Here is a 72,089-nt window from a genome sequence, read left to right on the forward strand (position 1 = left end):
TTATATTTTGACGATTTTGCAATCTCAAAGATTTCATCGCTTATGTTGCAATGTTATATAAACGGCATGTTTACCAACATGACGAAGATTAATGATATAAGTTTTTACTGCTTCATGTCATTATGTGCTATAACGTATAGATATTTTTTTCAATGCTATCAGTGCATTATGATAATATAATTTATGCAAAATAATGACCATATGCTCATTAGAAGAATTAAAGACTGTGATATATTATGTTTACACAATATTACTGCTTTCTGAGTTTTTTTTTCAATATTCATGGGCGTCACCAGGGGGGGTGCGTTGGGTGCGAACGCACCCCCCTTCAGATCCTTAAAAAAAAAAAAAAAAAAAAAAAAAAAAAAATCAGTCTGCGAGCGACCACAACGGCGGACGCTAAATAATTACTCTTTTCTAATTTTGTTTATATTTTGCACCAGGGACACACACACACACACACACACACACACAAAATCAATTCGCACCCCTGTTTCTGGCAGCACTGATTTTGTACATATCTATAAGTATTCTACAGTGTTTACTATTTATCGACCGTACTGTAAATCCGTACGATACGGAGCACTTATACACGTTTGCCCCATCCCACATAATCATAATATCCGCGATGAAAAGATTTTCTTGCTTTTTTTAAGAATTCAAGAAATCTATCCAATTATTTCACCCAAAAGCAGTGGCGTAACTACGGAGCGGGGGGGGGGGGGGGGGAGGAGGGGGGTGCGCCCCCCTCCCAATCCGCTGGTAAAAAAAAAAAAAGACTTACCGAAATAGTATTCCTCAAGTGTTAGTAAACTGCTTTTGAATGAAAGGGTGATCAAGAAATAAGATATTTTTCTATGATTTCTTTTAACCATAATTAGATAGGTATATAGTGTGAAACATTGTTCAAAAAGCCCGGACCCGATAAAAGATTGTGATTCAGCGTGATTCCTGGTTGGCATTCTGCATATAAGCAGGATGTGCGCAGTGTACTCAGTATACATCCGAACGAAGAGTCGCTACAATGTTGCGCAATGTGATGTAGAATGTACACCTTTGTACCTTACGCTTCGTTATATCAAAGCTAGATCATTGATTTTGCAGTGTTGCTTTACATACTAGTCTATGTAAAAATGTCTTACATTGCCAATAAAAAGACTTGACCTGGGTAATTCCTAACTTTTCCATGTACATATAAGACACACACACAAACAAACACGCACAATTAGTTTAGGGGATGCTCTAAAGTGCAGATTTTGGACATCCTTTCCCCGCTTGGTCACTTCGACGCCACCTCGCTGGTCATACCTCCCCCAGTCATGGACATAAACCCACACCCTTGACTACCAGTGGCGGATCCAGGGAGATGGGCGCACCGGGCGTCCCCCCCCCCCCCTCCCCCTTTAATTTCCAAAGCGAAAAAAAAAAATAAAATAGCTTCAAACGGCAGTTTTTGGACAGTAAAAATGTCAAAATTTTCAAGCTCGCTCGCTCCTCTCGCTCGCATTTAGTCGTAATGCCATTCTCCTGAAGTTGCTGCCAGTAATTGCCGGCAGTTGCGCCTGGTGCGCCCCCCCCCCTTAATTTCCAAAGCAAAAAAAAAAAAAAAAAAATAGCTACAAACGGCAATTTGAGGACTGTAAAATGTCAAAAATTTTCAAGCTCGCTCGCTCCGTTCGCTCGCATTTAATCTTTATGCCATTCTTCTCATGTTCCTGCCAGTAATTGCCTGCAGTTGCGCCCGGTGCGCCCCCCTTAATTTCCAAAGCGAAAAAATATGGCTAAGAACGGCAGTTTTTGGACTGTAAAATGTAAAATTTTCAAGCTCGCTCTCTTCGCTCGCTCGCATTTAATTGTTATGCAATTCACCTGATGTTGCTGCCAGTAATTGCCAGCAGTTCCGCCCGGTGCCCCTCCCCCCCCCGTAATTTCCAAAGCGAAAAACATATATGGCTAAGAAAAGAACGGCAGTTTTTGGATTGTAGAATGTGATATTTTCAAGTTCGCTCGTTCCGCTCGCTCGAATGTAATCATTATGCTCTCCTGATATTGCTGCCAGTATTTGCCAGCAGTTGCGCCCGATGCGCCCCCTTAAATTCTAAAGCGAAGAAATATAGTTACAAACGGCAGTTTGTTTGTTTTTTACTGTATAAAATGTCAAAATTTTCAAGCTCGCTCTCTCGCTCGCTCGCATTTAATTGTTATACGCAATTCTCCTGATGTTGCTGCCAGTAATTGCCGGCAGTTGCGCCCAGTGAGCCCCCCCCCCCCCACCTCCTTTATTTCCAAAGCGAAAAAAATATGGCTCCAAATTGCAGTTTTGGGACTGTAAAATGTCTAAATTTTCAAGCTCGCTCTCTTCGCTCGCTCGCATTTAATTGTTATGCCATTCACCTGATGTTGCTGCCAGTAATTGCCAGCAGTAAGATGCGCCCGGTGCGCCCCCCCCCTTAATTTCCAAAGCAAAAAAATACGGCTACAAAAGGCAGTTTTGGGACTGTAAAAATGTCAAAATTTTCTCGCTCGCTCGCTCGCTCGCTCGCTCGCATTTAATTGTTATGCAATTCTCCTGATGTTGCTGCCAGTAATTACCGGCAGTTGCGCCCGTTGCGCCCCACCCCTCCTTTATTTCCAAAGCGAAAAAATATGGCTACAAACGGCAGTTTTTGGACTGTAAAATGTCAAAATTTCCAAGCTCGCTCTCTTTGCTCGCTCTCATTTGATTATTATGCCATTCACCTGATGTTGCTGCCAGTAATTGCCAGCAGTTGCGCCCGATGCGCCCCCTTAATTTACAAAGCAAAAAAATATGGCTACAAACGGCAGTTTTTGGACTGTAAAATGTCAAAATTTTCAAGCTCGCTCGCTCCGCTCGCTCGCATGTAGTCGTGATGCCATTCCCCTGATATCGCTGCGAGTAATTTGTCGTTTCACACCGTCATTCCATAATCCATTTATAAGGGGTACAACCCTCTCCGGCACTTCCACACCGTCCCCCCCCCCCCCCCCACCCTTGCTCGCTCCCTCGCATACTACCCCTCCCCAAGATGAAATCCTAGCTACCGGCGCGCCGGTGCCCTTTCCCCGCTTAGTTTCCCTCAAAAAACAGTAAAAGTCTAGGGATTGAGAGCTTCCTATATTCCAAATGTCTGTCCAAAAAATCTCGTAAACATTTAGTGTCAAAACGCACCCCCCTTGAAAAAAAGCTGGTGACGCCACTGATATTTCATTATACAATCAATCAGTAAATACTGATCTCGTATAAGTTCCTTATTATACTCATCAGAGTCATTTGGAAATCCATCATCTGAGTCTTGAGAAAAAAAAAAGATTTAAAAACCCTTCATCGCATCGCATCATACGAAACGGCCATGATGGAGTTTGGGGTCATATAGGTCCCTACACTGGTTCGCTCTCAAACTACCTCTCTCAACTTGTTGTCAACCGCTTACTAGGAGTCAAGATTTTCAGCTATATAAAACTCAGAGAAAGTGTGTCACTATTGTATTATTTTCACATTTGAAACACGTACAATTTTGAAATCTCAAAAAAGGTAACACCTCTTCTGTGCATTTGGAGACTTGGGAAAGAGTTTTCACGTATACATTATGTATGTATGTATGTATGTATATATATATATATATATATATATATATATATATATATATATATATAATTATATATATATATATATATATGTATATACATATATATATAATCTTTATATATATTTTTTTTTTTCAAGCAGACCCTGCTTAAGGAGGGGGGGGGGGGGGAGAGTTGTGGTGGGTGGGTTACGTCTGATAAATCACAAATCTTTTCTATCGATGCAGTATTTCAAATCCTTGACTTGGGATAATTGAAATCAAATATCCCAGCATCATTAATACAGGGGCGACTCTGGTAATTTTGTAAGGGGGAGGGGCAGAAAACAGTTTATATTTCTAGTGTAACTTCCCGGTTTAATCAGCTGTAAGAAAAAGGAAAGGCTGAAGCAATTCTTAATCAAGCAATCGGCTGACAAGGGAGCTGTCCTTCCCGCGGGAGATTTTTTTTTTCTGTTTTTATACGTATAATTGGTCATCGTGGGATTTCATGCATACTTATATTTTTTTTTCTTCAGACAAAAGTACGAGGTGCATGGTCCCCTTCATTTTTTCATTTTCAATTTCTTTTATTTGAAAAAAAAAATCAAGAAAACGAGATTAAAGGGGTGCACTTCCCGCTGGATCCGCCACTGATAAATATAACTAACTGAACAGTTGAAGTGAGGCATTTGATCGAGCGCTATCACAAGACTACACGAATCCATAATCGTCATTAGAAAGGCTGGGGATCATTTTGATTTTTTTTTTTTGAGGTGGGGGGGGGGGGGAGGGAGGCTGCCACTTAAACAGTCAACACCTAAAGACGTGTGCAGATCGGACCATGACATACTACACAAAATGAAAATGGCTCTTTCTTATGACAAATAATATGATAAGGAAAATAAAATTTTACATTGTGTAAATTAGGAAACTCCCCTGAAATGAATTATAATGAGGAAAAAGGAAAATATGCAATAATCATATACATTATCAGAAGAAGTGAACGACCTAAGGATATATGAAAGGTAGGATCGATACTCCAATGTCTGCCCATACCGTCAAAACTTGACGGACCAGATAAGAGAGAGAGAGAGAGAGAGAGAGAGACTGGAGAGGGAGGGGGAGGGAGAGAGGGGGAGAGAGAGAGAAGAAAAAAAATGGGCGCCTTATCCCACGCCTACAATGAGCAAATTTTCATAGTTAAGCCTACATACTTTAGCTCGAACTTTGAGGGACAAGTAAAATTTGGAAAATAAAGGGCATTTACTTCTTCAAGTATATTTTATCCTTTGGTAGAAATGATGTTTCTGTATGACTGATGATGAGGTCCTTAATCCATCTGAAAGCCTTTAGGCCCCTATGCATCCTAAAAAGAAGAAAATGATAGGAATCAGGCGGCATTCACTCAATATTTAACGCTCACGTGAAACGCTGTTACATTATATATACTCGTGACGATCCAGCGGTTTTGTTTCCTGAAATACCCGCCCCCTGGGTTCTATTGCGTAGTTATACGCCTTTTTACGTGTAAAATCGAGAGAGTGTTCCCCAAAGAAATTTTTATCAAAGAGATTACTTTTATAGAAATCTCTTTGGATTTTACTCTTTGGTGTTCACTTCTTAGTCTGGTTTTCCAGACCCTTTGCCATCTGACCATCGCATCCACCCCATCCAGCCACAGAACTCGACAATTTTTTAGTTCTGTGCATCCAGCAGCTGATACAGCTGAAAGTTGAAAGTTGAAAGTTTATTTTACTCTAGAAAGAACCCATACTCTGGGTTTCGGAGTCCAATGTAAAAACATGAATCACATTATTAATTCAATAATGCAGAATTGCAAATATAGCTTTAAAAAGGGTACAAAACAACTATCACAAAGTAAATAAGAATGAAATACGATTGATGAAAAGAAAAATGTATATAGAAATATACAATATTTACACGATATATGGTGAAAGAAAGAGAGAGAGAGAAGAGAAATGGAGGTGAAGAGAGAAGAAAGAGAAGGACACAAAACTGGTGACAAAATGCTTATACAAAATAAACAATAAAAGTGACATATAGTTCAGAAAAAGATTTAAAAAAAAAGAAACAGAAAAAACAAACAAACGCAAAGACATACCGAAATATATTCATACGATGAGTGAACAAAGAATAAAGGAAATATACGATGGAGACGAGAACGAGAAGAAGAAAAATGCAGGGGAGAGTGAGAAGACAAATAAGTTGTAAATTAATTGTAAAGAATGCACAGCCTGTAAAAAGGCTTTATTACGTAGTATCTACGAAAAGGACGAAAAATATACTAGTAATCTAATCATGTGTCATTATATTAACTACAAAACTTGGTTAAATTGGAAAGGACTGTCCTCTTTTGACAGTTGAATAATTGATCCATCTTCATAGTATTTGGGTATTTCCATAAAATATTTTTTAAGTATTTCTTTCGGTGTTCACTATAAAAAGAGGCTGCACCAAAGAGGTTCTATATCTCTTTGGGCTGCACTGAAAAAGGTAGTGAAATTCATCACCAATTTCATCTTCATTGCAATGGGTACAAAATCTTTCGTTTCTAAGAATTTGATTATAATTGTCTTCCAGAAACAATTGGCAATTTGTGATTAGCACAACGGAATTTGCATAAAATTTTTGCTGTACTTGTTTTGTCGTAAGTAGGAGTAGATGGTCAGGAAGCCAGACGACGCACGCATCTAGCGTACTGTAAAACATGATATATTCGCGGCATGATTTTTTTCGCGAATTGCAGCCGACGGCCTTTTTTGCGGCATGAAATTTTCGCGAACTGCCACTGGCATAGTGTAGACAAGAACTTTCGCGTGCATTTTAATTTCGCGATTCTCAGCGCTCGCGAAATTCGCGAAATTAAAATGCACGCGAAAATTCCTCGTTTTTTTAATTTACACCGTATTCTAAGCGTGACACATTTTTTATTCTACTAACGTCTATGTATTGATCTGTTCAAACTTCATACTCAGCTCCGTTCTCCTCCTTTGATCGACTGACTAGGAATCCCTTCCCACTTGACCTTCACTTCAGCCACCATACACGTTCAGAGACAAAACAAGTAAGGTAAATTTTGGGCTCAAGGCTTATTTGAGGGGGAAAGTATTCCAGCAACGAGCACAGATCTAGACTAGGCTAGGATTGGATGCGCTTCAGTCGATAGTCCCGAGTATTAGGTATTATGTAAGTGTAGTTTGCTAACTGAACGGCGTGTTAATAATTTGGCTGAATCTTTTGGGCCTATTTCACGATTTTGCCAATCTTTTGGCAATTAGGTAGTTGCACTCGTAGAAACAATGGATGATCACATAGTTTCCGCATGTAGTCTAAATTTACATGGTAATGATGTGAACTGAACATTGAGGTTAACCACGGACTACGGTAAAACAGTAAACATGATATAATTATAAATTTAAATGACTTACGGTACCAATACGTAAAACTAAAGTGCAATGGTAACATACCACAGAAAATTAAACACTAACAGTAACGTTACGGTTAGGCCTAGATCTAAATTATTTCAAATTTGATATAAAATTTTAGTTTGGTCACACACACTACACAGCTCAGCCCTCAGCATGGATTGAATCGTCAGTAATAATATAATGGGATCACTTGGGATGAGTGTAATATTAAAACTTTTGGCTGAAGTGATACTGTGAAACTCCAGAGAACAGAAACTTATGTTTGCTGTATATATAGGTCATTAACGGTTTAATAGTGTATTTTAGTATTTGAAAGTTAAATTAAAGTAAACAATAACTGCAACTGCTTAAATTTTTGTTTTGAAGAAAGTCACCATTCCAATATTCACTAGTAACTTGATACCATTTCACAAAGCTTTTGTTTTGTTTTGTTTTTCCCAGGGCAGGAATTATGACTGATATCAAAGTCAAAGACATCTAGGGCTGACAGGGGGATGTAAATAGCTGCTGAGCTGAGTGTGAAAGGAAAACCTTCAAAGCAATCATGTCAGAGGATACCAATGACGCCAAAGAACGTGACAGAGAGCAAGCAGTATTGGAGGATGGGGACAATGAATTGTCTGAATCATCGGATACCAGTGCCTGGGACAGTGACCCTTTGACCCCACGAACGAGACGACAGTATCATCCAACCAGAGGAGCCCAAGGTGACTTGAATGGGGGCAGAAGCAGCAATGGAAGAGGGAGTATGTCACCCGCTACTGTTGAAGGGGATATTGATGAAGACAGGATGGAAGAAGAGGAGGAGGAGGATGGGGAGGATGACCTCCTGGAAGATGATGAAGTGGGGTTAATTTCGAGGGATGGTAGTGGTACCAATGACGAGGTAGACATCGTGAATGGCGAGGGTCACCATGCAGGAGATCTCACAAATGTACAGAATATTGCATCAGTAGGTCCCCAAACCGTGAATGGTGTTGGACATACACTGAGTTTGGAACATGGAACAGGAGGAGGAGGAGGAGGGGAAGATGGAGAAAGAGAACACCAAACAGAAGAGGAGGATATTGAAGAGATAGATGCTACCAGAGATTCATTCCAAAACAAGTATCTTCATATGAGTGATGGAGACAGGTAACTACACATACATTTCCATGTTCAGTACAGAAAAGAATTAGCAAGAAATTACAGTTCTGTATTGTTATGTATTGTGAATCTTCTCAATCAGTAGGCTGCTTGGCTCTCTCAGGTAAGCCACAATGTTGGCCAAAAGTAGAATTAAAAAAAAAAAGACTGATATTTGATTTAACTGGGCCTGAAAACAAACTTTGTAAGAGCCAAAGTGGGCCTCGGGTTGCAAAAAGGATGAGAAACGCCATTGTACATTGTATGCTTTTGGACTAGTTCATAGTAGAATTATCTGGAGTAGAATCATATGATACCTTCATTGAGCTCATACTCTATAGCTGTGTTTTCTTTCAGTCTTGAGAATGATATAGTATTTATAAGTGTTTTCAATTAAATGATGCCTACTGTATATTGAGTGGCTTATTTGCAATATTCCATCTGCTTCTCTTTATATTCCATATTTCATGGCAAGAATCTATTTTGCATGCAATATTAGCTTTTGCTGGAATAAGTCTCAAACCAGCTAAGGGTTTGCAGGGATAACTCTTTCGAATGAGGCTTTTGAAAAAGTTAAAGATCTGAAAAGATTGGTCAAATGTCATTACGTGTGAACTCATTTTGTAGTTTGGTGGTCTCTGTTTACATATCCTTCTTGAATAATTTGAAAACATGCATTTCAAAAATTTAACAGATTATTTCAAGAGTTTACATTGGAATTACATCCATGGAAGAACATGATCAGTGACATAAAGTGTGAATGAATGTGATACATTAAAAACAACTGCAACAGTCTTTGCACTAATTAAATTCATGAAATTGATTATAGGCCATTTTGCATTTATTAAAATGACAGGAAAAACATGTGCTTCCACTTTTTGCGGTCTCTAAAATGCCTTATACCTGTGCAAGAACTAGCTTCAATTTACTCTTAGTTTATCATACTGTATGTGTTTGCAGTGCTCTTGCTTCATTTGTATGTGTAACACAGCTACTTCCCTCAGACAAGAGTGATGTTCCTGCCCTCACTGGGCTCGTTAGAACAAGCCTCACTGGGTGCCATGATGGGGGAGCTCTTTGCTGCAACACCCAGCCTTGATATCGCGGGCCAGGAATCGGACAGTGACTGGGGGGAAAGAGGGAGCCTGGAGAGTGGGCGTGAAGCTGATGACGATAGCATCAGTAGCAGAGGAGAACAAGGTGTGTTCACACTCACTCTGCTCTCAAATTCAAATACTGTATTATTTTATATGGCATATATTTCGCGAGTCTAAATTTTCGTGAATCGGGAATTCCCAACGATTTCGCGAGTGGTTGAATTTGCGGTTGTGGAGTCCCGTACTGAACGGAGAAATGTACACACGTACGTCACATCCACATCAGGATCAGAGTCAATATTATCGTGTGTCTTTAATTTCGCGAATAGCACCTGACTCGTGAAATTCGCTAAATATTTGGCATAATACAGTATCAGCCAGATAATTTCATTAGAAGAAATAGACCTTCATTCTGATTTGGGTTTTGCGTAAAGGATAGTAAGTATTTTTTTTTTCTTTTCAAGATCAAGGCTCGACTAAGAAATCTGATTTTACATGCAAATGCAATGCTTGGCGTGTTTGTCACGGGAACGTTGCTGAGTGGTCCTTCTCTTCATCTTGTGGAAATGTCTTGATAATGCAAGAAGTATATTTTCACATGGGAGACTTGTTTCTTATTAATTAAAAAGAATTGATATTCATGGAATTCAAATTCATTTACTCATTGCTATAATATAGCAATATAATATGGGGGGGGGGGAGCGGAGGGGCAGGGAGGAGAGCAAAGAGAGAAGTTTGAAAAAGTTATCTCATTATTTCTTCAAATGACGCCTTTTTCTAATGTGCAGGTGGGCGTCGCCAAGACCAGGAGAATGTGGAAGAGCTTTTTATTGCCCTGAAGCGGCAACATGTGGAGCAGATGAGGGCTCAGCAGGAGCAGCACCGCAAACAGATGGCTTGGCTGAAGAAACAGCTCCTCTCTGGGACCGGTGAGAAAGCTGGAGAAGTGGTTGGGGGGGAGGGTGATGGGTGTTGGGGCTGGCGTAGGGGTGGACAGTGTTACTATAACTTCATCCACTTTTTCACACTTTTGCCATTAGCTTTCACTCACATGATACTCTGTATGTATGCATACAGAAGGCCTGGTTTGCAATAGTGAAAGTTCAAAGCTTTCTCTTTTTTTTTCTCTTTTTTTTTTTGCCTGAAGTCATAGTACAATGCTGGTTGATAACATGTTCCTACTAAAATGTATGTTAGTGCATTGCTTTGTGTGACGATCATAGAGCATACCTCCTTGTTGTCTGGAAGAGCTTTTCTGTGTTTTATGTAATCATGAGTTGTTTCGCTTTTTGTTTTAGCAAACTGGTCTGTAGGCATGCTCTAAGCTCATGATATTATATGTGCCCATCTGTGGGGTCACAGGTGATCAAAGTTTTTTTTTTCCTTTCTTTTTTTTCATCTCTATAGTAAAAAGTGAAAAGTAAAATAAAGCACACCTGGTTCATTCCAGAAGTATCACAGGCATTGCATGGTTTTTAAGCTTGTCAGTCCTACATATTGTTATGCATGTTTTGTTTTTATGACAAATCTGGTCTCACATATGATAGTAGAAATAGATGGTCTCTTTAGACTGAAATCAGTGCTGCCTGATTGTATCTAGATCATGGCCAAGAAGGGACGGGAGTGAGGGAGCTGTCCGGGGCATCGGGCACCCGCCCCAAAGCCCAGGGGGCCAACACAGAGGAAGGTTATAGTGGAGGTGCTAATGCTTCCGAGGAAGAGGGCTCACAGCAAGCCAAAGGTATATCAGTGGCTCGCCTTGTGAAATTCAAAATACTTAGGGACAGGGTACCAAAGTCAGCTGAAGTTTTGCACCATGTGGGAAAGGAGAATGAACGAAATGGGGAAAAGAAATAACACATGTTCAAATGGGTTGTAGTGAATCTGTATTGATGTTGTTTGTTTGTGTATTCGGCTGTTTTCCCCAACATACTATTTTCTGTATTAACAAGCATCCCCTTTTGCTGATTTGATCAGCTACTGTCACTACAAGAAAAGTTAATTCTTTCATAAATTTTGTGATAACCCAAAGCAACATGCTGGAAGACACTTCTTTGACATTATAATTTCCCAAGAAACTGTAAAAATGATTATTTAGTTGAGGCACTCTCTGAATTGCTTTTGGCCATCAATGTAACAAGTGTGTTGAATGACTTCTGTATTTATTTGTTTTTGTGTATATTTTGTTCTGTGTTTGTCTTTGTTTGTGTGTTTATATAGTTATATGAAATCAATAGCGGTTTTCAGTCATGTCCACAGTTTGCGGTGCTAATGCAACAACACACTTCGCAATGACTGATTCAAGAGGCCTCGCTTTACAACAGCCTTCTATGTATGTGCACATCTCATATACACTAGAAACAACATAGTGTGTGAAAAATTTGTTTACTGTTTGCAGGTCCATAGGGAGTGCATCCATTGCTTTTATTTGTGTGTGGGTTTGTGTTTTTTTTTTTGTACCTGGTTCATTTTTTTTCGAGAATGGATATTCCACAACTTGAGTTTGTTTGGTATTGCATATTGCCTGTAAGTGTTGACCTGTGCTGGTCATAATTTAGAAGCAAATGACATATGATATATGCAATTGCATGCATAGCTTTTACAGAGAGTGAAGGAAAGAAATGTTTGTGCATGTGTTCAGAATGGTCTCTCCGATATCCATATTATGATCAAATCAAACAATATGAAGTACACTGCATTGTTCAAAATTATGGCTTTGTCTGAACCTTCAACCAGTATCCAGTTGTTTAGCTGGGCTACTAGTGTGTTTAAATCTGTGGATATTCTCCCCCAGTTGAGCGTATAGTACCTTAAAAATGGAAATTGTTGCAGCATAGAAATTTGAAAAGAAATATGGTTGCTTAAGATTTGAAAATGTTTGTGGACCACTTTCCTCTTTGAATCCGAATTGCTGCCATTATTATGCTGCAGTGTCAGACAAGCCATTGACAAGCTTTCTGACTGTCAAAGAGGTATGATTATCAGAATTTGAAGATATTCCTTGACTGATCTATTCTCATTCCTGTCAGACCACGTGGATAGTAACATGGTCCCTCTGCTCGACCAGGACGATGCCTCCTCGGACACATCCACGTTTGTCTCTGGCTCACTGGACAACACCCAGATGACCACTTGGTCAGATGTCCATGACCAGAGGCATGGGAGTGATGCTGTAAATCCAGGTGGGGTTGGTTCTTGTCAAGAAACAAAATGGCTAGAAAATTTATGCATTCACCTGATTCACATAAGTTTCCCAAGATCATAGGCAGTGGGAAAGCTTCATTCTAAGGTAAAAAAAATGAAATCATTTGGACTTTGAACAGCAAGGACTGCATAGGCGTGTTAACAATACAGATATAATGAACCCTCAGTCCCATAGATGCATATCTGCGTATTCACTTAAGCAGTCTGCTCATATCAGTATTGGCTCAAGTGTAGAAGAACATTACAACCACCGATGCACAAAGCATAATCTGCCCCGGGGGGTTGTATTCATACACATTTTGACAATTGTAGAATGGTTGGGAATACATGTATTCATACATATCCACAGCAGTCTATTCCACACTGTTGGCAAGCTTCTCTCAAAGGTAGAATGCAACTTTAAGCTGTGCAGTTGTGATGGTTCAATATCATAATCCACAGAAAATCCCACAACACAAGAGGCGGTGCTCCTGCAACAGATGCAGCAGAACTTCGAACGGGAACAGGCGGCCTTGCAGAACCAATACGAGAAACAGGTGGGCCAGCTGCAGCAGGAGTGGCAGGGGTTGCAGCAACAGCATGCCCAACAGCGGCAACTTGTGGCAGGCATGCTTGAGCAACAGAGGGCAAGGCTTGAGCAGGCCACTCAACCACAAATAGGTGAGGGGTAGACTTCCACTTTGTTCAAGTTCAGGAAAACTTCTGTTCAAATTGTAGGCAAGCATAAATTTATGGAAGGCTAGATAAGTAATGTGTAGAAAATACAAAAACTGGAAGAACTTTACAGATGCAAAGATTCTTGGAAGCACATAAGAATTACCCAGCATTAAAGTAAAGATTGACCAATGAAATAGTAATACTTTAAAGGGGAAGTCCGGACGATTATCAGCTGTTTCCCGTGTAAAGAACAATATTTCATGAACCTATTACCTTTTTCCCGATGAGAAAAGACCATCAGATACATTTACTATGATTTTTTGAAAAAATAAGGTAATTCTTCGTGTTCGAATCCGTCGCGAGCAGCCCTTCGTACTATCTGTCCCAGGATGCATTGCGGTTTCCTCAGCTGACAGCACCACGAGCGAAGCCCAGCTACGCATCGATCTCCCATTGCACTGCTGACTGCGGCGCGGTGTCTGCATGCCTGCCAAGGGCTGCCTAGTTGGCGCTACAGCAGGAGTCCGTACACCGTTTAGGAGTAATGTTGCCAAGCGCCATACCTTTATTCAAATCATCTTCGATATATATATATTTAAAATCCTTCAAAGATTAATGTAGAATAGTCGCAATTTTATGACATTTTCATTTCATTGAAATATTATATGTATTGTAATATTGCCGTACTTATTTGTGTCCATCCCATCATTTACAATTACATGTACATTCATTGGCTACTGTATTGTTGCCATCACAGTGATCAGGCATACATTTACAGAAGTACGTCTGCTGCTGCCAAATGCTATCACAATCCACGACCGTTTTTTTTTTTTTTTGACTTCTGAGTGTGAACAATCTGAGTTCAGTCTGTCAATTTCAGAATTATTGCCTCTCTTGTTGTCCGCGACTGTTGAGTATGTCTGACGGTGGTAAATTACGACCGTATAACTTTGAACTGCGGAAGAAACGCAAGCGCCAGTACCGCCGCCGGTGGGGAGTATGAAGAGGCTGCATTGAGTAGTATTTGTAAGTTTTGACGTCAAACTTGTCAATTCTAATAGTGGAGTGCCATCTGGCGCACCTTTCCCGCTCATTGTCTGGGTTTGAAATGGCAAGGAAACTCTTCTTCTGGCCAAATGCTTGACACATCGGCATTTTCACGTGCGAAGTGAAGCAAGAACATAAATCATGCGGCGTGCATCCGCGGATCCGCTGCATGGCCGGAACCACACGGTAGGCTACCGCTTGCTCGACCTGTATCGCCGTTGCTCATGCAGGGCTCCCCGAGCCAGCTGACGCTCCAAACACAGAGCAAGGTGGGGCTAATACGTCATGCCGTCACGTGATCTTTCTAGCCGGCGTACAGAAATTGAACAGTTACGATTCAAAATTAGTGATGCGAAAAAAATCTATTGTGACGAGTTGGGAGGGCATTTTTGAATGAAACTTGGTCATTTTGGTCTTTGATTTATGTAGATTATGGTGAAATTTAATCAAAATCGTCCGGATTTCTCCTTTAAAGGAAACCTTTTAGCAGATTGGTTTATGACCCACACTTATTTCTTGAGTAATTTCTGATGAAGTGCCTTGCAGTGCTTTAAATGGTTATGGTGATTATACAAGTACCAGCTATTGTCTGTGTTATGCCCCCCTATTACCTGAAGTACATTACAAAATAGTAAAATTTTGAGTGCATAGGTAATTTTTCACACTCGGCCTGGGTAAGTTATCATATTCTAGTGATTTCGAGGAATCAAAGATAAGTACAAGTGCAAGCCAAAACTTGCAGGCTTTTAGTTTTATGCTAGTTTCGTGTCATGGGAATGCATGAAAATTTCCATTTTCACTGTATTTGATCACCTGTTCTGTTTGTCTAGATGGGGAAGAGACAAGTTCTGTCCTGTCTGACTTTACCTACTGGAGACTGGATGAGGGAGAGACCTACAAGGACTTGCCCAATGCAAAACCAAAGGGAGGTCAGCTCTCCCTAGAGAGGGACTCCCTTGTGTCTGAAGACCCCCTCCAGGAGAGCACCACCCCCCAGGAGGAAATGGTTGCCTCCAGCCAAGGCCATGGCAGGAAGCAGAAGGCCAAGGTTGTTGAGAGTCCAAGAACATCATCCAGGTAGGCTCCATTAATTGTTAAGAGGTGTGCGTGGTGTAATGCCCCTCCAGTTATTGAAATATATGGGTTTATCTGTTCTGAATGCGGAACTGGGAAGGATGTAGAAGTGATGTTGGCTAGGTTTGGTGTCATAATATTTTTAAAAGTTGTGGTATTATCCCTGACAAAGAAGCATTAAGAATGGTGATATATGCAAGTAGTCACACAATTTCTCATTTACCTATTTGATACAGATTTTATTATCAATACCACAAATTCTGTCAAATAACATAATTACAAAAAGTCAATGTATTTTAAATACAAAGTATATGAACATACATTCAAAAGCGGAAAGACAAATTAAATTAGTGAATAACCTATATCAAACTATTTGAACAAAATCCTTGTGCTATTGAAATAAAAAATTGGAAAGTAGATATTTGATTCAAATATTAAACTTTTTAAAATGTAAATGTGTTGGCCTTTATTTCTTCCTGAAAAATGATGTTAAAGTTTAGTGTGAAAATCAGTAAAGCAAAAATGTGTGTAAAAAAAGTAAACATATTCTTAACATGAAGATGGTAATAAAATTCTTCCATTGTGCCATGTGCAGTATCCTATTTCAAGGTCACACAACAATAAATGCCAAACTGACGATGGTTCTTGCACCGTCTTCATCTTTTTTGTGTGTGATGTCATGATGTAATCTGTGTGCCCTTTCCATCTCAAGTCGTATCGACCTCCAGGAGAAGTACACTCGCCACATCGCGGACCTGGAGGCCTACTACGAGGTGGAGCTGGATGACCTACGGAGGCAGCTGGCCCAGGCCAAACTAGGGGCGTCGCCTTTCACGGGGGAGCAAGGCGAGCTGGGCGGCAAGTCAATACCAGACAAGGAAGGGCTGGTTCAGCGCTGCAAAGACCTGGAAGGCAGTCTGACAACAGCTAATGGGTGAGGAACAAAAACACTGCATCACATAACCTCCATTGTGGGGGGTCCTTTTTGTACAACTCGATTGTAAATTTGCTTAGTTGCTTTGTTTCATAACCTGCATTTAGATGTCTGCATGGATAGTAGCTTTCAGGCAGAAGTGTAAATTCAGGCACAGGCAGTGTCATATTTCAGGTCTATTCATGTATAAAGCAGCTTCTTATAAATGATTTTCAGGTTCTTTCTTTCATTCTTTCTGGCATCCCCATGTCGTCCCCTTTAGGAACATTCTCTTTTGAAATGATAATTTCTAAAGACGTGACATTTGAAATTTGACCGTGGAAGTGCTTGAGTAATTTGTTAAAAAAGAAACATAACACAAAAGAATTAATTATCTTCATTATATATATGTCCTCTCCGTCTTTTTACATAAAGCCGTATCCAGGACTTGGAGAACACAGTTAGAGCCTTAGAAACTAGACTGGTGAGTTATTTTGCCCTTTTTGTTGTTGTTGACTTGTTAATCTTTGTTAAAATAATATCATCTGGTGGTTGATTTTATGTCACTGCAGTAAATATCAGACATTGACCCTTATAATGTACTTGTAGTTAGCATGTATGAATTCACCGGCTTAAACCATAATGTATCATCAGCAAAGTTATGTTATAATTTTCATTGCTATTTCTGTGAATTAGTAGAGCCAATTCTCACTGTAATATTCAGCTTACCGTTAATACCAATCTATAACTTGCAGAGATCTACTGTTATACTTCATTCAGGTGTTATCAACACATGCTTTTTTCCATATAAGAAGCTAAGATAATGTCTTTATAACTAATGCCATAACACTTTCACATAATTTTTAACACTCACCCTCAATTTGGTCTTCACCATTCACCTCAAGGATATCAGCCATATGTATGTGTATCATTAGCAGCTGCTCTGTCCTCATATACACAAGTAAAGATTAATTATCACTACTATAACAGTGACACTTTCTTATCATACATATTTAAACTCTATCCTCAAACTCGTAATCCACCCCCAGTTGGAGTGGCCAGATCGTTACGGCCAGGCCAACAGCACCATCGCTGTCCTCCAGCAGAGGTCAGAGGATCTGGTCAAGCTGGTGAAGAAGAGGGAGGAGGTGGTCAAACAACTGGAGAAGCAGAACAGGAAGCTGGAAAGTGCCCTCTTTGAGGCTCAGCAGGTGAGGCAGCTGGTCATTTTCTTCAGCCAGTATTTAGCAGGTTTATTTTCAAGTAGGAAGGTAGTGTTAGCGTGGACTGATTCAAAAGTTTTGATTGAATGGAAGCACATCATTTTCAAGGGAAATAGATCAGTATTTTCTGAAGATGAAAAACACAGAGAAACAGGGCAAGTATTGGGTAAACAGACCATCCTGGAGTTAAGTGCAAGTAATGGGAACGTGCCTAACATAGCAGCAATACTGGTATGACGTGAGATTGGTAGAAGCCAATAATGAATAGAAGAGTGGGATGCTGAGCCAGTGGGTAGAGTACTGCAGTAAGCCCATTTTACCGCCACCACCACACGAAAGAGACACACACTGTTTGTAGCTTGGGCGGAGCATAACATAATAAGTCACAATAGTCTGGGTGCCAGAGGCTGAACCTTGTTTTACCGTCCACCCAATGTTTTTTGATGGTTTTACCCTATTTCGGGGGTGCTGAATCCGAATCTCGATGATGCAAACCTTGCATTCTTGAGGGTTTTGAGATATTCAAGATGGCCGCCAAAATGGCCGCCAAAACCGGAAATTCCCACATATTTCCTTCTAAATGGTGATAAATTGAAAACAATTGATGGTTTTACCCTATTTTGAGGGTGCTGAATCCGAATCTGGATGATGAAACTCTTGCATCTTTGAGGATTTTGATATATTCAAGATGGCCGCCAAAATGGCCGCCAAAACCGAATATTCCCACGTATATCTCCTTCTAGATGGTGTGAAATTGAAAATAATTGATGATTCTACTCTATATGGAAGGTGCTGAATCCGAATCTGGATGATGCAACTCAAACATCCATCATGTTTTTGAGATTCAAGATGGCCGCCAAAATGGCCGCCAATTAAAACCGGAAATTCCCACGTATTTCCTTCTAAATGGTGAGATATTGAAAACAATTGATGGTTTTACCCTATTTCGAGGGTGCTGAATCCGAATCTGGATGATGCAACTCTTGCATCCTTGAGGATTTTGAGATATTCAAGATGGCCGCCAAAATGGCCGCTAAAACCGAAAATTCCCATGTATTTCCTTCTAAATGGTGTGAAATTGAAAATAATTGATGATTCTACCCTATTTGGAAGGTGCTGAATCCGAATCTGGATGATGCAACTCATGCATCCATGAAGTTTTTGAGATATTAAAGATGGCCGCCAAAATGGCTGTCAATTAAAACCGGAAATTCCCATGTATTTCCTTTTAAATGGTGAGAAATTAAAAACAATTGATGGTTTTACTCTATTTCGAGGGGGCTGAATCCAAATCTGGATGATGCAACTCTTGCATCCATGAGGTTTTTGGGCTATTCAAGATGGCCGCCAATTAAAACCGAAAATTCCCACGTATTTCCTTCTAACTGGTGTGAAATTGAAAATAATTGATGATTGTACCCTATTTGGAAGGTGCTGAATCCAAATCTGGATGATGCAACTCTTGCATCCATGACGTTTTTGGGATATTCAAGACGGCCGGTAAAATGGCCACCAATTCAAACCGGAAATTCCCATGTATTTCCTTCGAAATGGTGAGGAATTGAAAACAATTAATGGTTTTACCCTATTTCGAGGGTGCTGAATCAGAATCTGGATGATGCAACTCCTGCATTGATGAAGATTTTGAGATATTCAATATGGCCGTTAAAATTTGCCACCCAAAACGGAAGTTCCCATGTATTTCCTTCTAAATGGTGACAATTTGAAAGCAATTGGTGGTTTTTATCTTATTTTGAGTGTACTGAATCCGAAGCTCAGGATACAACTCTTGCATCCTTAAGGGTTTTGAGATGATAAAGATGGTCGCCAAAAATGACCGCCAAAAACGAAAATTCATATGTAGACCCCCTATTTCCTTCTAAATGGTGTAAAATATAAAACAGTTGGTGGTTTTACACTATTTTGAGTTTGCTGAATTTGAAGCTCCATGATACAGCTCTTGCTTCCTTGAGGGTTTTGAGATAATAAAGATGGCCGCCAGAATGGCCCCTAAACGGCCGTCAAAAACGAAAATTTCCATGTAAACCCTATATTGCCTTTTAAATGGTGTAAAATTGAAAACGGTTGGCGGTTTTACTCTAGTACGAGGGTGCTGAATCCGAACCTGGTTGATGCAACTTTCTTGTTCTTTTTTAAGGGTTTTGAGATGTCCAAGATGACCGCCTAAATAACTGTCAAAAATTGGAAAATTTTAGACCCTATTCAGCACCCTCGAAACTTGGTTGCTGAAATTCGTCCATTCTTCAGGGTTTTTAGACGTCCAAGATGACAGCCAATATAAGCGGCAGAAATTCCAATGATAATATATTTTTTCTTAATGGTAAAAATTTAAAATAAATTGATGGTCTTACCCTATTTCGAGGGTGCTGAAAGTCTTTGAAGGTTTTGGGACATCTATAAATGTCCTGCACGAACGGAAACTCCTTAACATTTGCTTATACTTGAATGGTGAAGTATTGTGCTCTAACGCTTTTTAGCAGTCCCCTCCATTTCCGACCTTTTCTTTGTTATGATTCAGTCACATTTTGTCCATGTATTTCTTCAACTAAGGTATGTTTATTGATTCATGTAAACATATGACGCGTATCTAAATTTCATTTGGAAATGTAAAAGTTACATTGTACTTAATTTGTTTATATGCAATTGTCATATTATATATGCTTTGGCCGGAAATGAAATAAAAAATGAAATGAAATGAAATGAACGCGAAGCCGGGGATTAAAACCATGCAAGGTGAAAAGTGATAATTCGTATTCTTAAATTCAACTCAGTTGAGCGAATTTGTCAAATCAGCCAAAAGTTATTGACATCCAAAATGACTGTCACAATGGTATTGTAATATACTGAGATATTCCGATATGTCTCAAACGGAACTTTAACACGTACTGGAAAAAAAGAAGAAGTGATATTGACATCATACTGAAACGTACAAACACAAAACTGAAAATTTCTTTATGCATAATTGTTACAAAATAATGCTTGTGGTCGCCAATAATATGGCTCCACAGATGTGAAATTAATCCTTTTCGTCTATCAATAGAGTAAAATCAAATTATGGCATGTTGGTATTTGGTGTTGAAACTTGTCTTGTATTCTGACGAGTCTCGCCTCGTATTCTTGTGAAACTTGTTGCATATTCTGATTACGTCATTGGAAATAGTTGCATCCATGACCACTATAGTAGATATCAATAAGGGTAATTTCAAAAGCACTCTGCGCGATTATGATATTCGTAAGTACTGGATTATCAACTATTACCTTCAATGTTGTCGTTTTTTTTTTATTCATTTTTTTTTCACGGCGCGTTACTTGTGGCAATCCATATATACATATATAAAGTTACATCATATTGCTGAAAAAATTGAAGCATATCTATAAAAATGTCCCACTCGTCTCTTCAACAATGTCATCAAGACCACCAATATAAACCAAATAACCAATGTGAGTGTTCATGGATGAAGAGATTAAAACTGCTCATGGATTAAGACAGGTAATGTTGGGTAATTTCAGTACACTTCTCTACATCACTATCACAATACGATTTAGATGAACATGTCTTGTCCATTGATTGTTAGTGTTCAAAACGTATCCATTATATGTAGAGGAAACAGTGTAATCTTGCAATTATTCAAAAGCATCTGTAGTCTTGAAGGGTTCATTGCTGGCACACTTGTATTGAACCAACTCAAAAGATATCCGGTATAGAGCTGGTTTCACTGTATATACAGCAAGTTCAAACTGTGCCATAGACGAAAACCTGAAATCTTTCATTAAAAAAAAATAGGGTAAAACCATCAATTGTTATCAATTTCTCACCATTCATAAGAAGAAAATACATAAGAGTTTCCATTTTGGCGGCCATTTTGGCGGCCATCTTGATTATTTCGAGGTGCATCATCCAGATTCGGATTCAGCACCCTCGAAATAGGGTAAAACCATCAATTGTTTTCTATTTCTCACCATTTAAAAGCTAATACATAGAAATTTCCGGTTTTAATTGGCGGCCATTTTGGCGGCCATATTGGCGACCATCTTGAATATCTCAATACCCTCAAGGATGCAAGGTTTGCATCATCCAGACTCGGATTCAGCACCCTAGAGATAGGGTAGAACCATCAATTGTTTTCAATTTCTCACCATTTAGAAGGAAATACATGGGAATTTCCGGTTTTAATTGGCGGCCATCTTGAATATCTCAAAAACTTCATGGATGCATGAGTTGCATCATCCAGATTCGGATTCAGCACCTTCCAGATAGGGTAGGATCATCAATTATTTTCAATTTCACACCATTTAGAAGGAAATACGTGGGAATTTTCGGTTTTTGGCGGCCATTTTGGCGGCTATCTTGAATATCTCAAAATCCTCAAGGATGCAAGAGTTGCATCATCCAGATTCGGATTCAGCACCCTCGAAATAGGGTAAAACCATCAATTGTTTTCAATTTATCACCATTTAGAAGGAAATACGTGGGAATTTCCAGTTCGGGCGGCCATTTTGGCGGCCATCTTGAATATCTCAAAACCCTCAAGGATGCAAAAGTTGCATCATCGAGATTCGGATTCAGCACCCCCGAAATAGGGTAAAACCATCAAAAAACATTGGGTGGACGGTAAAGCAAGGTTAGGTCCAAAAAGTGGCTTTGGCACCCAGACTACAAGTTTTAAAGGTGCAGTGCAAATGGCTGCAGTGAAACTCATAAGGTTTTTTTGCTCAAGACAAAATATTGTTGAGGGTATATTGAAGATAAGTCAAAATGACAACTTGTTTATTCAACATTTTATGTCTCTGTAAATGGCTCATTTTGTGTATGAAGCCTTCAGGATGTACATTTATTCTAGCTTATTAAAAGAATATTAATGTTCACAAACTGAGATAGGTGGTCAAATGGCTAATGTATCTTCCAGGCACTTGTCTCTTTATTTATTTCACTTGCCGACTAGCAAAATATGGTTGCGTAGGACAGGTGAACTCGTGGTTCATCAACACTCTGCATCGAAATAACACCCATGCTAATCCATTCATATCGCTCACAGGTCCAAGATGCACAGACAACAGCAGGCAAGAAGGAGCAAGCTATGCTTAGCAAGGTAAGTCTCGCAGTCAGACTCTACCACACTTTAAACCAAGTGTCTACCAAATTCTCAATGTTTGATAAAGTTTGTACAGGATCCACCTGCTTTCTAAGCCAATGAGTTGATATTATAGAGTACCGAAGTATGACATCATAGCCATCCATCGCCATGGAAACTGGTTCGAAACAGCCTCATGTAACCATGTCAAGCTAACCATGCTCTTACCCGGTTCCAACCCACTGCCTGAAGCCATGTGTAGGGTTATTTTGTGTGGGACGAGCACTGAACTTTAACAGCTTTTAAAAAACAAAAAAAAATTCTGCTTTAACAGAAGACTGTGACATCATCACTTCAGTCCTTTATTCCCAGCAGTATGGCCAAAAGCAAGAAATGTCAGTGAGCATTTAGTGTTCGCATAGCGTATCTGACTTGTCAGGAGTTCTTGCAGAGATGACTTCTCTCCCACCTTTGGTGGAAGATCTCCGGTTTGAGGCCATTTTTGCAAAATCTCCTGCTCTAAATGCATAATTTTCTCTCGCCTAAAATTCAGCTATCTCCATCCCTAACTTGTAGTTTCATCATGATGTTCAAAACTAAGACTGAAATAGCACCAGTGAACATGTGTGTATAACCCGAGAGCTTCCATGATCCTGGTTGCAAGAGATGTCGCACTTCATGCTTGTGAAAGCGCACATGATATTGTGTGTGTGTGTTCGGGTGATCTGAGTCTCCAGTTTGCTAGGGGTCCAGATGGGAGGACTTTCCAGTTTAAGAGATACTTTGAGCTGGAGTCTCTGTTCTTGTACACACACAATTATATTCCCTCCCTCCATTATTCAAAGAAAATCTTGAAAAAGCCTGACCATCCTAGGTCTGTGCTTAAATTGCCGCTCCAGTATTCATGTGATGTAAGTTGTTTTGTTTTGCTTTGTGTTTTGTGTTGTTCTGTGTGGCTGCTTAAGTCATTCAGTCCTCCTTGAATAGTCTCATCTCCAGACTGACTCATATGTATATCCCTCCTCCCCCTCTTCCACTGCAGCTGATTGGCCAATACACACAGCTGAGTGAGCAACATGAAAGAACCCAGGTAAATGAAAAGAAAGCACTGTCTGTTCTCCTGTTTTTCTGCTTCCGCCACGAAGTGGTGCTGGAGGCATTATGTTTTCGGGTTGTCTGTCCTTCCTTCCGTCCGTCTGTAATGAATTTTGTGGACAGCATAATCTTTTGAGGTATCCTAATGGAACTTGGCATGTATGTGTATTTTTTATTTTTTTTGCCGAAAAGATCAAAGGTCAAAGATCAAGTGAAAGTGCTGAACTTTACTTCTTCCTCCATATCTCAGAAGTGGCTCAAGTTATCTTGAAACTTAGTACATATTTATGCATGTTCTGCCTGACAGTGATTCTCTTATGAATTTTAGGGTCAGAGGTCAAGGGTCAAAGGCCAGATGAAAATGGTAACAGTTTACTATGCAATACAGAAATTGCACTTTTTCCCCCATACCTTGAAAATTACTCAATGCATAAACTTGAGAAAGGGTCAAAGTCAAGTAAAGGTCCTAAAATCACCAAATACATGCTCTCCCATTCATCCAATTAAACCTAGGTCAAGGAAGGTGAACATTCAACACATTTGTGACAAACATGTCATTTTAATATTTTGCCAATTTTTTGAAAATGTAATTACACATTGTCCACATGTACTATAGACCTATGGTGGAGGCATACCAGAAGCCATAGCGACATTTCTAGTTAGTTTTTGTTTTTGTTTAATTGTCAATTTCAGGTACACCTTAAACATTCTCCATAGTCCTTTAGTTTGAAGGTATATTTTTAAATTCTTATCTTTTTTTCGTGTGTGTAAGAGATACGTAACATGTATTTTCCAAATAAATGTGCTTGTACTATCAGACCAAGTAAGATCTAAATATAGCAGTTTCTTAGACCCTGATTTTTTTTTTTTAACATATTCAGAGAATCAGCTGGTTAGCTCATAGATTGATTCTTGTATGAATATATACCAAAGTGATGAATGAATACTGTATGCTATATTCACTCAGCAAAAAAAACAAAAAAACTTAACACTTTTTCAAGTATATATTTCTCATCGAACATTTGGCTAGAAGTTTTTGAATTATATACCATATTAAAGGTAATTTAATTGGCTATCAACCTGGTAGGTCAACAGAAAGTTAAAATTTATGCGTGAGTGAACACGTTTGTTTTTCTTTTCCAGGTCACAAAAGTACAAATTGCAAAACTGAACTAGTTGCCATTCATGCTTAGGTGCTCTTCCATATAACAATAAGAACAAACAACAAATTTCAAACAAAAAGAAACACGAATTAAGTTTTAGAAATAAAATTGTGATCTCTATGATATCTTTAAAGCCAAAAAGATTAATAAAGGCTAAAAATAGTAGGGGAAATTAAAAATCTGTAAAATCAAAATTCAAATAAAATAGGGAAGAAGCAATAATGAACAAAAATGGAAGATATCTAGTTGTTATTTTTTTTTTCAAATTAGGAAATTGTAAATTATGTTTGCTTCTTAAAGTTGTCTTATGGATTCTTAAATTACTAAATTAACAGAAAGAAATAAAGAAATTCTGTTCATTTAATCATCTTTATGCATATTACTCCCTATGACATTTGAAGTTTGAGTTGACAGAAAATTCATATTTTCCCCCTATAGTTTCCCCCTTTGTTTTTGTTAGAGGTTACAAAGAGATAAAGAGAACGAAAACTTATTTTTGCTATTTCATTCATGTCTCTCATTGTGTGATACTGGTCTTTTGTTGTCATCGTTATCGGATAGGGCGTTTGCAAATGAAAGATAACATGTCCATTTTTGCAATTTTTCCTTTTGTGCTTTGGAGAACGAAAACAAAAGTGTTCACTCATGCGTAAATTTTCCTTCTGTATCATCCTACTAGCTTGATAGCCAATTAGATTACTCGTTCTATGGTATAATACATCGATTTTCATCAAAATTTTGTATGAAAAATATGAACTCGAAAAAGTGTTAACTTTCTTTTTTTGCTGAGTGTATAAAGAAATAAATGAATATTCAAGTGATATATCCATACATTGCTATAATTTTGCCACAAGGGGCTCCACTGAAACCATTTGCGGCACAAATCCCTATTGCACTGAGATTTATGTGTGAAAGCGATGTGTACTGTATATTAATCTATTTTGTAAAACTGACGATAGATTTACAATAACATCATGACATAGTGTAGGAAAATGGGAACTCTTTAAACTTCATGATATTCTTCTGTCGAGGGAAATCTTTGTTCTGTCTTTCCCATTTTCAATGTGTCATGATGAGTTTGTGAGGCAGGTCCATTGACTCATTCAGAGCAGTCTAGTATCTCCCTTTACTGATGTAAAGTTGTTGTTTTTTTTCATTTATTTGTACACATTTTTGTTTTCCTTCCACACAGGCTGAGCTTCTGAAAGTTCAAATGACCCTTGAAGAGGCAAATTCTTCAATATCTGAACTTAAGAGGTGAGACAAGTAACTGCTTGCCCAATATCAAAAGTATCCTAATGAGTTTTTGTGAGATAAGTGTGTAGGTGCTATAAACTAACCATCCACAATTCATTACATTCATTCAGTATTTCTGGAAAGCATGATATGTTGTAATTGATAGTGAATTGAATGACACATGGATGTAAGTGTATGTTGCAAACAACATTCCGTGTGGCACAGTCCTGTCATTAAGGGGCAACATTTCATAATATAAAATGTGTTGGGTGCCCTCAGATGTTACCCTGTTTAGGACAGACTGATTTTGCTACTACATGCATTTCCCATAGATCCCTGCCCTAGTATACTTGGGACTCGTCGTTCAGATAGCACATGCAAAGTACTAGATACCGCTTTTACTAAAATGCATTTAACATTACACAGCATTCTGAATGAAACCAGCATAATGCAATTAATTGTGAAAGTAAGTGTGTCTATGATCATAGGCTACTCAAATAATTTCATTGTTGTTGGGCGATTTCTGTGGTCAGTCAGGTCATAATTTAGGGAGAGTCATCAATGAATTACTTGATCAGAGGCCTACACCTATGTTGTCTTTGTCTTCTGTAGAACCGCAGTTCGGCAGGAGCTTGAGATTAAACAGCTAGAGGGGGAGAAGAGGCTGCTCCAACTGGGCAGAGCGGACTCCGCCCGGGGGGACGGGAATTCTTCCAGGAGCTCCTCCTCCTTGGGTCCGATCCCATTGGACGTTGCCGAGCAACCGGGCAGTAGTGAGCCTGTCCTGCATGGGGTGGAGGAGTCCTCGCCGATGCTTAATGGTTTCCATGGTGATGATGCGGTCATCAGTCCTCGTCAAACCCAAGTCGAGCCAGAGAGTGTTGGGCTGACAGTGAGACCAGCCAGCAGTAATAGGTATTTTAACGAGACTATGTCTATGTCCAGACTATTCTAACCAGTCATTCTATGTCGAGAGTATTATGTAATCCCATCAGGACCAATATTCTACCGTAACACTGACATTGTGTGCAGTTTGTTGCCAGTGGTGATACTGAAGGATTAAGGTTCCATTCCAGTGAAGAACTGTTAGTCATTAGACCACGTTCTTTTTAAACCTAGTTTATCCCACTATGACATTACTCTGTGCTTGCAAAATATGAGGAGTATTGTGGAAAATAGAGAAAAGATGGGCAGTTATTTAGTTGTCTAATAGCATCACCATAGTATTGTGAGGCTCAGGTGATGTGGCTTGGGACTCTCAATCATAGGGTCATTGGTTCAAGTCCCTGAGCAGCAGTACTAGTGATCTAAACCAAGGCTTGGTGCTACTCATTGCTTTGTCCTTCAGAGTTGATATGTGACCCGCTACAACAAAATGATCCTAAAGTCGGGTGAGGTCGATTATTTGAAAATTGCATGACAAAATTTCCTAATCTTTCTGCTTTAAATTGATATATAACACATCTTATGAAAATAATCGGCTGCGGAGATATCGATGTTTAAAAGAGAGCATGTCGAGACGTATGGGAAATCACTGTTTTGAGAAAAGCGCCCTAAAAGTTTTCCTTGCGACGCAATCGCGATCAAGGGACATGCGAGTCAATTTTCACCTCCGGACAATAGAAGGTAAACCCTAGCAACCCCCGAAATGCTCATTCAAGCGCAGTGTCGGCGGTCTCCTCACCGACCAATCAGTGACCAGGATGTCAGGAGAAGCGGCTGGGCATAGCGCACCCCGCCCGCACGCACCAGTCGACTTGGCAGTGTGCGAGCTTCATGCTTCGGTTAGCGGCAAGCAGCAAACTGACCAATGAGATCACTCCGGTCGTTGTTAGGGGGGGAGCCTATCTGTGGCGCTCAATCCAAATTTTCGAACCGGTTTCTGCTTGGTTGAAACGCCAAAAACATGGCCCAGAAAAACGCTATTTTTTGGTCTTTCCTTTCATCATTTTGCTTCAAAATTTCGACAGATGATAGAAGACATGTCAGACTCCAATAATATGTCAAAATCAGAAAATCGTAAGTTTTGACCAATCATGATGCTCCAACTTCAAACTCGATTTTCACGGCTTCGACCGTGCGCGACTTTAGGACCTTTTTGTTGTAGCGGGTCACATATAGAGTTGTTGGTTTGGGGGGTTGTTAATTGACGTATATTCAATTGGTGACAAACAACCAGCATTCAACTGCTTCCTCAGCAGTCATATGAAATAAATCAAGACTCTGAACTCTTTAGAATACTAGCAATGAAGCCAGAAGGTATACAGCAGAATTACTTAGCAAATTTGAACTTTTGTCTTTTTTGTGTTGATTTACTATTCAGCCCTGCAACCGCCCTTGGAAGTAGTTTGCGTCTCAGTGTGGAGGACAGAAAGTTTCTCCGTTCAGGAGCGAACTACAACATCCTCACTGGCCAGGTGCCCAGACAGAGTGAGCCCTCTCTCGGTGATGTTAAGGTCACTGGTCCGCAGAGTGATGCTACCAGTCAGGCTCATGTTGACAGGTGAAGATTCCAGAATGTTTCCAGTTTCCTACTCATTGAAACGTTTGTTAGTGGTAATACACAACATATGTTTATTGTTGATACTGTACCCTATGAAAACTAGTATATGAAATCAGATATTTGTGAAATATGATGTGATATGAGCTCTACGTGTTAATGGCATAAAATTTGCCGACAAAATGACAGTCAAATTATGTTGTGAATGTGGCATTCAGTGCATGAGCTTAACTGTAACTTCACTTGGAGGTGAATTTCTCAGGCTTAGGCTTGGAGAAGTGGTATAGCTCACACAGAGACTCCAATCCTCACTTTGTGTTAAATATGACGGGTGAAAGGAAAAACTGTAAAACTTATTAATGACAAGCTATCACTGCTTCTGGCAAGCATGTATTTTTTTTTCAGTATATCACAGTATTTGACAGTCCATTCCAAATCATTTTTACTTCTGAGTTCCAAAACATACTTCTTTGAATTTTCTCAAAATCATACCTGCAAGATGTTCAGTGATTTCCTCTGAGGAATTGTTTTATCTACTGGCGACTGTGCATCTCTGTATCTGTAATATTTTCCCTGAATAGACTTTAAGCAATTTTCTTTTTATTTTTACTTTGGTAGATTTCCCAAATTTTTCATGGCCTGTACTGCTTAGAGATATGTGAAGTAGTTGCCTGTTGCAACATGTTCTAGATAATGTACAACATAAATCAGTCACAATTTTTTTTTTTTCAATCTTGTCATCCCTAGTACTCCTGAGCAGCTTCCTGTTCTCTCGTTTGACACCCTGGAGCCACCCTTTGATTCAGACCTGGATGATCGCCCTCTCTCCCCCATGATGAAAGCCGCCGCACAGCTGGACAGGTGGAAGACCTCTGGGCGCTCCCCAAGGAAACACCATCCCCAGGGTGTGTCCCTGCCAAGAGTGAGCCTCGGACAGATCTCCAGAGAGGTACCGGAGCGGGACTTCTCTCCGCCAAAAGGAGGAGTAGTGACAGACGCACAACTAGTGTCGTACAAGAACAGGACTAATAGTGGGAAGAAAAGTGATGGCAAGGGCGATGATGGAGGCTCAAAGCGAGATGCCGCTTCTAAGAGGGTTGCATCTGGGAGAGACAGTGGAGGCAAGCAAGGGAGGACCAACTACAAGAGGGCGTCCACCATCGGCGAGCACCTGCATCCAGGCAAGGACCCCGATCCCAGCCTCCACGTCTGGGCCATTCACCAGTCCCCCACCACTGCCCTCAGTTCTGGCAGCAAGAACAAGAACTCCAAAACGAGTCCCAGAGGTGCTGCAGTGGAGAAGGTCGGCACGATGTCGCCGGGTCAGGCCGCTCGCAAGAGTCTGGCGAAGTACTCCGTCGGCGAGAGTAGCGGGAGCGAGAGACGGAAACGGAGTAGTCCCCGCAGGAATCTGGCCGCCAGTTTTAAGGATGCAGACATGAAAAAGGGAGATGGAGGAGGAACAACTAGCAAGGCAGTGCAGACTCCAGTCAGTGAGTACCAAGTAGTGTCTTCCCTGCATTCAGACACACTGTAATTCATAAAAAATATGTACGGTATTTATTAGTAGTGACTTTGCTTTTTTGTTTGCTTTATCATCGAAGAATTAGATAACCCACCAAAGGTCAGGTAGTGTACTTTTCATTTTGATGCAAAATTTATTGTGTAAGCATTTACAAAATGAGAACATTTATCTCATTTTACCAAAACTATCTGTGACAGACCCCCCCCCCCAACAAAAAAAAAACCCAACAAATAAACCTAACAAACAAACAAACAAACAAACAAAACCAAAAACATAGCACGACTATGGAATCTCAGGAGTTTATTTTTAATAGTGCAAATGTAATGTTTCATGTTTATCAAAGTTTCCTTGTGGTAAACATTTGATTATTAAAGTGGTCTTTTTTTTTTCCTGAGATATTTGTCACCACAGTTCCTTGTTTTGACTAATGAGATCTGTGATATGGAGTTCATATTGCAGTGGGTAAACTTGGCTATGGAAAAATCTAGAGCTTGTAACTCAGGAAACAATTGGCTGTTAATATGTTGACAGGGTGTTTTCACAGGTCTCCAGATTTCCTAAGAAGTTCACATCTCATTTACCAAAGCAATATTAAAAAGTACATAGGAAAGACAGTCTACTTCAATCTTGAGTATGGCTTATTAGAGGTATAGAGCAATTTTAGATAATGTGGATTGACAACAACAACAACAACAACAACGACAACGACAACGACAACGACAACGACAACGACAACGACAACAACAACAACAACAACAACAACAACAACAACTGTACTTATATGATCAGTCAAGATACTGATGGTTAACCCGTTGAGGACAGACTGATTTTGCTACAACACGCATTTCCAGTAGACACCTGCCCGAGTATACTCAGGACTCGTCCTCAACGGGTTAACTTGATATTGTAGTTGTGGAGTTACTGAATGCCATCTTGTGGTTTTGATATTAGACGTGCTGGCTTGGTAGCTATGATGTGGTTTGTTTCTTGAAACATGCATAACCGCAAAAGTCAATGCAAAAATTGAAGCAATTTGCACATCTAAACCTCTCGTCCTTCTGTGCCAGTCGGAGGGGACCCATTTGAAGCAGCCCTGCAGCGTGTCCGACAGGGCCACGTGACCACACGGGCTGACTGGGAGAACGGCCTGACGGATGCGAGGAAGGCGGCACAGAGGAATGTTAACAGGGTAAGATGTCTCAGCCAATAGTATCTCCATTCTACCCTTAGAGGAATACTTTGTGGTTATCCTATCAACTTTGTGTGTAATGCATGTTTCTCCTAAATACAGTGTCTCATACTCCTACTTTTTGTTATTTCTGTATTATTTTTGATTCTGTGAAACATATAACATATCCCATTGGAATAGTATGTACTAAAGTCCTCACATACACACATACAAACACTACATGCACACGTTTTCATGCAATAATGGCTTTTCCCACTTTCTGTCTTCTAAACCAAGTTTCCCTGATGTAAAAAAAATATACAGGGAATAATGCCTGTAGAACACTAGAAGGGTAATGCATTCAATCCACTGATCCAATAAAACACATGTTTAAGATTTATACCCCCATCTCACAAGACGACAATTCTGCTACGATCATCAAAAATCGACAAAGTGCGGCGGATTGTGGCTTGATCGCTTTAAATCTTCTCCATCATATCTTGAGTGGTACAGAAGCACGGAGGGTCCCCACCATCGCCATGGTCGCAGCCAAGTTTTGGACATGTCCAAAACTTCCGTAGTGAAATCGCCGTGGTTTTAGAGCGTATCACAGTCGCCACACGTGCGCATAAAAAGTGCCACATTCGTAGCTCTGACAGGGTAGCAACGCGTAAAGCGTAACTCAAGTACATCGAAAGCGACCCCCATCACCCTTGAAAATTACCACTTTTAAAGTATTACGTAACAAGAACCAACCATGAACGAAAGAAAGTGATGTACCAGACCAGGAAGGTGGACATGGAAAAAAGCGTATAAAACTCCTGTTTTCAAGTATACTCGGTACAAATCTATTCTGTTTATTAAATTGTTTGTTTGTCATATACCATTGTAAGTCAATGAAAGTAAATTAGTTTGTAATCTTTTCAAATATATCTTCATAAAATTGGCTCATTGTAGGATACGATTTGTAATTTGCTCGTAAGCTGGTTCACACTTTTTACCCTTTTAATTGAATGGATGACTTAACTAATGGTGCAATTTCACATCAGGTTCTAACTGGTGTGTGCTAGAATGCTAAGATGTAAGGATGAAACTAAATTCTGCATGTCCATGTTGGTTTGACACTGACATCTGACTGAAGAAATTCAATCATGAAACCCATTTTGTACCCTGATCGCTTGAGATCATAGCATGAGCCTGGCGTAAACGTATCACTGTCGCTCCGATAGTATCACTGTTGTAGCGAGGTCTTGATAAGCGTATGAATATCGCAAGACAGTTGGTTCGATCGCAGAAGCAGCGCGTCTCGTCTGCCTAGAAATGCGGCAACAATGTGGCAGAGTCGTATTATCATCATGGTGCTATCGCGTTGAGTGTGGAGAAACCGTAGTGTAATTGCCTCAGAGGCCAAAAATGGAGACGGACGGCGATCGCGCATGATTTGTAAATTTTTCACAGATCGCCATGGTCGCCTTCCTAGTGAGATGGGGGCCTTAGAATGAAGATGAGCACAAGATTTCATGTAGCAGGTCACTAAAGTAGAAGAAATTGAATACTGGGACTAGTTCAAGAAGATTTCACCTAATAAAGACCTGGCTTGGTTTGCCTGAGAAGTAAGAGCTTCTATATTAGACACTTTTGTTAGCACTGTGTATTTAGATTTCTAAAAGTATTAAAAGACTGTGATACTTTTATTAAAGTGAGAATTGTTTGTCCTTTTGTCCCGTCCTGTGTAGAATTATGTACTGTTACTTTGGTGAGAGAAAGCACAATATTGGACATCTGTCTATGCTTACAGTGTTGAAAATCTATTGGAAATATTCTAGCATTAAAGCTCTTGAGATCTTCCAACATGTTTGGACAGATTACTTTGATTGTGATATTGTGGTTGTAGCACTAAAGCTCACAACAACTTTTGTTTTCTGTTAGGACAGCCAATGTTATCTGCAGTAAGGTCCTTATAAACAGTGCTGCCATGTATTAAGGATGGACCTGTTGTAGTACATTTATTCTGTAGTACTGATGACAGACAGTCTCTCTCTCTATCTGGCTTCTCCCATTAGATGACGTCCAAGACATCGGAGACACCGGAAGAGATCTTGAGGAGGTTGTCCAAGGAGAGCAAGCGACTTGATGAGCTCATGATTGAGAAGAGAAAGGTACGGAGGCACCCAAGATAGCCCTCTCTGGACCCAGGTGTATATTGAAATGGCTACCTGGCAACGCTAGGGTAATAATAATGGCAGGGCCTTCTGGTAGAGCAGTGACAACACTGAAGAGGCTAAGACCGCATGTAGCTTTCTGGGTTCCATGTTTCCAGTTTGTGTTGATGGTCATAGAAGTTTTTGGCTGGAATTCAGATTTTGTTCATGTTCTGAAAGCACATGATACTGAAATACTGTCAATATTCATCTCTTGTTTTGCCTATTTGATATTCTGATTAATCATGCATTTTCATTTGAAGGATACCATTGTAATGGGCTATTAAATGTCCTGCAAATAAAAAACAAAACAAATGATTGATAAAAAAATGTATTTAAAGAGTACTTGCAAGCATGGGTTTTTATGAGTGGCTCTTTGAATATCATTTGCATTCATTAATTGATTGAACTGAAGAAAATGCCTGAACTATGAAGGATTTAAAGGATCCTTGACAAAGTGCCCAGCTTGAACATTCAGTACTTGATCGATGCCATGAAAGTTTGTAAAATGTCTGTCTGTTGGAATACAGCATATGATTTGGTGAGAATAATTAATATAAATGTTTTTATATAGATGTAGATATTTTGAACTTCATTTGAGTCATTGCTCTATGACTTGATCGTGCTTGTCGGAAGAATATCCTTAATGGCAGAATTTCTTTCTCTTTCCCAATCTTTAGCTGGAAAGCGCCCTCACCCACATGCCAAATTCAGGACCAACCAGTGCCAAGAAATTAGAACAGCAGGTAAGTCAGAGAGTAACAGACAGTCCTATAGGTCAAATGTGAGTTTTAGTATAAAGCAGACTCTGACTCCCAAATGAATCTTGCAGTCTTCAAATATCCCAGAAATTAAGAGTGTGAACCATGATGAATACTGTATATGCCGAATATTTCTCGATGTTTTTATTTTCGCGAATTTCGCGAGTCGAGTGCTATTTGTTAATTTAAAAACATGCAATTCCAACTTGAATGTGCCGTGTGTGCATATATTTTTCCGTTCAGTACTGTACTCCACAATCGCGAATTTAACCTCTCCTGAAATAGGCAGGAAGTCACGATTTGCAAAAATTTAGACTGGCTAAATATATGGCGTATATATACAGTGTGAAATCATAACCTGACACAAATTAGTAAAGAGTGAATGGGGAAAAAAGAAGATATAGGGCCTGGAGGTAATTCTTGCAGTATGAAGCTACCTCGATGAATACACTGTTATACTTTTAGAAAGAATTTATCTCGTATTTATTATGAAGATTGTACTAGAATTATACATACTATTCGTGCATCTACACTACTTCAAATTTGTGTCCTGTCATAAAGCGAGGTTAAAAATGTGGCAAGGTACTTGGTAACTCTTTGCCTTTATTGCTTTGTTACTTCATATTTCCTCACTGAAATAAAGGAGAAGCTTGAGCAGAGACTAGACCAGGTGACCAGAGAGCTGGGGTCGGTGCGGATGCTGCTGCGGAAGTACAACGCCCTCAACATGTCTTTCTAAGAGTGTACCATTCCTTGCCACCTTTTACGGCTTTAAACTGGCGATGTCCCCCTCCAGACGCACACACTCCAGGGTCTCATTTCACAAGGGATGCTATGATGGTAATTCTGGCTAGGATGACAACTTCTTGTAGCCGCAGCCAATCAGGAAGCAGAATTCTTGTCATCACCATGACACTTGCCATTGCAGCTAGACTTGCTGTCATAGCAACCGCTTCATGAAATTGGAGCCCAGATGTCTTCCAGCAAGATGAAGAGGCTGTCCGAAATCATGTGAGATACTTTGTTTACCATGTCCTATGCATCACACAGATTTTAGCTATTTGAATATGTTGTAAAAGTTGTAAAAGAATCCCTTTTCACTGCAAGCTATTCAAGGCTGACATTCATGCCCAACGTAGCAAGGCCCACCCAGACTCTTGGTTGGTTCTGTAATGATTTGTCTCATTTGTGTTGTGGCACAAAACTCTAAAATGTTCTTTGATAAATTATTTTTCGTACTCATATCACAATTAAAATCTCCCAATATCATGACATTATTTGACAAGGATAATACCTTGTCGACTGACTCTTCGAGAGCGTCAAAAAACTATTTGTGTGCATCAGGCTTTCTGTAAAGAATACTGATATAAAATGAACTACTATTTTCACGCTTTATTTCCAACCATAACATTTAATTCTCGCTACGTTCTAAGTCATTTCTTGGTATATAGGAATATTTGCTGTTAAGTTAACACCCGGCTCTTCCAACGAAAACCATTTCTATCCAGTCTCTCAAAATTGAAACCATCTATTGAGACCATATCGTTTGAAATGTCATCATTCAACCAAGTCTCGGAAATTCCCAATATATCGCAAGCGTTAAGCGGCCGATAATTGGATTTCGGGTGGTGATGAAAGTTACAATTGAGACAGAGTGGTACACCAAAGTGTATGGACAGATCCACCTGATGAAACGTGTTGTAGAAACAACGTACCCGAAGACGGGTGTGGGCTATGCAAGAGTACTCAGATGTTCTACATGTTTGGAAAGCTCAATCCTCTTGCAATATGAATATTCACGTTTCAGAACTTGAAAACTCTTCTGAGTGGATTGAGAGACAGTATATTGACATCCATTACCAAATGCAAGAACCTGATCTGACTGCAAACTTTATGGTGCAGAAATGATGAATTATTTTCTTACTTTCATACTTTTCATAAAGTTCAAGGTCAGTCTTCAACAGTCAACCCAGTGATGCCACAGTGATGGTGTCAAGTAAAATTCTGTGCAGGCTAAATGGGTATTATCTTCTTTACTAGAAATAAAAGAGAAACTCACATACCAAATTAATTTGGAGCAAAGACAACAGAACTGTATTGAAAAGATGCTTCAAATTTCCACCAGATCTACTAAATGTACTAGGTTCCTATATTTGTTACATCAAGTCTGAGCTGAAATTCAAACTAAAATCTGTGTTCTCTGCTGCCAGTAAACAAGCATTGTCCCCTGTCGGTGTGCCCGCTTGCATCTGGGCATTGGGTGTTGGTTCCTGCTCATGTATAGGTAAGGAGGTGCTAAGTTGTGAATGCAGTTATTATCATCGTAGCCAGATCCATTTAAGACTTTCTAACTTATCTGCCGACAGAGTGTAATATGTTTTGCTTGATATTATTTGTGCAGCCCTCTTATGGGGTTGAAATCTATTCGACCAAACAACAGAACAGTAATCAAATCATGGTAACACTAGACTGTTATAAACTAAGTTTTATTTAAGGATTGCTGTGGCAAAAAATTCTTCACTCTCTTTAACATGCAAATGCTCTTTTTGGTAAGTTTACTTACATCTTCAATTTGTTTGTACAATTTTACTTCTTTGTCTATCAAGACTCCTAAACATTTGGTGAACTGAACTCTTTAAATCAAACTGCAATTCAGTGACATACTGTAAGTTACAATCTTTCTGAGATCAGCACAAGAACAGATAATCATGACACAAGATTTGCATGTGTCATGGATGAAATGATTACGATTTTCCTTAATCCATGCCATAACTGTTTAATGCAACAGTTAATTTTCTTCCAAAACTTTTGCATCATAAGCACTGAAAGTAATTGTATCATCTGCATACATGATACCATCTGGAGAACACTTAGGTAGACTGTTTACATAAATTGAAAATAAAGGAGACCAAGAATAGACCCTTGTGGCACACCTAATTTGATAGTTGTTGGATGGGACTTGGCCCCTTTGGGTCACTTGTTGTCTATCACTTGAAATATGATTTGAACTAATTAACAGTCACCTTGATACAATCTGTACATGTTAATTTGTTTAAACGTAGTTCATGGTCCATACTATCAAATGCCTTCTGAAGATCTATGAAGGCGAATCCAGAAATGTCATTGTTATATTAGATATAGTGACCATTGATTCACAAATTTGTAAGAGCAGTACTTGCTGTTAAATATGTCGGTCTAAAACCAATTTGATTCCCTGTGAAGTTCCTACTTAGATTCTTGAGTATTAATTGCCAAGCTGAATGAATGGGGAAATGGACTAGCCATAGCAATGATAGTAGTAATCATGATAATAATTATTTTGTTAATGAGAACAACAGTGCTGATTACATAACAGATATGATAATGGTAAGAAAAAATGTAATTGTGACATTGATAATAATGAAAATAGTACCAGAAGAATATTATAAATGCAAATTGTTGTGATATAGGTGATAAAAGCAGAAGAAATGATGGCTGCAGTGATTACTGAACTTACATTTTATTAATTACAGATGAATAGTTCTTGTGAAAAAAGGGAATTATCTTAATACATTTGCTAAGATTTCCTCAAGCTCTGAAAGGGAAAAATGGCTCAAAGAATAAAAGTTTTCTTAGCCAACAGAATTTCATCGTTCTCGTCTTTGCATTTGTGCAAATTCAGTTGGTCAGATAATTTAATCTTGGTAGCTTTTATCCAATGCTAGAGTGCAAGTGAAGGTTTTGGTTGACCTTTTGCATTATAAATCCTATTAAAATTTATAATTTGATCTTGCATTCCATGCCAATCTGAAGTCGATAAAACTGTCTTGTTCATTACAAATTCATTTCCTAAGATAAATCACCTACACTAATTGCTGTCACATGTGACTGTTAGATGGGACGGTTTGTTCAAGCAATGTAAAAGATATTCTGAATATGATCAATAATTACAAATTAAATGTCGCTAGGAATATAAGTCTCTCCTTTAGCCTTTTTCCAATGAAAATGAATAATCAGGGCTGCTATTTAAGTCATAAATATTTATCATTAAGTCAGCACAGCCACAAAATAGGGGTATATAGGGAACTGTTTTCATCATAATGGCCGTTCTTATCATGTCTTTGAGCAGTTGCTGCTGCTCAATCTTCCAGGTGACCCCCTTGTGGAGAAGGGGAGAATGGTCGATTGCCTCATCCATAGCGCTCTGCAACTCCTTAAACACATATATGATTTCACTGGCATTGCCGTCGGCCAAGTTAGCGGGTGCCCGAGATTCGATGACGAGGAACCCAGAAGGTTTCCCCTGTGCTTGTTGTTTGCCGCACCCACATTGGCTGGCTGGTTCCTTCGTGTGATGCATATCAGACTACTAGTTAGCTGGTTCGCTTTGGCTAGTATGGGTCGAGTAGAAGCTAGCCAATTGGCCACACCGTCTAAAAACTCTGTCGTGTAGCACACAACAGGAGCAAAATGGTACAAAACCTGGGTCTCTTCGTGAAATGTGAAGTTAAGTTTTTATTTTCCTCTTGATATGTGGGTTAATTTGCATTTGCTCTCACTCCGAGATAGCTCTCGATGAGAGCAACCTCTTCTTCAAAAGCCACTATTGGTACACGTACAGAATGTGAACGACCACGTGCACATAAGGACTTCTTCAGTCTCCGCTACTTCCAATGTGACTATATAAATATTGCACTTGGGAAATGGAAGATGCAGCGAAAGCATCAAAACAGAGGCAGCGCAGCGGAAGCCTGTGAAAAAAAGAAAAAGAACCATAGCAAGAGGAGGAACAATATCTGACAATCAGCACTGTGTCCACTAGCGTGAGGACACAATCTGCTGGCGGACTCCCTGACTAGAACAGAAGTCGCTGAAAACTGTCTCTGCCGAAACACTGGCTGTGTCCAGTGATTTAAGTCCTAGTGTCCTTGACATCTTCTGCTGTCTGTAAATTCTCAAGACTCTTTGTGAAGAATTCAATAATGGAGTGAGCAGGGTACTTCAACCGTCATTTCAGAATGTCATGATGGATGGGTTTTCTTTTCTTTGCAGCCAAAACAAATCTTGATACGTAGGGTATTTGGAACTGCAGGTATGTTTTTTTGGATTCATCATGTTTAACCAATGCGGCAGTGGAAGACAGTGCAGTCATATGGCTTTGAAGCCTCTTTGTGTGGTTTTGGTTATTATTGCCAGGCTGAGAATAATTCACGGGCTAATGGTGAAGGGGAGAGGTGAGACCATTATACAGTTTTAGTACAGCATCTCTCACTTTCACTGGTTATTCCATCTTAGAGTAGCCGTTTGCAGTAAGCAGTATTTAAATCATATCCCCCACAATTGATCTCCCGCCTCATATAAATTACCATTTGTTAGAAACTTGATGTGGCAGCCAACCCCCATAATGTTATGGCCGACGGGTTTTCAACAGAATGTGTGATCCGATTTCTTCATTCTCTCTTTTCCTCGTAGAGCTTGCCGTAGCTGATTACGCATGTTGTTAAATAAAGCTTTGTCCATTCTGAAATTCAATTTCCAATCTTCATTGGAATAACAATGTTGGACAGTGTTCCTAAAAGCCCCAGTGCAAGTATGCGATGTCGAACACCAGGCCCGCTTGCGGAACGTAAAGCCACACGTGATTAACAAGATAGAGAGTAGTCATGTTGTCGAAATACTATTTGACTTCGAAGTTTACCTTGTTCTCGATCCTGTTGCTTAATAAACTCACACAGATAACCTAGAGAGTTTGATTTCGCGCCATCTCAGTCTGAAAGGAATTCAGAACTCGAATGATATACAGTACATGTATAAGTAGTAAAGAAAGATTGCTCATGTGGAACGTAAGCTGTACTGATGTAGCATAAATGAAGTGATTGACTGTACACTGTATTGCCATGCCACATGTGACCCTTATGAATCGAACGGTGGATGCTCCCTTTGCGAATTAGTCCAGCATGGTATGGCTATGGGTTCATATGGTTCGGCTCCCATTGAGTGCTCAGTGATAGCTACCGTTGCCAGGCTCTCTGCAGCAAAAGTTTCCTCAAAGATGGTCTTCGTGAAAACCAGGTCCATGTTGAAAGGAGATGCCTGCACCTGTGGTCAACAACAGCTTGCAGTACCAGTGAGTAGAAACTTTTACGATTATAGTAATCATTCAGATCCTCTTTGGGTACCTGTATAGGAATATGGGTCCCATTGATTGCACCTATGGCTTGTGGCATCCCCAGTGCTTTAAAGCCCCTCTCAAGCCAAGGTTTTATATATGATGAAGATGTCTTCAATTGCCTTCATTTGTGGTGAATGGCAGCTTGCAGTACCAGTGAGTAGAAGCCTTTGCAATTATTGTAATCATCCAGATCTTGTTTGGGTGCTGAGATGGGAATGTGAGTCCCATCAATTGCTCCTACAGCTTGCAGCAATCCGAGTGCTGTAAAGCCCCTCTTCACTTCCTACAGATCATCTCCTTCCTGGAAACTTCCAAAAACTTGGAAACAGTCTTCTCTTCATCACTCTACAGATGTTGTGGGTTTATCGACCAGGCAGTAGAGTTCCCTATGCCGTAAGGGCTGAATGCTGCATTGTTATTCATTTGGTATTGCGAGTCTCCATATTGCTATCCCATCATGCATTGGCACTCCCACAGAACCACAGCCCGTGTTCACTTCCTCTATCTTCCCTCAGAGCTACCAGAAAGGAGGACTGCCGTGACATCCAAGCGTTCTTCCACTGTAAGCTTGAAAATGTTGTTAACAGATGAGATTGTCTTACGTACACGCAAGAGTGCATTCCACGTTTTAATGCCTCCCTATGGTTGGTGTTCCACTTGTGCATCACACGGAACAACTTCATCTTTTTGTGTGAGTGCTTTTTATTCCACGAAAACTAGTAAGTGCCCGTACCATGATATCTCTTGACTGCTTGTTGGTAGTTGGTAGGTGCTTGCCAATTCAGACCAGCTTGAATACAGAGTAGGCTCTCCCTTCCTCTGTAGACCACTGTTACATTGGCATTCAGTTTTTGTGTCCATATCGGGGGAAAAAATAAAGAAAGTTTGTTACCTTCCCAGTCCAATTGTGACAAAGTGTTTAGGAGAAATTGGCATCTGAAATGTCAGTGCCTGTAGGGTTGAATGCTCTGCACCTTCTCTGCTCTTAATTAAGACTCACATGTATTCTGAACCAGAGCTTCATGTCGAATCACTGTATGTTACATTCATATCTCAGCAGACTCACATCTACACATGATCCAGTGCCATCATTTAGTGCAGTTTGCCAAGGTCCTATTTGTTTTACTTGCACACACCATCATTCTACATACACCAACAGTGCTTTGTTTACGTCAAACTACTAGTATTCCATTATCAAATTACTATATTAAACACCTTGTGCTGTTGCTAACAAGCGTACAAGCTCTCTCAGGTTGGGTTGGCCAAGTTACGCATGTCATGTTTGTACTAACAAACTTCAGATGAACGTCGGAGAGCAGTATCCCATAAGACTCTGAAGACTTAAAGATGTGGGTCATCTTTTCCCATCTCTAAATGGTATACTTTATCAGGTCTTGACAAACTTTATAGATTCATGGCAGCAGAACCTATACTTGTAACTGTAGGACAATCTTTAATTAAGTTTGTACATTATTCAATGTATTTTGCTATCTTTTGCCGTGCAATTATTGCTTGATATCTTTGTATTTTGTTGCTAGATTGCAATCTTGCTTTACATCTTGAAATCAGTTAAAGTTGTCATTCATAAATTGATACAACTTTGATTATTTCTCTTGAGTACAAATTATGATGAAATATGAAACGTATATGCAGTGCAGTGAATGCTGCAAATCCAGATCTGTTTTATTCTTTACCTGTGTATGTGGATTACTATGATATGCCTGAATGATTTTCTTTACATTGCCATTAAAGAACATTTGTAATCAAATCAAGGGAGCTGTTCACATAAAAGCAATTAGGATTACCTAAGTGGGTGATATATAGATTTGCAACTGTTTTGTTTCGATGGTTTAGAATTCGGGGTCATTTGAACCATCGCTTACTGCAAACTGGTCTACTACGTGGCAAAGCTTTCGAGAGAAATAAATGTCCAAAATTCAAGTACCGAGAGTTGAACTCACCTTCCTCGCTGTGAATAAAGAATTATGTGTCTTCCCAACCTAGGCTTTATGTCAAATAACTATAAAATGCATTTATATCACAATATCTGTGCTCACTTCTAAACGATTCAATGCCATATTTTGTTGGACTGTAGTTTGCTGGTCAGAGAAAGGGTCCTATACTTGGTTAGATTTACCTTGTACACACCATCTCCTAGAGGTTCATATACAGGCAAACAAGTTACGAAGAACATGGATACAACAAGATATATTTAGTGGCAGAGGATGTTGCTGGTGAATTTGTCATTCATTTCCCTTATAGTCATGTTAGTTATGGTTGCTTTGTCCGTTTTAACGGGATTTCGGTATAATGAGAAAAATCTCACATCCCGACTATCTCGTTATAACAGGGTTCCCGGTTTACCTATCCCATATCAAATTACTTGACTAACACCTTGTGCTGTGTATAGCAAGAATCCACACTCCCTCAGGTTGGGTGGGCCAAGTTACACAGGTCATGTTTTACAACAAACTTCATATGACCGGTGGGTAGCATGCAGTGTGCCAAATTACTTCGAAGACATAGATGTGTGCCATCTTGTCCTATCTCTAAATGATACTTTATCAAACTTTGATGAACTTTATATATTCTTGGCAGCAGAATCTTCATCGCTGCAGGACAATCTTGAGTTTGTACATTATTCAATGTATTTTGCTATTTTGCCGTGCAATTGTTGCTTGGTGTTTTGTAATATGTACTAGCTTCCAATCTTGCTTTGCATCTTGAAATCATTTTAAAGCATGTCATTCCTACTCGATGCCTCGTGAATTATTTACCTTGAGTACAAATCCTCATCTGGAAACGTAAATACAATGCGTTGATTCCAACAATGAATTCTACGTGTGGGCATTCTCATATAGAAATAAAGTTGTCTGTGTTTTTATGAAAACAGGAGATGGCGCAAATCCACATCTGTGTCTTTTAATGTGTATCTGGATGATTGATATCACAGAATGAGTTTACACAATATGAAGGTGTCCTCTGTTTTAGTATTTTTTTTTTTCAATTTGACAGAATAGTGCGTGTAGTTGGACCAAACAGAGAGTAACCATGTGCATTGTTGACCACGGGACTTACCACTGTTTTTGTCGTGCCTTTGATATGAAGCAAACACACAAATGATTTTTGGTATTTTTCAAAGAAGGATTGAGACAAATTGACATCTGATGGGGAAGAATTTTCTCATGTCACATTGTCAGAAGCTAACGACGGAAAAAAACGTGTAGTGTTTGAAATTTCCAAAAGAAGCGGCATCTGATTGTTACACACTGTGTGTTACAAGAGCGTGTGTGTGTGCGCGCGCGCGCATGTGTGTGTGTGTGTTTTATCAGTTGAAATCGGAAGCGTTTGTTCTTAACACACAAAATTAAAAGAAATGTTGTACAATGTATAGTGGCTAAGTTGCGCGTTCCCAACTTTCCAAAGGCAAACATCAAAGGCAAAAAGAATAGAGGGATAGGAGGAAAATGAAGGATGAGGAGCAAGAGAAAAAGGTGCAAAAAGCATAATGAAGAAGAGAAAGTCGCAGTACATGTAGAAGAAGATGATGAAGAGAAAGTTATCGAAGAAGAAGAGTAAGTAGAAGAAGCAATAAAATGAGATGACCAAAAAAAAAAAGAAAAAGAAAGAGAGAGAGAGAGAGAGATAATGAGGAAAGAGGAAGAAAGCCAAACGTGTAAGCTGACGTCCCAAGACATAAAAAGAATGCACATTTTTATTTACACTGATTGTAGAAATACAAGTTCGCTTTATTGCACCAATGTGGACGAGAAATTTACGTCATTCATTCACGTTTTCGTAGAACACTGACTCAAATACTATTGACAAACACCGACAAAGTAGTTTACACTCGCTACACTTATATGGAAATCTGTGCTACATACAAACGGTGCATTCCGAGCTAAATAGTACAATTCACTTTCGGTAATAATAGACACTTATATTGTTTATTTTTAACTTCTTTTTTTTTTTGTACAAGGAAACGCGTAAAACTATTGCATTGTTCTTCTTAGTAGATTTCCTTTTGGTAACAAGCAATATCTTAGTAATTTATGTGCATTTTTCCCAGATGAAAATACAAAATCCGTTTGGTTAGAACATCCAAGATTATATTTTTTGGTCCGTAGTGATCAAATTAATGAAGCGTGTTGTCAACAATCATTCTTGATAATTGCAAGTGGTAGGAAGTTCGTATAAAATAATTACTGCGAAAAAACACGTTTACATTAAGAGCTGTAAACAGAAAGGTATGGAAGCAATGGTTTCAGTTCATTGTACAACGACTAACTTTTTTTTTTCTGAAATCAGTGTAAGCACAGAGCGAGGCATACGCAGAGAACCCTCGAAGAGAGCTCCGTTTTGATAATTCCACCCAAGAAAAACTAAATATCGCAGGATTTTTTTAAAATAATTACTACTATCAATCACAAATATTTCACAGCGTCATCAAATGTCACAAACCATGCCGTTCGCTTGCACAAACAATTGCATAAATTATACCCGCACAGTTCCCGACAAGACAAAGACAAAATATTGTGAACTTTCCACAAAGTCGTTGGCGTTTGTGTTTGGTTTTGCTAGAATCCACTGGATCTAAACCGAGCGTATGTAACTTTCACTGCGTTTAAAAAAAGAACCAAAAATATCCACACTTTTTAACCCCAACCGTGCCGACGAAAAAAATGAGTCCTGTAAACCAACTCAAATAGCATTTGACGCACTCTAAAGGAGAATGCTATTGATTAATTAGCAGCTCGTTCTTAAATTTACGCCCCGCGCAAAAAAAAGAGAAAGAAATAACAAAGCGTCACATTTTAATAACTTATACGCAAGAATAACGAGCATCAGATTGTTGTCAAAGTTTGAAGAAAGTTGACGGTTTGGTCTTATTCCTCACGGAACTGTGCCAGTCTCAGAATAATGCCAACATCGATAAATCCGCACTCTTTATTTCCGACAACATTATATACCACGTGGACTCTTGTCATGCTTGTAAAACATATACCACGTGAACTCTTGCAAAGCATCATCCTGGCAGATATACCGAGCGAGAGCAAGAGGAACACCTCGCAACCAAGGTAGCCACTGCGATTTTATTTTGTAGAGGCACTTGTAAATTGGAATTTCTCTCTTATATGCGTCGCCAATACATGGAAAGTGTTTAGGTACATCGGACAGTATTCACAAGAACTGACATCAAAATGTTTTGCGTCGAATGTGCGCATAGGCCTACTTGAGTAGTGCTAGATCAGAATAGTGATGTTGATTATCAGTATTACCAGCGAGTACGAATTCAGTGGCTTGCACTGTTGAATTACTTCCTCGTAAGATTACAATGATGCAATTTTTGCTTTTGTTAGTTTTCAGTTTTGCTAAAAAATGTTCACCACTTCCGCTCTTAGTGAAATATTTGGGACAATACAAACATTGTGAAACGTAACATATTTGAAACAGTTTTGTTAGCATACTTTTGAATTTAATATTCCTTTTCGAAAAAGGGTAGAATGAAACATTGTAACACATCGTGAAACAGTTTCGTTTGCATACTTGTGCATTTGATATTCCTTTTCGGAAAAGGTAAAATTGGCCACGAATGTAACAAACGAAGAAAAATTAATTGTAAAAGGCAAGCAACTTATTTTGAGATGTCCATATGAAAAGAGCATCACTGCCGATAGGTTGAGCGAATCGTGTTATTTTGTAATGAATTTCTCTCAATTCATATATCTATTTTTTTTTCGAGCTTCAGCTAATATCTCTGCATAAGATCATTTCCGTCAATACGTCGTAACAATAGGCAATGATTGATGATGACAGAGTATTTATACAAGCTTGCAGCAAAATCTTTATTCATGTATGGAATCTGAGGTTTATTCCAGATAGGAGGGCGTAATTGTATAGTTATTGCGACAATCTATATCCGATGTTTTATTCACGTGGGAATCAGAAACATCACAGCTGTCTTAAATAAACTTAGATATTGACAGAGCAAACAGATATAGGTGACGAATTGTGTTTATTTGAGACTCGCCCTCAGTATTTACTTTCACTGGCCAGGAAACGTGCGTTCAACAGTATTTATAAGCTTATCCACATTGTGGAGGCATATATATCTTTCTGAAAAGGACATCACATTGATAGATTGACTGAAAATTCGTACACAAGTCACAACAGGAGTTAAGAAGGCATAACTCTTCTTACAAGAATAAGGACCAAGCGATTAGATTCTTTGAAAGGAATTTCAAGACTCTGTAACCATGGTAACTGAGGTTGCAGAAGATAATGAGACATTACCACACAGTCTCTACCATCTAAAAGTCACACTAACAAAGGAATAAAAATAACATCTCCCATTGTCAATATAACTCATTGATGTTATACGCGCATTTTTTTTTCAATACACAAACGAACTGTGTACATAGATATAGTAAATAACAGGATGTCGTTTATACAGAATCTCAAAAAATTTACATTTAATGCTATGACAGTCTGGATAATTTGATACATGGAATAAGAACACATTTACAACTAAAAGACAAACATCGCAGCTTGAGGATTAAGTTCCTCTTCGATGTATCATGTCGGTATACAAGTTCCAAAGATGGTGATTATTTCAAAGAAACAATATCTTTTAACAGTTTCATCAAGGCTTTATAGTAGAGCCCGAAAGCAACACCGAACTGCTTCTACGGTCTCTATTAATAATTCGTACCACTAATCCCTAGAATAAAACCGGCACGTACACGTTTAACATCCCCTAATGTCTCTCCTGAAGGGTGATAGAGGTGGTAAGCAAGCAATCAAAGTGTGAGGCACAAACACTTGTGGATTCAATAGTTATGTATATATACCAGTTTATTATGATTAAAGGGGATCCTCATGAGAGAAATTTCAGCATAATTGAGTTTTACAGCTTATATTTATATGTTACAATGGTTATTTTCACCTGACGTGAAAATAAACTTTTTGCGTAAATTTGATTAGCTGACTTTTATGATAGCCAGATTTGACTATGCAAGCTCTGTGAGGTTGTTACGCTTCTCTATCGGTAATTGTTACAAGCCGGCGAAACACGAAACGACGAAAATACGTTACATAGAAAATAATAATGAAGATAAGCGCGTCTTCCCTGTGACGATGTCACGCAAAAAGAGGCGCGCAAACCATGACGATTCGCCCCTCGTTCTATCGCCTCCTGAAGATGAACGGGTCGCCCAAGTAGACTGGCTCCTGGTGAGTCGAATACATGATGACGTGCTTGTGGTAGAAATCCAGGATGGCCTCCACGGAGTCGAAATCGTGGTGGGCGATCTGGAACTTCTTGTCCTCGGTGGTTTGGATGACGTAATGGTGCACCTTCGACCCGTACAGCACTGAAAGCATTAGGTCGCCAGCCTGCGTGTTGTTGTTCAGAAGGAGAGGGGGGGGGGGGGGGCAGAGGGGGAAGAAGGAGCGAAGTAGAGAGAGCTGTTGAAGGCGTTGACCCCAACTGTCAAGGTTTGTGTGTGTGTGTGTGTGTATGTGTGTGTGTGTGTGTGTGTATGTGTGTGTGTGTGTTTAAGAGCGCTTACACATCTCCATACAACAATAACAACAGTAATGATATTATGATAACAACAACAACATCCACCCGTGACGGCAAACAACAATAACAGCAGCGGATGTCTGCAGCTCTAAAGACTACTGCTCGATAATCCCTGACATATTGTTTAAGAAAAATCTCAAATCATTTTGACTGCAACGAATTCCTCACGAAAGGAAACGCAATATGATAATATTACTACAAACATTTTGAAAGACTTCTACATAGCAATTTCTCTATACGGCAGTGCATATATAATTGATTAGCAGATAGACCTAATAGCTTGACTTCGTTGTTCAAATGTCATAAAAATGCCGGCGAGGTGACATATTCCCTGGGAATTTTCAGGTCATGGTAAAAGGAGTCTATGATGGTTGCAATGGCAAATAGAGTTACCGCAAATATAGCGGTACTATATATAGATTGATACATTAAGTGTTTGTTTGATGAGAGTCATTCAACTAAATTCACATTTATGAATCTTTATGCTTAGATAATTATGATGATATCTTAAGAGAGAGAGTGTAAAATCTTATATAGTGAGGGTTTTTATTAATTTTTTTTTTGTTTGTTTTTAGTTGATTAACGATTTAAAGTTATGCAGAAAGTTAAAATAAAATGTAAAAGAATGATAATAATTGCAATGACCCTACATTATTGGAATGATAGGGAATTTTTTTTTTTCCGGGAGGAGGTCATTTTCATGATCCCCCCTTTCAACTTTGGGTAATATGGCGTCACAATCATTACTAATCAAAAATAATGACAACCATGCCTGCAGGATGCTTAATATCTCTTTCGCACTGTTTTCACTCTGGAAAATGTTACATCGACAACATCAAAAGCCCGGCGATCTTCGGGTTTCATAAAAATCAATCAATATGAGCCAGAATATCCGCATTTATTTCAAAAAGAGTGAAAATAAAACAACACATGCTTTCACGAATGCCCCAAAAGATGCATCGATCGATCCTGTTCGAGATCCAAGTCTTGAGAAGTTTGTAGTAACTCTTACTCATTGATACGGCAAAAATGTGGTTATAGCTTGCGGTTAACGTATCCGAAGGCTTCAGACGTGTTACCCCTTCACTCTCCCATTTGACATCGAGACAGAGTCTAATTTGAGAAAGCACCTGCTGTAAACTTTCAGGGTGATAAATCGGGATTATAGAAGTGCCATTTCGCATCTATTCTTGTTTGTTGTTGTTTTTATTTATTTCTTTTTATTCAATCAATGGCCCCGGGGTCGTGGCATTCCACGTGACGTTATATTTACGATGCGGGTATTGAAAATAACCCCCGAAATCATTTATCATAGTGTTCGATCAGCGACCTAGGACATCGTGGTTTGTTCGACCATGTTTCACGTTCAGTTATTTGAAACGCAAATACCTAGGTCGTGACTGCAGGCATACCGACTTATTAGATTGTCGAGGAAATAAAAGATGCATACAATAACAGCGCGACATGGACCGTTTGAACTATTGAGAGTACCTTAATCACTATATATCCCAGTAAAATCTAAGTAAAGAAGTATACCCACCGAATACCATGATTAATTAAAAAGAATAAACAAACAAAACTGTCCGGATGTTCTTACTGTTTATCATGATATAAATCACACAAATTACTCTCTGTCGTAAGGAGAGCCATTTTGCTATATGGCATGCTATGTGGCACGAGCATGATGCGCTAGCTTCACCAGTTTTTGCGTCATAAACCACTTACATCATATGAGCTGTCCACGCCTTGCAAACGGCCTAGATCACTCACGTGCATTAACCACCAAACTTACACAAGATCTACACGTTTAATCCCTTGTTGATGGGAACCCATATATACCACGTGATAACCCAATGGGAATCGCAACCTGTACTATATATCGGAGACAAGTTTCAAAATATGAACGAAAATCAGGACAAAAGGATAAAAAGAAGAATATAAGAAAGAAAAGGGTGCATATAGAAACAGGAGGAGGAGGAGAAGAAGAAAAATAGCAGCGATAATGAGAACGAATGGGGACAAATGAGGAAAGGGGAGGAGAAACAGAAGAAGAAGAACGGAAGAAGGGTAAAACAAAAAGATTAAACAGAGAAGAAGACGCAGATGAAGACGACAATGAGGAGGAGGAAGACGTGAATGACGACGAAATTAAAAGAAGAATAAAGAGAAATGATGACAGACAAAAGAACAAAGAAAGAGGAGGAGAAGAAGGAGGGAACATGAGGACAATCTGGACCTTACCCGATGAGAACTGTCTCGAACCAAGTACTGGCGTGAGATACCCTGCGACAGCATCAGGTACTCGCACTCTTGGCGGAGCATTCTCCCGTAGTACCACGGCTGCGTAACTGCAATGACAAACCATGGACAGAAGATCAACACGACGCCTCAAAACACAATCCTTAATTACACAAGGATCATTTGGAGTGAAGCAGCCAAAGCAATACCTGATTGTTTTCCCCAATTAAACGTTTCTCTATGCTGCAAGGAAGATGAAGACCACCCCCAGCACCCAAACAAAACAAAAAAATTGAAAAACAATTCATGATCAAGTTATTCTTCCAAGCATGGAGCTACAACGGCTGTTGTAGCTTCATGTTCCAAGGGAGCTTGATACTACCACATTTTTTTCCTCAGATTTTATTGTCAGTTGCAAAAAGAGAGTTATACAATCATCAGTAGACAACACATAATATATTTCATTCATGGAAACTTCACAAACGAAAAATGAAGGGAGGTGGAAGCTACGCAGATGTGTTAAGAGCAGAAAATGATATTAATCAGAGGAAACCATGCCTGATATTAGACATGTAAAGCTACGGTGCACGTAGTTAATGACTAATCAATATCATTCATAACAACTAAAGTGAGAGTGAAGTATTCATAGCACAGCCAACCTTATGAAAAAACATATAAAAACATACAATAGACAGTCGTGTTAGAGTTGGATAAGATGACCTACTGTTATATAAATTCAATTGTCCTTGAAACATGCAATAAGAAGTTGATATCACACTGTTAGAAGCCTATACAGATACGAAAGTTCGGCTGCGAGAAGGCAACTTGTTAAAACTCTCCTGGTCAGGTTCTTTCAGATATGAAGGTGAAAAGGCAACTTAGGCGAAGCTAGGTGGATCTCCTATGGGCGTCTTACACGGGAGGAGAATTTAAGCGGGAAATTAAGTGACTGTTTGAAACTCTCCTTTGCGCATTGTTCGTGACGAGAAGGCAAGAAGATGGCTTCTCAAAACTTGCCTTGTTTGACCCAAAAGGCGCTTTGGCGCTTTATCAAGTTTTGGCAAGTTATGCCTTCTAGCCCTAAAGAGGGCGCGTGGATGAGATTCAAAAAGTCACTTTTCGCCGCTTCACCTGTACCTGAAGGAAGAGCAATTGCTTTTTTTTTTGTTTCTGTTTTTTTTTTAACTTTCAGTGAAAACCAGCTTGTGTCGAATACTGCCATCTGCTGAAGAAACTTGCAAAAGTAAGGCACACCTGGCCAACAGATGTCTCGTCTCTCCCTGTGCCAAAAACTAGGTCAGGTTCGTTGTACACCATCATCCTCCTCTGGCCCAAACAACGGGTCATGACCTGTGCAGTCGAGGGCGCTCTGGGCCGATCCTTGATCACAGTACTCTACGTTATCCGCCCGAATTTGATTTCTTGATTTCTTGCAGTAGGCTACTACACTTGTCAGAGATTTGTGTCGAGCAAGACAAACAGCCTCAGAGTGATTCCTTTGCGTTTTCCTCCCAACCGCATGACTCAAGATTTCCATCAGCTCGCTGTGGCCGAGATTGACATTCTGCAGGGCCATGCAGGCGAGATGCGGTGCCTTCCGCCAGAGGGGGTGAGTGACTCGAGATCGCCAAGATGGCGTCCAGTCAATTCGCACTGTCCCTCTTTAAAAATGCGGTTGATGGTGGATCAGATCTTCACCATCACTCATGAGACATTAAGAGAGCATTGGGCAAGCATTGCTGATATTGAAGCAATCGAATATGCTGATACGCTACATTAACATGAAATTTACTGCAGTAGGCCTAAATGACATCGTGTGTAAATGTAATTTAGAGTCTATACAGTGATACGCTTGAAAGTGTTGTGAACAAGCGATAATAACTTATATGCATACAAGTTAATGTCTCACTTATAACTGTATCGGACATCGAACGAGATCAGCAGGCGATACGAGCTTGTTCTCTATCTCATGTCTTGACTCATTGGCATGAGACCACTCACAATTTGGCTGAAATCAAGACAGCTGCGACTGGTATCTGGTCATAGCCAAACGATTGACGAACAAGAAAACTATCGCACCATTATTGTGAGCCGTTGAATCCTGCATGTCATTTTTGAAACACCTGTAGTCCCAAGTGTGTCTATTATATGAAACATTGTGGGCAAACAGCGTTGGCGCTGATTGAGCGTTGACAGGTCTGTTTTAGATGAGTCTGCTAAGCTTTACAGCTCCCTACAGTCTTTTGCATTATGTCTCAAACGATTTGCATTCACATTGCAGACGACATTCCCAAAGGAAGCGGGAAAGTTGAGGAAGCGATCAAACATTTTGCTGTCATCTTTGATTTAAGTGAACATGATTCCAGGATGTTCTACAGTTCAGTATGTAAAATTGATGCGAAAAGATGTGGATGAGGCCTTTTTAGAACGGATGGCGGGCTGGGAGCACGGGGTTCCACCAAAGGAGGGTACTAACCTTGTATCCCCTAGAAAGTTATCATTGCTTTATCATGAGCTCTTCACCGAGATCTGACCGTGATGAGGAGAGTATGGAACGCCGCAACCCTCTAGACACATCCTGTGAGTGACAGTCGCACATGTTCTAGAAACATTCTGTCTATATACACAATTTGGTCGTAGACATATGCGCGATGCTGAACTTTGCATGAACCATCATCTCCTTTTTTTGTTCACTCACTCCCCCTCCTTTCTCACTCCCTTCCTCTTGCCCTCTCCCCCTCCTTCTCTCTCTCCCCCCTCGCTCTCCAAAAAGCTGGGGAGCTTGGGATTGAGTCATAGCGCATTAATTTCCTGCATCGCTCTCCATAGATGATCCGCGTCGACCGTTGCTGATTCGCCTGATCTCGTCGGGGGAACCTCGAGAAATGCGAGTGCGCCATTGTCTGTTTGTATGAAGATTCCTATTACCCGATGATCGACCCTTGATGATTGAGGCGAATTTCGGCCACCTTCAGGGATGATCAAACGTTAGCATCCACACCCTAAACAAGAGTAACTTTTCCTCTTGTTTCGAAGAGGATGACATCCCAATTCGACTGAAACTAGAAAAACCCTGACAGACTGTATGCGATATTGTTTTTTGCTGACTTTTGAACAGCAAATATATCAAAATTGAACAGGCTGAATATGGCAGTTGCCGAATTTCGGAAGACTGACAAATGTTGGGCCCTTCCTCCATGGACAAGTAAATAAAAACTGAATCAAATTGATGTTCTACATTCAAAGTTTTCAAACTCATTCAGCCATGGACAATGATGGATCGCCGATACAGATACACACAGACATGCATATAAACAAAGGGGAGGCAACAGTGGTACAGCGGGTAAGACCCTTGCCTTAGAAACGTAGGGCCCGAGTTTGCAAAGTGTTTAGGTCCCTACATTGTCAACATATTTTCCCCCAAGATACTCCTCTCGACCCAGGTGCAGGAATGGGTACCTGGCAGACCAGGGCCGTCTGGAAGAATAGCGCTAATTCTAAAGAGGCTACCCTGGGTAAATAAGATATTATTATTATAAACAAGCAGCTACGAACAACCAGCTGTTCAGCTGTTCTCGTTGCCCGCGGGTGATGAATTCAGGCTGAACGGATACAAACTTTTGCATTTGAATTTTTCTTCGCACTTTCCTGCCGAAGTCTTTCCTCGAGAGTGCTAGAAATGATCAGACCCTCGAATGAGTCACGATTCCCCCAAGTGGCTTCTACGTTGTGACATTACGGCAAATGACAGATGTCCGCAACTCGCGATGCCCAGTGATGATGTGAATATAGAGTGCAGAGCTTCCGCCAGTGGGTCGCTCGACTTCATATGGCGAATCGCATATCAACACTACAAGTATCTGTCTATCCGTACTGCATCTAATCCCTTGCGCCCCTCACTCGATCCTCTCCATATATTTCTTGTTCTTTCTCTATTATTCTAGCTCTTTGTGTTCTGATGGAAGACGTATTCGTTCAGCTCACAGATAGGCTTCGCTGAAGCAAGTCGTCATGCAGCTATAGCTGTTGCCATGACAACAGCGAATGTAATATTCAATTCAGGAGCAAATACAATTTTGACGGCGTAAGCTACCATTCGAATATCAATCATTAGTAAGATATATTATAACTTCATTGCTGGTTGATGTTCTCTTTTGCTTCATGGGGTTGGGAAGACAATTCAACAGATGTGATCCAACCAGAAATTTGGACTAAAGGTAATACAATTTATGAATTCGTCCATTCCTGGTCATATCAAACAACGCAAGAATGGTCGTGGGTTTTTTCTTCGTTGAAAAAAAAAAGATTCAGTATCTCAAAGCACAAATAGTTCAGTATTTACAAACGTTTTTAGGTTGGGTGTGTAGCGTCATTTCCCCTTCCACCTCCGTGCTTTACCCTTCAAAGCAATAGCATCTTGGAAGATGAATGCCGACGTTTTAGACAATGACGAGGAAGAAATGTTGTGTTTGTAGTGAAATTACGTTCCCGGCAGATCATTTGCGAGTTGCTTGTGCATTATGAATGACAGATCGTCAATGAAATGCTGTTCAGAGAAAGGCACACCTTTGACAATTCAAGATTTTCGTCACGGAATTATAGCATCAGTCCCTTGAGCCTGCTGAAATGTTCCAGCAAACTGTAAAATACAAAGTAATAATAACATGTTCTCCCTTCTTTCACCCAATAACAATCATTAACTTTAGAAGAAAGAAAGGGCTAGAATTTGGATGAGTTTACTGGCATTAGATCCTCCCATTAACTATAGTGTCAGATCTTTGTGGGTTCTCATAAAAGAAAAGAAAGAACCCTCACTTGTAATTCAAACCCACAATACACCGCTTGTTTCTTCTTCTTCATGTTCTCTTTTCTCTCCATCACCCTTTCTTTCACCATGTGCTGAGTGACGCTCTTATACTCCGTGACCCCTGTCTGACCCCAGTTATCACTCGGCTTGGTACTCGGGCAGCATCCAAATCGTTTTCCCCCGCAGACACGGCCGGCTCTATAGCCTGCCACTGACATTAATCCACATTTCCTGAAAAGAAAGAAAAAAATGCCCTTCCCTGGGAGTTCCCTCCCCTGTCCTCCTCCTTATTCGCCTTGGGCTTCCCCACAAAAAGCCTCCTCCCCTTATTGCCAGAGAACATATCTGAGAGTCCGACTGACATGGTGCTCTGCAGATATCGAATGGTGTTACCAGTGGTTACCGGACACAGAGTTGCGACGTCAAAAGCTCTGATTGCACTGAATGGAAGAGATCATCGAAGATGGCTGCCGCTGCTATGGTAACACGACATTTGCTCCTGCAACAATTGCTCCTGTCTTATTTTCAAAGGACTTAGGGTTAGGATAGGGTTGTGATAGGGTTTTAGGTTTTGCTTGATGTGAGGATTAGGATTAGGATCACGGTTATGTTTGTGGGTAAACTTTATGACCGGCTTAGCATGCAGATATTTTATAGGAGCAATTGCTGTGGGAGCAAATGTTATGCAACCCGCTGCTATACATAACTGTCTCTCTCGGACTCTACCCTATGATTTATGTTACTTTTTGAGCAGAAACCTTCACTTCGTATGTTGAAAATAATCATATGCTTTCCAGAGCTCATCGACAAAACCTACTGCAGTGGAGCGCAGTTAGATAGCGGCGCTAGAAGTTCTCATCGACACTTCTACGGACGGGCAGGCTGCTTAGTGCTCTAGCTCTCGATCCTTTCTTTCCACTGATGATGGATGAAAGGTTGAGCGCCATCCACAATGAAATCTTACTGCTATTACGACACTGACACATCGATTACAAAGGTGACAGCTCATGTATCCAAACGTTGAGCGAAGAAAACAGTCATTTCTCATCAATCACGTGACATGAATCCTAGTTTCACTCTAACCTCGTTAGGGAATAATTTCTCTTTACCCGAAACATCTCGGACCCGTTATTGCTCCACTTTGTACCATTTTTCCCTGTAGATTACAAGCCTATCGTTCTTGTCAAGCTTCCTAAGAACAGTATCACCGTATACCCCCCCCCCCCAGCTCGCTCTCCAAGAAGAATAAATGACAGAGAGAGAAGCAGCAGGACCAATACATGCATAAATTAGAAGGACAGACAGGAAGAAAGAGGCGTATCTCGAAGGAAATTGTTTTCACTGGTCGTGAGTAATACTTACGGATACTCAACTTACCGTGACTCGGTAAGATTTGGTCCTTGCAGTTGGCGCCCCTCGCTGGTCGACTCCCATTGTTACCATGGACACTGGGGGCCTTGAAATGGGTCCCTCCTCCTCCTGCGGTAGCGCCCCCACTTGAAACGGCAGAAGCTGCTGCTACTGCGGCGGTGGCTCCTCCGACACCCCCTTGTGCACCTCCTAAGGAAGCGCCGTCCATCCCGATACTGTTCGTCTGCACAAGAGGGTTGTGATGACTGGTTCGGCCATCTTTAGTCTGCTGCCCGCTGTTGCCGCAACGCTCCGTAGACTGCCAGCTCTCTTTGGATTGGGAAAGAGACGAATTCCGCATCTCCTTTGTCGCATGGCCGTTGCTCATGGTTCTAACCTCCTTGCGTCCTTCTTGCTTCGTCGCGCCGACAGACGCTTCTCTGCTGTAGTGACCCGGATGTGACGATGCGTTCCTACTGAGCTGCGAGTGAGCACTACCACCACCACAACCTCCTGTAACCCCGCGCTCTTGCGGGCATGCGCTCAAGCCGGTCCGAGGAGGTTTCTCAATAGTGGCACCCTGGGTGCAGCCGGTAATCAACGCCAGGTTTGATTGCGCTGACGAAGCTGCGTTGCCATGGGTGACGAGTTTCTGCGTCTGCTGCGCGTTCCTACCATGCTGATGGTTGGGACTGCCGCGCCCCGACGACGGTTGGTTCGGTGCGCTGAGAGGGGAGGCGCCGCAGCCCGCCTGTGAATTCTGCTTCCCGCCTGGTGAAGCCAGCTGGTTGCTACCATCTAGTGACGACAGCGAATGACTCGACGAGCAGGGAGAGCTGTAGAACCGCGGCGCGGGGACTGGCCTCAGCTCCGTGCTGGCGCGAGGAGAGTCGCTACTGCTAAGAGGTCGTTCCTGAAAAATGTGAACAATGAGGAATGCATATTCGTCATCACCATTTGTCTATTTGTAAATTTGAAAAGTGGACTTTATCTATTGATTCAACCTACTGATTCATTGATCAATAACGGAAAACAAATCCCCATAATCTTTCGAAAATCTGAAAACACTTTTGCCTTTCTCATAACGGTTACACTACCCCATTTTAAGTTTTAATTTTGACTGAATAAGTAATTTCGTCAAGCCATTCGAACTCATTTGGTTTGATGGATACACTTATTATAACTACCCGTTATAATGTCCCTAATAGCTACGTCCTCAAATGATTGTATGCGACTTTTAAAGGATGTTCATGGCTAACCGTGGCAGTCGTTACTGATTGGTTATACAATATACAACAAACAATAACATCAAGTACCGGTAGTAAAGTAATTTTCATCAGACAGTGATGGATTATTGTGATGGAAAGTCGAGTTCCTACCTAAATGAAACAAAAACCGTTGCAAACATAGTTGTAGCTTTAACGATGGATATAGCTACTTATTCGTCACTCTTTTGAGAAAACTCCAAGAGTACGCGATTCAAGTTGATGACTGATAAAGAACATCATGATGCACGAGTGTCATCACGCAATACATTTCATTCTGTGTGTTTTGCGGTTTGCTTGTATGTCTGTTTGCATGTGTGTATGTATGTATGTGTGGGTGGGTGTCACTGTTACTCTTGCAAGTTCTCTGGCACGAAGCCACCACTCGGAAAACGCGCGACTACGGACGCAGAGAGCTGTAGATGTCCGCCGGGGATGCCAAATTCCTTGACTCATTTCTTGCGTCCCAAGTCGGTACACCTGGCAGAGTACCTCTATAGTCGCCTTGCCAAATGAGGGCGTAATCATGCACGTTTCTCCGTGTACACATCACTCACAATACACGTCGACGTGAATAAGCACTTTATCCAACCGTCGCTCTATTGGAATTACATGTAGTGATGTTAAACACGTCACACGAACGTAAGTAACTGTTAAACTGGATGAATGTGATCTTTATAGCCTAGTTATAGCACTTCTGAGGGTGTAAACATGTGTTAACAGTTAAGGATCGACACACAAAAAACACGATCAGGCATACATTCAGGAGAAAATGAGAAGAAACAAGAAGGAGATAGAATGTACAGAAGTAAAATGGGGAAGAGGGATGAAGACGAAACTTAGAAGGGGAGCGAGGTCAAGGAAGAAGATCATGAGGAAGAAAAATGTGTGGACACAGTAATGCCAAAAATGGCGACTAAACCAAGATGTATAACGTTGAACAAAGAAGCAGTTGAAATGATCCAGACGAGAAATGACAAGGAGAAAACAACAGCAATGAAGATGAGACAAACGTCTTAGGTATTGGGAATAACAAAGAAAGACATCAACCGAGCTTGAAGCGTAACTTTATCAATACAAAGTCTGAATCACACGTCGTCCCATTTCTTCGTCAAACCACTGCACGAACGATGGAAATTGACTGCGCTGTCTGGAATAGCGCCAGTTTTGCTGGATAGTTTGACTATCGTCTCTTAACAGCGCATAACGACTTGTCAGAACGAGTCCTAACGTCTTTACAGTAGCCCTATGACCTACATGCGCAATACTGCTTGTTCGACAACACGAGAGTTTGTATCCATGGAGTTCCCTTGAGCAGAAAAGGCGCTTCATTCCGCAAACCACATGCTGTTGCAGAAAATTTGAGAGTTAAAACGAGTTGGGTTATAAAGTAACCTCCAATGAGTTTAGATGCTTGCAATAACGATGAATAGTGCAATATTCAGGGGGAAACCTCCGACTCCAAATTTTTTTTTTTTTTTGGAAAAAAATCACACCTGATTTGAACCTCCCTACAGAGTATGTCTAATGGGAAAGATACGATGGTTTGGCGTTATCCCTAATTTAGCATTTCATGGTTTACGCGATGTCAAATATGGCTTGTCCTCACTGCTTACCTTTTTTTGTAAAGACACGCTCGCGGCTTTGTTTGTTTGCTTTGTATACATTTTTGCGTGTAATATAACATAAGATTTGACCTGTCAACCGATCCAAAAGGGACCATAATAGCTGCCCTTCGTCCATAAAGTGTGAAGTTCATACCAGTAAAAATTCCAACTGATATTTGGGAGTGATCGGGCACTTGACGAAGTAACTTTGCCACGTTATCAAGTACAGAGATATCCCAGAAGAGTGGTAATGCTTAATATGAAAACTACGAAGACGAGTTATAGGAAATACTGAATGGCGTTGAGTGATTAAGGGAATGGGGTTCTTTACCGAATGAAATCCGGATAGTCTGTCATCCAGGACAACATTTTCGTATCGATGTGAGTCTCCCTTGGGCTTGAAGGCCACATTCATGTAGGTCTCGTCACCGGACGAATCCCTGGCCCCGGACAAGTAGTCGAAGGACTGGTTGAAGTAAGCCGGTGGCGAGGGTACTGGTCTGAGGTTGAAAACGCTCTCCAAGGTGCAACTTTCTGAGGCTGACTCCCTACACCTGTTATTTCGCGGCAGCGGTACCGGTTTCCTGGTGGAGACAGACCCCCTGTACTCCATGTCCAAGTAGGAGGGGGATTCCGGAGACCCGCTGTAGTCACGGTTCCTGCTTGAAGGCACGGCTGGTACTGGTCGATAACCCGACGCGTAGACATCGTCGAATCGCGTCGGTGAGTTGCTACCGGAGGACAGATTATCAAAGTCATACTGTTCGCTGTGGAATCTCCCCGTCAATTTCCTGCGCGCAAAGGCCTGCTCCAGCTCACTTCTGGGCAGCCGTTTGCTGACAGGCGAGCTGGACTGTTTGCTTGGGGAGGACGTCTCGCAGCGTGGTGATTCAGTGCCTGATCCCGACCCGCTATCGCCGCAGCCGAAAAAGTGGCCGGACTTGGCCGTCGTGGTCGGCGAGCACGGTGGTTCAAATACGTTATCGTAGGCCTCTCCCGTTGACGACTTTCGCTTGACTTTCATCTGCATAGCTCGCATCGCCTGTGCTAGTTCTGTTGCCGGAGCAGACCTCATCATCAAGCCGATGTCCTCGAAGGAAGAATCATCATGTTGCCCCTCGGCCGACATCCAACATCCTTCTGCCACGACGTCATCGTAGTCCCAAAACCCTTCTTCCACTTCCAACTCGTCTTCTCTCCACAGCTTTTCTCTCGCCGGCAGAGTCCGGGTCTTCGACGGCGGTGATTCACGCCTTTCCTGGTGGGCCTTGATGGCGTCCGCCAGTTCAGCCTCGGACGGGAATTTCCGGGAGCGGGTCGGTGTGGAGAGGGCCCGTCTTCTCGGCGGCGAGGCGGGAGGCGTCTTAGAGTTCTGCTGCTGCACCACGTGCTGGAGATAGAGCAAAAAAGGAAAAAGGAAAATGGAGTTTTGCTGTGGGCTCTCGACTTACTCTCTGATAATTCCAGTTTTAATGCTGATACAATTATGAAAGAAATAGCCACACCCATTTTTTTTAAATCCGTAAACAAAGTATTCATAGTCACCAAGTTGCTATAGCAACAGCTCAAGTGCCTATAAAGGAGAAATTCGAAGTGCTCGTGTGAACAGTCCAAAAAAACACCGAAAAACTTCATTTCTGTTTCTTTCACGAAAAGTTTATTGACTCTCAATGTTGACGTAAGTAAATTCAGAATTAAGTTATGGGAGAAATACGAAGATTTAATTGCAAAATGAGTAAACTCCAATTTCCTTTTTTCCAGTGGCCACTTCCATGATATGAACTTTTGTCGACGCGATGACATCTATTTGGCATCTAAAAGCCTCATCGAGTTCCTAAAAGTCTCATTGAGTTCCGACATGATGAATAGAGATGTAATGGCTCCCTTGGGAGAGTTTCTTTTTTTCATTGATGCAGCTTCATTAGTCAGAAGCGATGATGTACGAGTTTATGGGTAGTTGTCCTTGTCTAAATCATGGGAGGCAAACTGGACAAGGGCTGATATATATATATATATATATATATATATATATATATACATATATCATAAACATTATTGGTCATGATCTAAACTGACTGCGTCGATGAGTTGTCTGCCAGTTTATGGAACGCCAATGCGTATGACTATTTTCTGTGAATGTAGTACAGCAACAACAGGGTGAAGTATTTATTCACAAAACTTCTTCCCCTTTTGCAGGAGTGAGGTGGCTGCACAGCTGGTATTGCGCAGAACAAGACAGAAATCGATGCCATTTTTTTCCATTTACTTCACCACCGTACAGTTGCTACTGTTGCAATAGGTACTTTAAATCCTGTCGTGAGTTGCGAATACATTAAAGACGCTTCTCTCCAGCTCCAGCTGAACTAAGGATTCATAATTCATGAACAAATCTTTACCAACTGAACCCAATCACTGCCAATACGTCTTTCTATGGGGAAATAGTACCTTCGCTGGAACGTTAGATAAAGTAATTAAATGTATTTTCGTCATCTAAATATTATAAACAGGGACTAATGTATAGATTTTGCCGCATTTGGGAGTAAGAGACAAGATTGAATATGATACAATGACTATTCTTAAGCAGTTTGGGTGCTAAGCATGCTGGGATTGAGGAAACATAGCTACTGAAAAAGAAACGAGTTTCCACTGTGATTGCACAACTGGATTTTTCGGTGAACAAGAAGAAGAAACATGAGAGGCTTTCGCCGTTTAACTTGGATAGCACAAACCTCGGCGTTTAGAAACTTCCAAACAGTAGTCTGCTCTTCAATTATGAAGGAAATCGCCACAAAGACTGCAGACTGATCCTACCTGAGACTGAAGTATCATCTCAGATACAGAGACCACATTCGGGGGAGTTCGGATTTTCGCTGTCTGAGACGCTTTAATCGTACCGATTGCTAGAGCTCCAGTGTCGCGGAATAGTTCTGTACAACGCAAATATGCCACGATACGACGACGTATTAGCTCAAATCCGTGAAGTATAACAAACGCTCGATGCTGAAATCTGCAGAGTCATACAGCCTTCTACAGTTCACCGCGGAGGCACGGCTAAGTCAGAAAATCTTCAGTATAGCTCTGAGGCCCCCACATGTTTTTGGTGGCTATATACTTGCCACCGAAGGTGAACAACCGTTCCCCCGTGGGTGTTGCCTTAGCCACAGTGGTTCAAATAGCCACGAAATCACACTGGCAACCATATTTCATTTTGACTTTTGGCTAGTAAAATGATGATGGAGAAACAACACTAGTGCAGTGTAGGCCTGCTATTTTGTTGACAACCGACATGACGCTTTAGTGGATGAAGAGTTATGATTGCTTTCTCAGCATTTCATATTAGTCTCATCCCCACCCCAAATATGGCAATAATGTAAATCTGCTCTCCCTTTACACGATATAATGCAAAAGAAATTCGTAAGATTTAGATATGATATTTGATCAAATGAATTGCTTGGAACACTCATGACCCCGTAGATTTGCATTGGAAGAAGACACAATGTTGTATTGGTTTTTAGAACAATTCATGTAAAAATTATGCCAACATATTCATCCTCTCGAATTCATGTTAGGTGCAACTCTTCTATGCACCGTAGTTATGATTCTCAGATACTTTAGCCTGGGGTCACGAGGTCGGGAACAAGAACGGGAACAAGAATCATCAATTCTTCGAGGAAATGAAAAAAAAATAATGGAAATAATTATCATCAGTTAACATGGAAAATACAACGCTGCGCTGCTGTAGTAAATAGATGGTGCTGCGTTAATGATCATGAAAATGGTGATGATCATGTCAATGATGATAAGATTACGATTATAATCACCAGAATTAAAGCCACTGCTACTGATAATAGAATGATAATAATGGCAACAAAAACGGCAATAAAATAGATACAAATAAATGAAAGACAGAAATGATAAACAACAATGGTAATGAATTATTAAGACTTTAATATTATTATGATAAAGAGAAGATATTTCAACTGCCTTTGCTGAAATCCTAACATTATCAGTATTGTCGCCGGCATGGTCAGAAACTATTTTGACACCCGGGTAAAGAAATGCATCAAGAAGGGGTATAAAACATCCTGTTTGGATGAACGCACCAGGCGAAATTCGAACTACGGCACAAAGCATGAAAATGATTGACAACGGCAACGCAAAATCTCGCAGAACCAAAGTGGAAACAGTGGCACGGTTGATAAGCACGCCACCAATGGTGGTATCTTCCGAAACGCATTATTCCATGTTCCGCTTGTACGCCATTATCTTGCCCATCGAAATCAGTGCACTCCGCAGCTGATGTTATACCTTCGTGCGACCGCCCGAATCCAGAATATTTACCAGGGATTTCTCTTTTATCGACAATATGCAAACGACCTTCAATTTCAATCACAACAAGAAATAGCTGCGGATCTTGCTGTTGTGGGTGTGTCCACGTTGCCATGACTACGTCATCCAATCTCACGGGTTGAATTACGTCACTGTGTTTCCTTGACCAAGCAAAGCCGAGGGACTTAAGAATAAGACTAAAACAGACTGAAAGCTGTCCATAGGATAGATGCATGGAAATAATAAGCGTGACTAAAAATATCGGATGGTGTTCCTGAATAGAAACAGTACAATTTTGATACCAGATACGTCAGGTAACCAATTATCAGGTTTCATTTCGCGTGTAATGATGCAAGCAAGTTTTTGTTTGTTCTGATCTATTCTGTCTTGTTTTGTTTTTGCGCAATCTGTATTGGTGATAGGTTAATACCGCCTATATTAAGTCACCAGTGCGATGATGTTTGCCTGTATGTGAGTTTTGACGAGCAAAACAAACATACACAGAATAAAATGTAACCAGGGAGGTGGAGACCACCTCCCTGATGTAACAGACACCGGCTATACTTACAGTGCAATTGCATGCGATAAATTTGTTTCACAATATAAATATAAATATATATATATATATATATATATATATGCATCATTTCACATTAATATATCTATAAAAAAAATCGTGGCAGAATTCCTTCAGTTTAACTATTCTATTGTCGGTATTGAATGTACAGTTGCTCGTGCCGCAACTACTCGCACTTATTCCTCGAAAGAAAAAAATTGTTTCTTTTTTTTTCTCCATAGCACATAAAGGCCTACCTGAGACGTGGAGAAATCGTAATCATCGCACATGTAAATGTCCTGGGCCCTGTTTTATGAAGAGTTAAAATAGATTATATAGTTGATTTCAACTGTAAGTCCATGGCAGCCTGTGTGGTATTGACATTTAAAATTGATTTTATCTTTTGATAAAACGGGACCCAGTGCATCTTGCGCTGTAACAAGGGCGCAATGCACGACTATAAACTTAAAACGAAGGTCGACAACCTCAACATACCGGCTTTTACAGAGATGGTCTACTAACCTGCTTCACGTTTTTGTAACTCTCTTTCCTTTCCAGTCTGGTGTGCGCGCGCCCGCTTCCGTTTCCGGTGGCGGAGACACTTCCACATGGCATCGCTCCGCACCCCTTGCCGCTCAGGGTAACATCTTGCCCTGCGCTCTCCTCCCCGACTGGCGACGGACGAACCTTCGACGCCGTGTCGCCAAGGTCTGGCACCGGGGGCGGTCGATTCGGCGGCTGCGACAGCACTACCGCGGCAGAAACCGCCGGGACTGTCGATGGTGAGGATGAAAGTGTTGGCGACGTCGATGTCGACGTCGTGGTTTCGACCGATTTCGACGATGACGATGACGACGACAAATTCAATTTACTAGTGAGGCCGGACAGCGTCTTGGTGATGGCAGCGGTCTTCTGGGCGAGCGTGAAACCCTTGATGATTCCTCGACCAGAGTTGCTCGATCGTCGATCTGTAGACGATGAACTCGAACTGGATGAATATGACGTCGTGGTCGAGTCATCTTTACTCTTCTTGTCTGATCTGTCAGAGATATTTAAGTCACATAAAAGTGAAAGAAAGCCTGGTACTCACAAGTTCATAATTTTTTATTTAGGATTTTCAGTCTACCCGGACTTTGCTCACTGTTGCGTGAAGAACGAAATATTCATAAACAAACATAATTTAGGTTTACTAAACGTCCAAATCAAACCCATTCGGCAGACTTTTCAAATGGCGTTTTAATTGTTATTGTCGTAAATTATAGTTATGACAAGTCAAATACCTTTTCATTAATGCAATGTTTAGAGAGTATACCAAGTGGTCAGGTTAGAATTGGTTATTTCACATCAAACAGGAAATAAACACTCGATTGCCATGGATTATAAATCATGATTCTACAGCGTGTGCAGCGCCTTTGAATGTTTCTACAGATAAATGGTAAAATACAAACAGATAAATGCTGTTTCATCATCATCACCATCATCATCGTCATTATCGAATCCATGCAGAGAACGAAGTCACATTTGAATACGAAGCAAATATTAGGTTAGGCTTTACAGTCATGATCACGGGTGATGTCAGTCATCACTCTTTTAAAACATTTCTCCGATATCGTAGGAATAACAATATTAATTGAAGTCCTTACATTTTAATAAGAAATAAGATATACACAAAAAACTTGCCTCAGACCTATAAAACTTGATGATGATGATGATGATATGATGAACAGTGTTAAATCACGACAAAACAGTGTTGCTGACCCCTCAACAATTCCACTCAATGTATCTGACACTATTTGTAAAATGAGTAATCGATTTCATATCGTTCCTAGTCAAATATCTATAAGAGAGCAACGTTTTTAGAATTTCATTGTTAGAAGAAAAACTGCAATCAGAAACTATGAAGTCAAATCCAGCGACATCTGCGTTTTGCCTAGTCGACGTTTTGTTTTCATGTCGTAGCGTTCATTCCTGATACACTTGTACACAGGTCAACAAACTTTTCTGATCACAAGATGGTGCAGCAAAAAAAAAAAAAAAACACTCATTGTGACGTCATAGAAGCCGTAGGGTAAGTCGGAGACAGAACTTAAAAGGAAGGGGGTGACACACAACACAATCAATGTCACATGTTAATGTGTTTCAACGTAGACTGCCCTTCTCGGCCGTGCTCTCCACCCACGTGTGTGAATAGACACTGGTAAAGATGTGTAAGCCGCCTGCAAACATATTCCCGACCTTGCCATTGAGGGCAGGTGAGGGAAGGTAAGGACTACATTGTGAAAGGTGTATTAAATCACTAAGGAGGATTACAATATGATAAATGAAAGGTGAAAAGATATTAACCGGCCCAGACTGTTCGAGGCAACCTTCCATAACTTCGAATTCATATTAGCTCAAGAAGGAACCAAGTTCCTTTAATGCAATCGTTAAGATGCAAAGTTCCCAGATCCTGTTGCAATCATAACATGGCTATTTACGTCATTCTTTCGCCAGTTGCTTATTATCTGTTTTTATTCTTATTTTTTTATGCGTGTGTTCTTTTATGCTCAACGCATAAAAGCCAACATCTACTAACTCCTGATTCTCTCAGAATTTGTTCATCGCTTTACTTGTCAAAATATATGAGAAGGAGCTATCTTTGTATGATGTTGTTGTTATTTTAAAGAAAGAAGAGAAAGAGAGAAAAACTGGGGCCCTATACAACAAATAATTTGCCCCAGACAATACTAATATAAATCAAACATAATAAATCTTAGAGATATTAAACAATGTATGATATCAAGACAAAGATGAACATAATTTTGAGTTTTATTTGGTTTAGGGTATGATTTCACTTCCCCATTTTCTCAAAGAACAGTAAACAAACGACAGAGTACGCAAACAAAAATAATTTGGAGAATCTTAATGAGCCAATGTCGTGTTCATCCACTCATTTACTTGTCAGTAATGTGCTTATACGGACACTGTTGCATCATGTGGCTTCTCAATGTCTACAGCAATACTAGTTAGGTTCCTTTTTTGTCATTTCCCGCCATTATATGGTCTAAATAGATATCCGTACTCCATATTTCTCTATTCCTGGTTTTATCGTGGGCCTACGACTAAACAAGCTTGCTTTTACGTAGGCCCCGTCATTTTTTTTTTCGTACTTTGAATATAGTGCAGTACATGTAGGCCTACTAGTGTAAACATACCTTTGTGTTTATTTTCACATCGAAATAAATTTAGTTTGACATTCAGGAGATGGTTTCACCCAGTTTGTACTTTGGAATTTTGTATTGCATAATTCTATTTTTTAGGACATTTTCTCGAGAAGTATGAAAAATAAATTGAAACTGAAATTAAAATCTTGGTTGACTTGACTCGAGACAGGGCGTCTCACTGTGATAATATTATAAGAATTAATTTGTTTTGGTTCTTTATTTTTCCGCGCAAGCTAACCAGACCATCGTATGAGGAGACATCCAACAAAGACGTCAGTCAGGCAGGGGAAATTTTTCAACACTCTGTTATGTAATCGCCGGAAGAAGCAAATAAGACCCTCCTCCCCTTGAACTTCCGGCGCCCCACTGATATCTGACCTCCCATGCCCTTTCTCTCCTTCACGGCTTTTTTTTCCCCTCTGTAATCTTCGTCTCAACGGAATATGGGCATGATATCATCCTGTTTTCTAGAGAACGACCAGATACAATTCACACCTTTTAATAGCTCCTTTCCAAACGTCACAACTTAAAGTAGGAACAGCGATCATGTTATCATCATAATATGACACAGAGAAGACCGCTCCTAGGCAATAAAACTCGTACACTACACATACGTACACCCACACGCACAAACACACACGAGTACAGTCACATGGACAGATGTGCAAAGTTTGACACTTTATAGGGCATGCCGGAGTCGTCATTCTGTCTTGTCTTATACGCGAGAGTTTCTATATGTGTCAGTTTTGATATTCTTTTCCTAGAATTAATTTTCAAGTAGGTCACAAAATGACTCAAGAACAGTCAAGCCTGTTCTTGCAGTCACCTGTCTACAACGATCACACGCCACTATAAATAAAGTGTATTTCAAGTCGCCTTTCATAGAAAAGATCATTAAATATTTTCATCTTTTTAAAATATTTCTTTCTAATTGCGGATACTTAACCACTATCTCCCAAAGAATCTTAAAGCAAATTTGTGAGGCACCCAAGCAAATCACGACACAAACCGGCAAGCAGGTATAAATATCAATTTCAAAAGATTTCGATTGGATTCAATTAAAACATCACAGCAAATAGTTCAACTTTGATTACTACCGTGGTTACAGTACGTGTTCTAATTTTGCTTCTGTGCTTGTTTCTATTCAAGACGAGAAAAATAGGTATATATGTTTTATGTAATATATGTATATAATTAGAAGAGATTTGATAAAATTTCGTAAGATGAATTAGATAGATGTTCTGCATGCATGCAGGGTTGATCGTGGAATACAGACAAAACTGATAATATACCAAATGAAGTGAAAATTGCAAAGACTTTTTATTGGTGTGGGTGGGACTGGAGGAATATGAAGCCTTGTGTGTATGACACGAAATTGGTTATGTGATAATCAGTCATCTGTATTACCTAGAAATACAACTGTTCATTTATTTCATCATCTTTACTTTTAAACTTCCGTTTCAATAACGGTGCTGCTTACAACCGTACCCTTAGAGTTCTTATGTCGTTTTGCTATGTTGTTTCTAAATTGCAGTGAACATTTCAAGTGGCTTGCCAAAGAAGGTAGGGAAATGCGAATCTGCTCATATACTTCTCATTTTTCCCCGCATTCTCTCTGTGCCTCGCTCGTCCTGCCGCCAAAACTTACCCTTTGTTTTCCTTGTCCTTGTCTGGAAAGACGATGGTGCTGTACTTCACCTTGCCGCCGCCCGGAGCAACCTTAATGAGGGGAAGAGGCTCGCCATTTTCTCTGATGATAGAAAAATAGGAGATTTTGATGAGACCTTACGTCAGTAATGACGTCAAATAAAAGATTTCTTTGCCTCACACCAAGCATGAGCCATAATGTTTCAAGGGCAAGACGCCATTCGGACGGAGGCTTAGATTGCGAAGAAGGGGGGGGGGGGGGGGGGGGACAAGTGGACAAGTTGTAGGAACTCGACCAGCCGTTTCAGTGGGTATGAGTAATAAGATTTACTGACAGAACTCGTCAAGTTGATTTGGAAATTGCAAGAACACAAGGTCGACGAGCTGCTGGAACTTGGCGTATCGACTTGTTTGGGACAGGAAGACTAGACAAGTTGGCTTGTTGAGAACGCAATGAGACAAAAAGGTGATACAAGTCGGCAGGTCGGGTATAATTAGGGAAAATAGGACAAGAATACGAAGTGCTATGACGTAGGACTTGCCAAATCACTTGTTTCACGAAGGGAGTAATAGAGAAGACAGAGTTAAGATGGGGTAGATCAGTAGAAAGAAAGAGTGGGCTTCTTGGGGGCAAGAAGACGAGACGATGATTTTTGGCAAGCTGGCGTGTATTGAAGGACACGGCGAGAAGATGAATTGATAAAACTCGGTAAAGGCGTCTTCACAGCGTCTTGTCTTAAATAGGACAGTTTGTCGTATTTCAACATCTTGTCTGCTCATTTACTCCTCTATACTTTTAAAAGTATCTTTTTATTTTCAGCAACTGAATTGAAAACGAGTAGTGTATTGATAAACCATTAACAGCTCTTGCGCAGGCAAAGATGTTAAATGTATAGGGAGATATTACTTATTTTGAAGGCTCTTTATTCCGAAACACACAAATTCCCTGTATTTTGATATTCGTTTTTCAAATCAGAAAACAAACTATAGGGTTCATTAATCAAATGTTGTTATTCCGAAGGTTCTTGAATCCGAAAACGAAAAGAAAGTGCGTTCGAACGAATCTTCGGAACACTGTTTCGTTTTCGGATTAACGAACCTTCGGAATAACGAATCTGCAGAATAACGAACCTTATGTCATTTTCGGATTTACGAACCTTCGGATCGATCAATGAACCTGCTGATTTACGAACTTTGAGATTATTACGAAGCTTCGGAATAACAAACTGTGACCAATTTCTAGGTGTACAGACTGATGTCTCAATTCACATTTGTATGTATTTACATCGTGCAAAGGGAGCATGGAGAGGTATTCGTCAAGTCATCAAGAGCTTCGAGACAAGTGAGAATCACATTTCGATCCCAAGACACCATCACGTTTCAGAAGTCTGTGGTTAAGTCTGGTTGTGTTGGCCTTGTGACTCATGTTTTCAGATGTATGATAGAAGAGCACATTGCAGCCGTTTGGATACGGGGAGTGGGGTGTTAACATGAATGGGTCAAGGTGAATGACTTTCACACAGAGGTGACAGTAGGGGGATTGTCCTTACAAATTAATGTATACGGTAGTAATCACCTCACTCGCCTGTTCCAGCCTGTCATTTCAAGAAACCCTCTATAGGTGTATACGTATATCTTAATAATAGTTTTGTTAATCAATTTTCATGATGAATAGAAACGAGAAACGTTTTCAGTGGTCGTCGAAGTCAAACCAAATGCACAGATTATGTATAACAATTGTGCATTGCCCCTTCCGTCATGATAATGACACGTATCACCGTCACCATCACCATCACCATCACCATCACCATCACCATCACCATCACCATCACCATCACCATCACCATCACCATCACCATCACCATCATCACCATCACCATCACCATCACCATCACCACCACCATCACCACCACCATCACCATCACCATCACCATCACCATCACCATCACCATCACCATCACCATCACCATCACCATCACCATCACCATCACCATCACCATCACCATCACCATCACCATCACCATCACCATCACCATGATCACCATCACCATCACCATCACCATCACCATGATCACTATCACCATGATCACCATCACCATCACCGTCACCATCACCATCACCATCACCATCACCATCACCATCACCATCACCATCACCATCACCATCACCATCACCATCACCATCACCATCACCATCACCATCACCATCACCATCATTACCACCACCACCACCACTATCACCATTTACACCACCGTCACTATCATCATCATCACCATCACCACCTTTACTACTACTACCACCACAATCACCACCACCACCACATCACCATCTCCGCCACCACTATACCACCATCATCATTAAAAAACAGTGAAATATACTTCAGCAAAATTTAGCATAGTCAATCTGTGCATCATCTCAAATGGTCATGCCCGTAGATATGTTTGTTTTAGATTGAATAGTATTTTACGATTTATACTCACAGATATCTTGGCTTCGGCGGGCCAATCTCCACTTCTATGTAGTTCAACTTGTAGTTATCTGTAACGGATAATAAAGCAAACAACAATCATTGTATAACTAGATAACACTGAAAATAAATAACAAGGATACAGTTTTCGGATGACAAAATTTGGGGTGATGTACTTGATTCCGGAGGTTCGTTAATCCGAAAATGAAATAAGGTTCGTTATTCCCAAGGTTCGTTATTCCGAAAACGAACAGACGGTGCGTACTTGAACGAACTTTCCGAATTACGAGCACTATTTCATTTTCGGATTAACGAACCTTCGGAATGAAGAACCTTATTTCATTTCGGATTAACGAACCTTCATCGGGGAATTACGAACCTTCGAAATAACGAACTGTCACCATTTTTTTTTAAAAATCCAGTCATTCAATTCAGTTCTTGTCTCCCCCCCGAAAAAAAAAAGACTTATAAAAGCAATGTCAAGGACGTCGAAAGGAGGTTTGCTTACCCTCTTAACCCTCTTAACAATTTCACCACCTATCGTGACACCTGTATTGTTGCCTGAGAAATGTCCATCGGATATACGTATATATCATGGCAGTATACACAGCAGAAGGACTCAACAGGAAATTCAAGATCCCCTCACGAGCGCACACGCACACACAAATGAATGTGCAAATACACACGTGTGCATACACGCAGGCATGCAACGACACGAATGTCTAATAAAACGCAAACACACACGACTTTCCTTCCTCGGTCGACA

General features: G+C 40.3%; 1 protein-coding gene across 1 annotated transcript; it reads left to right on the top strand.

Moving 5' to 3' along the window:
- The first annotated feature begins 7,580 nt into the window (after nucleotides 1-7,580).
- LOC139722066 (uncharacterized) lies at nucleotides 7,581-34,857 on the top strand. The gene is made up of 20 exons (XM_071633388.1): nucleotides 7,581-8,170; nucleotides 9,153-9,361; nucleotides 10,047-10,187; nucleotides 10,859-10,999; nucleotides 12,288-12,440; nucleotides 12,904-13,122; nucleotides 14,997-15,243; nucleotides 15,953-16,174; nucleotides 16,589-16,637; nucleotides 17,203-17,364; nucleotides 22,434-22,487; nucleotides 23,512-23,559; nucleotides 25,920-25,984; nucleotides 26,576-26,878; nucleotides 28,287-28,466; nucleotides 29,211-29,956; nucleotides 31,056-31,177; nucleotides 33,220-33,315; nucleotides 34,038-34,103; nucleotides 34,762-34,857. Exons 1-20 carry the CDS (start codon nucleotides 7,581-7,583, stop codon nucleotides 34,855-34,857), a joined length of 3,909 nt encoding a protein of 1,302 aa, XP_071489489.1.
- Nucleotides 34,858-72,089: the final 37,232 nt, after the last annotated feature.

This window comes from Diadema antillarum, unplaced genomic scaffold, assembly GCF_040938485.1.
Source record: "Diadema antillarum isolate AM-2024a unplaced genomic scaffold, OU_Dant_1.0 scf00000156, whole genome shotgun sequence".
Taxonomy (NCBI): domain Eukaryota; kingdom Metazoa; phylum Echinodermata; class Echinoidea; order Diadematoida; family Diadematidae; genus Diadema; species Diadema antillarum.

What these genes read in the sequence shown, in the direction of transcription:
- LOC139722066 (XM_071633388.1), top strand. Translation starts at nt 7,581, where the DNA reads ATGTCAGAGGATACCAATGACGCCAAAGAACGTGACAGAGAGCAAGCA. An exon ending in CAGTAGCAGAGGAGAACAAG is followed by an intron (nt 9,362 to 10,046) that starts GTGTGTTCACAC and finishes TCTAATGTGCAG; the next exon opens with GTGGGCGTCGCCAAGACCAG. An exon ending in AGTCCAAGAACATCATCCAG is followed by an intron (nt 15,244 to 15,952) that starts GTAGGCTCCATT and finishes TTCCATCTCAAG; the next exon opens with TCGTATCGACCTCCAGGAGA.